Source organism: Littorina saxatilis, linkage group LG11, assembly GCF_037325665.1.
Source record: "Littorina saxatilis isolate snail1 linkage group LG11, US_GU_Lsax_2.0, whole genome shotgun sequence".
Classification (NCBI taxonomy): Eukaryota; Metazoa; Mollusca; class Gastropoda; order Littorinimorpha; family Littorinidae; genus Littorina; species Littorina saxatilis.
In genome coordinates this window covers 39,293,552-39,365,640 of record NC_090255.1, presented here as the reverse complement: position 1 = coordinate 39,365,640, position 72,089 = coordinate 39,293,552, and positions in this window count along the sequence as shown.

The window sequence follows — 72,089 nt, the reverse complement described above, 5'->3', positions numbered from 1 at the left end:
CGGGGACAGAAATACCGTCTTTCAGCAAATCAACTCGCAGACTAGCGTACATACTAATCTGATGCTGCAAAGCAACCAGAAACGGCCCTGTGTCTAGGTTGTTGTACCACACCAAAAAATCCTTCAAAGTCATCATTTTGTTTTCAGTCCACACACGCTGACAAAAAGCGTACTCTGTATCAGAAATATTTGAGTTTTTGAGCTTACTAAAAAAAGCTGCATGGGGTGGGAGTTCTCTTTCGTCTAGTGTACTTAGACTAGTGACGTATTCATAGCAGAAAAAACCCTTTTCCTCTTCGACACCGAACGCCTTGAGGTACTTGGAATAACTAAAACCTGGTGCAAGAAAATTGTTGATGTCGAGAAACCGAAGTTTGCCTGTACAAAGACACATATACTGATTGTTTCGTTTAACAACAAACTTGAAAGGAGGTCTTTTAGGGGCCTTCTTTTTTCCCTCTGTTTTGACTTCTTTGTCTTCTTCTTCTTCATCTTCTTCTTCTTCTTCTTCCTCTTCTTCTTCTTCACCCACGGTATCAAAACCATCTGGTTCAAAAACAGGGTCTGTTTGACTTTCGTCTTTTGGAAGATCGTTATGGGCTGTTTTGTCTTTGACAAACTTTTCAATGAGAAAAGGTTTGATCACATTCAGATCGTAGCGAGAAGAATTGAAACCTACGACAGGCAGTTCTTGTAAATACTCATATAATTTCTGTCTGAGTCTTTCTACGGGGATGTTGAGGCTATCTGTCTCTTGTTGTTGTGTCTCTTCGATCTCAGTCAACTGATCAAACACATCTTTAAATTCTTCACAAAGAAGAGCGCAGGAGGCCTCGGAGATACGTTCTAGGTAGTTAACCATGTTATCCACTAGTTCTTGAGGGTTACCTTTACTCACAAAACAGGTTGGTTCTGTGAAATGGGGAACATTACTGCATACAGAAACAGAAAGAGGAATATGTTTTGCTGTGTACTGTGTACAGTTTGACTCAGCTGATTTTGTCTGTGGTAAGTTATCTGTGTCAAAAAACACCTCAAAATCAAAAGTCGCTCTGTAGGGAAAAACAAAATCTGTGGCTACCTGAACACCGTGGCTTTGTAACTGTTGAAAAATGTTTTGGGGTGGTGAGTAAACCCCGCCTTTCAAGGTTTCTTTTGAACCCTCACCCTGACAAGTCTGTTCATGTCGATTCATTTGAGACAAAGACGACCAGAGTTTTCCGCATTTGGAACAAGCCAACGCATGACCGAGTTTATCAATGTCTAAAATGTACATGAAATGGTCTTTGTAACGCAAGAGACGCATAACGCCAGAATGTTTGTAAGCGCTACGACGCAGAGGAACAAGACAGACAGGTGTTTGGCTCTCATCAAACTCAAACACATCTATGTTCACATTAAACTCAGATTCAATCGACTCAAGTTGAAACAAAGTGACCCCCGGAAAGTGGACAGGGGGAGAATGTCCGGCCCACTGTTTGAACAAGGTTTTTGTGGGTTTTTGCAAAGAATGACGCGAGGCTCCTTTGTGCAAAGCAAGACAGCGAAAGAGACACAGACCATCAGTATAAGGAAAATGATTATTCGCGTCTTTTTGCAACTTGTGCAAGAACTGTGTGTTTGTGATGTAGTCAGGTAGACTACCACAGGCGCATCCGATAGGAAAGTCAGACAAAGGCGTGACATAGAAACTGGAAGACATGATGGTATGAACAGAATACCGAGAGTTTGGGCGTTCGAGTCTAACTTGTTCTGAAATGTCATGATCACTGATTTCACCGAGAAAAGAAAGAAAGTCCTGCTTTGAGTTGATCATGCGCGGTCGTTGTAAGACAGAGTGGTTATTGACTGAGGCATGAAAGAAAGACAAGTCACCCGACTCTTTGTTTTTGAGAAGAAAAGAGTGAGAAAAATTGATTTTGAAGCGCTTGTTTTGTTCATGGAACAGATCAAGAAGCGCTTCGTCCCAATCAGGGAAATCAGAACAAGGGTTCCAGAGAATGGTATAGGTTGACTGAAGTTTACCAGGCCGCTTATGAGTTTTAACAGAATTCCAATGCTTTTCGTATATTTGTCTTTCTTGAAAAGGTAACGTTTTGATTTTTTCTTTTTCTAGACTTCGTTTGTTTAATCCCTTTTTGGGGGGAGGGGCATCCTGTGAAGGCGAACTTTTTCTTTTCTGTCCGCCTGTCGGCACTAGTGGTGGAGGTGTCCGACTCGCGGCATCTTGGCAGTTTTTGATTGAGTTTTTATGTCGAGTAAGGCCGTGTTTTCTGCTAAACGACTTGCCACACATAGCACAGAGAAAAGGTCTGGCTTTGCTATGGACTTCTTTGATGTGAACGTTAAGGTTTTTGGTCTGTGTAAAAACCTGTTCACAGTGCGGGCATTGGTTACGCTGTAATAAAAAAAAGAACTATGTCTGAGCTACAAAAAAACAATATCAAAAAACATCTTACATAAAAAACATTTATTTTTTTAAAAAGCTATGTCTGAGAAAAAAGTAACACCCTACCTTTATTTTTTTTATCTTTACAAGATATAAAAACAAAATCAACTTACCAAATCTGTTGAGGCCGGTTGTGGAGTTGTGTTAGCGTCACTGCTGCTGCTGCTGGTCGCCATAGTTGGGTTTTTTTCACCACCTCACACTTGTAAAGTCGAAGAGACACTCAAGACTTAGCCCAGAAGAAGCTTATTTATACGCCTGTTGACCGCATCACCGCCGTATTCTAACTACGCGTTTCTATTTTTAGTGCTGACCAATCAACAAGTTCTAATATGCTTAGGTCTTGCATCTCTGTGGTGCAATACTCAGGCGTAAGCACCCAATGACCCCCTCTGGAGGTTTACCGGAGAGGGGGCTCCGCGAAGCGCAGGGTTATCATTTTAATTGCCTTATCCTGACACCTCTGATAGTTATTAGCGCCATAAAAGAGAGGGGCTCCGCAAAGCGCAGAGAAAGTGTGAATGTGTGTGTGTGTGTGTGTGTGTGTGTGTGTGTGTGTGTGTGTGTGTGTGAGTGAGTGTGTGTGTGTGTGTGTGTGTGTGACAGTGTGTGTGTGTGTGTGACAGTATGTGTGTGTGTGTGTGACAGTGTGTGTGTGTGTGTGACAGTGTGTGTGTGTGTGTGTGACAGTGTGTGTGTGTGTGTGTGTGTGTGACAATGTGTGTGTGTGTGTGTGAGTGTGAGTGTGTGTGTGTGTGTGTGTGTGTGTGTGTGTATGTGTGTGTGTGTGTATTGGATGGTAGAAAAAAAGACTAACATAACTAGTTAGTTTTGAATATAAAATTTAAAGTAGATGGTTTTTTTTTTTTAATTAATAAATAAAGATAAGGATAGGATCTTAGTTTAGTATGTGAAAATGGATCCAAGGTGGAAACATCCTTTTACCTGTGTGATTGCCGGTCCCACAGGGAGCGGGAAGACTCATTTTGTCAAACAATATTTGAATCACTTACAAGATATGATGACACCCCCTCCAGAGGAATTTATTTGGTGTTATGGGGCGTGGCAGTCTGGTTACAATGAGATGAGACATGTGACGTTTGTGGAGGGTTTACCCGACGTGGAACAGTGGACAGGGGTCAAAAGGCGACTGGTCATCATTGATGATTTGATGAGTGAGACAAACGACAAGGTCACACAACTATTCACCAAAGAAAGTCATCATCGGAATCTGAGTGTAATGTATATTGTACAGAACCTGTTTGGAAAAAACAAAGAGCAGAGGACGATCAGTTTGAACAGTCACTACCTGGTGGTGTTTAAAAACCCACGGGATGCTTCACAGATCACCCATCTGGCCAAACAGATGTACCCTGGGAAGCTAAAGTATGTCCAAGAGGCATTTAAAGATGCGACTTCTATGCCTCACGGTTATTTGCTGTTTGACTTGCGACAAGAGACACCCGATCATCTTCGTCTGAGGACAAAACTTTTCCCGCCAGATCACCCCGTGGTGTACCTTCAAAAATAACCATGTCTGCACGCCTGAAGAGAAATGTACCCATGTTGCGGATGTTGTGTGGGGCTAAGCCTGCCGTGATTAAGGCCGTATTAAAAGGAGCTTCTCCAGATTTGATCCATGCGTTGTGCGAGTGCTCCCTAAACATCTTAAAAGGCCATGTGCAGTTGACGCCCGCACAGAAGAAGCGGTTGTCTCGACACAAACAGAACCTACGGATCTTAGCCAAAAAAACAACATCTGTCAAACATCGAAAGCAAATCCTACAGAAAGGCGGATTTCTTCAGGCTCTTTTGCACCCTGTGCTAGGTATTGTATCTGGCTTGCTCGGGACCCTGGGTCTCTGATGCGATGGAACATACCAAAAAGATGATTTTGATTGAGCCACGCGTGTTGGATTCTTTGCGGGACTCTGTAGGTGGACCTCCAGTACCTGATGCCACCTCACAAAGTTTGAAGGACATGGATCAAGTGATGCGGGGTATTTTAGACGAGAAAGATGTGGACAAACATGAAAAAGCAGACTCCTACCAACAAGTCTTGTGGCGGTTTCTTAAGCGTGTTGAAGAATATAAAAACAAACCTCTTGGAAGAGTGGAGATATCACAACCAGCAAATCAACCTTTGAAAGAACTGAATGAGGCCGAGAAAGCTCAGGACCTATCTAGGGTAGAAAAACGAGTGTTGGAGAGTGTGCCGAAAACCTTAAAGAAGAAGGCTCAGTTGCTTTTGGATATAACCAAGGACAGTTCTGACATCAAATGGAATGATCAAGGGCAGCTCGTGTGGTTGGTTTGGTTTGGTTTGGTTTTTGGGGTTTAATGTCTCTTCAGCAGATGCTAGCTGCTATTCGAGACCGATGCAGTTATTTTCTTTTCCCTTCATATGGCAAGTTCTACGTTTCAGACTATTTACATTCAAATCTATCACTGTAAAAGAAGGTTCTAAAAATTAATAATTTTCACTTCTGGTACTTTAAATCTTGTAAAAAATCTTGATCTCTTTTAAAAAGTTAAAAATCTTGTCCGGGGGAACATCCCGGAATAAAACCTTCAGTGTTTCCGCATTGTAGTGTTTGTCTCGAAATTCTTGAACGTCTACACATTTTGTGAGAACATGTTCTAATGTCCATGGTTCGTCACATCCAAAACAGTATGGTGGATCTTCACCTTTCAGCAGATACGAATGTGTAATGTGACTGTGCCCAATGTGTAAGCGACAGAGAACTGTCTCTTCTTTCCTGTTGAGGCGACATTGGGGTAGGCTGTCCGACAGCTGGGGGACGATCTTATGAAGTTTATTTTCTTCACATTCGTCCCATTCACTCTGCCATAGGTACTTTATGTACATGTTGGTGCGAGTTCTGAAATCTGAATGCTTTGTGTGTTTGTCAGTGATGAGTCTTTCTCTGGCTTCTTTAGCAGCTTGATCAGCTGCAGGGCAGCTCGTGTACCAGGGACAGACAGTAGAAGGAACCAACATGGCTGATCTGGTGAATGATGCTCTTCGTTACCGTAAAAATGCACCTGATCCTCAAGGGTGGGAAGTGTTTGCAAGAGGTTTAAAAGCGGTTAATATCCCTCGTGAACTCATTGGTCACACAGGGCGATGGGAGTGGATGCACAGCGAGGGGGGTGATAGAGGAAGACCACCCACCAGGACAAAAAGAAGAAGAAGAAGAATTGTGAGTCCTTCCTCAGCATCTCCTTCTGCAGAAAGAGTATCATTTCCTTCTCCACCCCCCAAGAAGAGGACGTGGCTATCTTATTCTTGAGCAGAATGCCAGTGGAAAAGAAAAAAGTCGCTGAGAAGCTGCGACGTCGATATTATGGAAGTCAACTCCCTGGAAGTTTGGGTGGAGTGGAGGCTTTGAGAAGAACCACCAGACAAGAACAAAAACAAGTTGAAAAGTGGTTGACATTTCAAGACACCTATACACTACACAAACCTGTGCGGCGAAAGTTTACTCGTCGTCGTATTATCGTGGGTGGCATAGATCACCAGTGGCAAGCAGATTTGATTGATGTGAGAGCGCTGAGAAAAGACAATGACGGGTTTACCTACCTACTCACATGTATTGATGTGCTGAGCAAACACGCGTGGGTGGTGCCTTTGAAGGACAAAACAGGGACCTCTCTGGTGACAGCCTTCAAAAGCATTTTTGTCCGAGGTCGTCAACCCCTGAGACTACAAACAGATAAGGGTAGCGAATTTAAAAACAAGGTGTTCCAGGATTTTTTGGACAAAACAAAGGTACACTTTTTTGTGACAGAAAATGATGACATTAAAGCCTCAATGGCGGAGCGCTTCAACCGTACCTTGAAAGACAAACTGTGGAGGTATTTCACCAGAACAAGTTCAGTTAGGTATGTGGAAGTCTTGTCTAAGCTGGTGCGTGGTTACAATCATTCCTACCACCGCAGTATTAAGAAAGCTCCTGCTGACGTAACCATCGCTAATCAGGAGGAAGTGTGGCAACGGTTGTATGGTGGTCCAACTCTCTCCAAACCACCTAAACTGAATATAGGAGACCGTGTGCGAATCAGCAAGACGAGAAGAGTCTTTAAAAAAGGTTATATGCCTTCTTGGACAGAGGAACTCTTTACCATCAGTCAAGTCAAGTCAACCACACCCGTGACCTATGTGCTGAAAGATGATCACGGAGAAGAACTGTTGGGGACTTTTTATGAACAGGAACTGCAGAAAGTGGGGGAGAAAGAAATATACCGCATTGAAGCTGTTTTGGAACAACGCCCTGGAAAAGGCAAACAGAAAGAGTATTTAGTCAAATGGCTCGGCTATGACCCGTCATTCAATTCTTGGATTCCACAGACGGCACTGACCCACTACACGGACTAGCTTCAGTGGTTCTGATGGAGGAAACTCAGAAGATTAATACGCCTCTGGATGAACCAGACAGTGTTGTTAAGCGACCAAGAACATCCAAGCTGTGGCGTGTATTTGGACGTCGTGTCCCTCGGAGCGAGATTGTCTTCCTTTGCCAGATGCTGCTTATTTATGTGGTGATTGGAGTGTCTCTGTTCAATCTGACAACCGGTCGCGGACCGGATAACTTGTGGGTGGCCCTACTGGGAAGTTGTCTCGGCTACGTGCTTCCTAATCCTTCCATTGATCCACCCTTGGTACAGTAACAACGTCTTCATTCATCATGTTCTACCTGACACTCCCCAGCAACAGCTCCTTGCAGCACTACCCTGACAACAACGCGAGTCACTACTACACAAAACTACCTCAAACAATTGACCTGGGCACCGACTACGAGTGTGGGGCTCCCATGGGGTCGCCTTCACGCGGCGGGAGTGTTTCCACCAAGCTACCCCACCCCTTTACTTCTCTTCTTTTGTCTTATTTCTGCCTTACCAGTCCTTTCACCTATATTTCCTTCCAAAAAACTCTCCCTACTATTCCCTGCAGTTTTCTGATTCCTTTCTTGTCTTATTTCTACCTGACTGGATCCGTCACCTTTATTTCACTTCCCAAAAGTCTTCTTTTCCACATCCTTATTTCTCTGTGGTCTTCTTAAGACCCAGCGTGTTTGCCGTGCGCTGCGACCTGTACCGGTTTGGGCTGGTGACCTGATGATTGAGGGGTTTACTTAGTTGCGACTTTGTAGCGCCAACACATCATTTTGGCCCAGTCTTTATCTAAGACAGGAGGTTGAAGAAGGCTTACCCGCTTCAATCAATCGGCTTGTCAAGTCTGGGTATATGTCTTGAGCATATTGCATCGGACCTTTGGCTAAAGGAGCAAGCGGCGGTAGGAGGGGGCGGCGGTAGTCGGGACAAACACTATGCCAAGTTGTTACCTAATCCGTTTCCGCTTGGAAAGAGTTGACGAACATTATGCCAAGTTGTTACCTAACCCGTTTCCGCTTGGAAAGAGTTAAATCTCCTATTACAGATTGATACCATATGTTTCCTCTTATCGCTGCGTATATCCATCTGTATCCTTGGCGCTCTGGAGTTGGATAACCGCTCCACCTAAGCGTCCCCTTGTTGGGCTCCGTGGTGGGTGGGGATCAGATGCGACGAAGATAAAGGCCTCAAACATGGCCACCTCTTCTTTTTCTTCTTTTTTTTCAAAAACCCGAAACGGAAACAAACGAAGATACTGCGTTGACTCTGACTCTGACGATGAAGTCCGAGTCAGAGCAACAAAGAACAACATCAGCGAGGCCTGGCCCCGTTTCATTGTTGTTGAGACAGCAGATGAGGCACAGCCCATCTCCAAACTTTCGCCTTTTGCGATACAGAAGGTTATTGCAGGAGTATCATCAACGATAGACAACATTAAGAGGCTTCGAAATGGTTCTCTACTGATTGAATGCCCTTCAAAAAAGGCATCAGATGGTCTTCTCCGTCTGAATGGTCAGAAATTTGTTGATAGACCGGTCAAGGTCAGTCCTCACAGAGGCCTGAACACCAGCAAAGGAGTCATCCGATGCCGAGAGCTGGAGGGCCTCAGTGAGGCTGAAATAAAAGAAGGTCTAAAGGATCAAGGTGTCATTGATGTGTACCGGGTGTTGATCAGGAAGGGCGATATCAGAGTACCCACCAACACCCTTTTCGTCACTTTTTGTACACCAACCATCCCTGAGAAAATAAAAGTGGGATTTGTTCAAATAAGAGTGACTTTGTATATTCCATCACCAATGAGATGTTTCCAATGCCAAAGATTTGGACATTCAAAGGCTGGATGTAAACAGAAGGCAGTGTGCGGGAGGTGTGGCGGAGATCCTCACGAAGGTCCCTGCACATCACCACCCACCTGCACAAACTGTAAGGGAAACCATTCCCCGTCCTCCAGAGAATGTCCAAAATACAAGTTTGAACAGGCCATTCAAAAAACAAAAACGGAGAAAAAGATGTCTTTCTCAGACGCCAGGAAGGAGGTTGAAAAAACTAATGTTTTTTCCTTTCAGAAAAGTTTTGCGGCAGCAGTCAGTCAAAGACCTGCAACAAAGTCAACACCCACCCAGACCAGTATTTCATATAGGTCTGTGGGTGTCCAGGCAGGCCTGTCCATGTTGAAAAGGATAGAGCCCACAAGAAACAAAAGTATTTGTACACAGACAGATGAAAGCACAGGTGGGGCTATCCCCACTGGAGACTCTATGGGGTCTCCTGGTGAGGTTTGCTTCACCGCCCCAACTGGAGACCCTGTGGGGGCTCCTGGTGAGGTTCGCTTCACCACCCCAATTGAGGACCCTATGGGGTCTCCTGGTGAGGTTCGCTTCACCACCCCAACCCAGAAGCCCGTTCACAGGGCAACTCACAGGAAGGGGGCCGTCGAGGTAGTGGAGGTAGTGGACCTTACTCAATCCACACCACGAACACCTCTGGACAAGGGAAAAGTTACTCTGCCCCAAAGATCGCCTCGCACCCCAAAAATGGAGAAAAATCCCATCACACTATACAATCATTTTGGGAGTTTATCCGACGAAGAGGGTATGGAGGCAGAAACTTCTTAAAACTAAACAAACATAGCCAATTTTATTCAATGGAATTGTAGAGGGGTCCAAGCTAACTATGAAGAATTATGTCTACTTTTACACAAATTTCATCCTGTTGCTACAGCATTACAGGAAACAATGCTGAAACCTAACAAAGATTTTAATGTATCTGGATACAATGTTTTTAGAAACCATTCAGACAATAACACGTCTGGGGGAGTTGCTCTTTTGATTAAGAAAAGTGTACTTTGTAGTGAGATCAACCTATGTACAAACATTCAAGCCGTCGCAGCACGAGTGACATTAGATAAAACCATCACTCTCTGCAGTGTATATCTGTCACCATCAAAATGTTACACGAAGCACGATCTTGAAAATCTTATTGATCAGCTTCCAGCTCCCTTTGTTTTAATGGGAGATTTTAACGCTCATTCCCCTTTATGGGGCAGCAACTCTCTAAGTACGAGAGGACGAATTCTAGAAGATTTTTTAGACAATCGTAATCTATGCGTTTTAAATGATGGAGTACCAACATATCTCCATCCAGCAACAGGATGCAAGTCCATACTAGATCTAGTTATTTGCGACACCTCTCTTGTTCTAGACTTTGAATTTAAAGTCTATGATGACACATGTGGTAGCGATCATTTCCCTATCTTGATGTCTCAAATAGATGGATTGGAAGAAGCTTCCCCCCAGAGATGGAACCTAAACAAGGCAAACTGGCTGTCTTTTACTGCCGAATGTTCTGTCCAACTCACAGAAGACACTGTCTTTGATGGAAGTGACGACCCATCTTCTATTTTTACAAACACTCTACAAGACATTGCCACTGAGTACATCCCAAAAACATCTTCAAACAACCGCATTAAAGTGCCATGGTTTAATAAAGAATGCCAAGAAGCCCGATCTGAGCGAAAGAGAAGTCTACACAGGTTCTACAGATGCCCGACCCTTAGCAAGAAGTTGACTTTCTTCAGATTTCGCGCTAAGAGTCGCACTGTCATAAAACATTCTAAAAGAACATCCTGGAGGTCTTTTTGCTCAAACTTAAACTCTAAGGTATCATCAAGTAAAGTTTGGAATGCTATTCGTAAAATCAAAGGGAAAAAAGGATCTGCATCAATTAACCACCTTGTGGTAAATGGATCCCTTATAACCCAAAAGAATGAAGTAGCAAACGTTCTGGCTTCAACAATGGAAAAAAACTCATCAACAGAAAATTACTGCACAGATTTTCAAAAAATCAAAGCCACCCAAGAACGTAAACCCATAAACTTCTCATCTCAGAATGAGGAGAACTACAACAAGTTGTTCAGTATAACTGAACTCAAACAAGCCTTACAAAAATGCAACAACTCAGCAACGGGGCTGGACGGAATACATTATCAGTTCCTCACACACCTACCAGAAAGTTGTCTTCTGGTCTTGCTGAAGGTTTTTAACCACATATGGGAGAGTGGATCCTTTCCACCTTCATGGCAAGAAGCGATGATTGTCCCCATTCCAAAACCAGGTAAAGATCATACAAACCCCAGCAACTACCGTCCGATAGCCTTGACCAGCTGTCTGTGTAAAACCATGGAGCGATTGGTCAACGCTAGGATGGTGTGGTACCTAGAAAAACAAAACCTCTTAAGTGATGTGCAATGTGGCTTCCGAAAGGGACACAGCACCACTGATCATTTGGTACGTTTTGAGACCTTCGTTCGAGAGGCCTTTGCGAGATCTGAACATGTACTAGCTATATTTTTTGATCTCGAGAAGGCTTACGACACGACCTGGAAACACGGTATTTTAGCTGATTTGCATGAAATGGGTTTTCGTGGACGTCTCCCTGTTTTTGTGGAAGGATTTCTAAGTAATCGATTTTTTACAGTACGGGTCGGTCCCAACCTATCAGAGTTCTGTCAACAAGAGATGGGTGTTCCTCAAGGAAGCATTCTATCACCCATGTTGTTCAACATCAAAATCAATAACATAGTAAAGGCAGTACTGAAAGGATCCGAGTCATCCTTGTTTGTTGATGACTTTGCACTTTGTGTGCGTGGTAAATCCCTACATAGAGTGGAAAGGCAGCTTCTATATATATATACGACTAGTGTCTGTGTGTCTGTCTGTGTGTCTGTCTGTGCGCGATGCGCGGCCAAGGTTCTCGATGGATCTGTTTCAAATTTGGTGATCATATTCAGGTACACCCTGGACACAACCTGGTCGATGAGATATTTCAACACGTGCTCTCAGCGCGCAGCGCGGAACCGATTTTGGTTCCACCTCAGCTATTTTGGTTCCACCTCAGCTTACCCGGGCCCCCATACCGACACACCATAGCCGCTACACCACATCACAACGCCAAAGTTCTCGGTGGATCTTTTTCAAATTTGGACACCGTATTCAGCTACACCCCGGACACAATATCATCGATGAGATATTTCAACACGTGCTCTCAGCGCGCAGCGCTAAACTCATGTTCGTTTTTGTGTTCATTTCACCATTATAAGTAACTCTTCCTTATCTTCTCCAGTGTTTGGCGTTTATCTCCCTTCCTTCGTGTGGCTTTCCCGTTCAGTTGTAAGTTACTATTATTTTTAGAATGTCACTGCGCTGTCCACTGCGCTGTCCACAACGCTTCCCTTGCACCCGTAAGTTGTTCTTACTGTCAAAGTGAAAAGGTCGAATCAATTTATAGCCACGCGAAAAATACACTCTCACCTATCTCTATATATTTATAGATACAGATATGCATATATATATACGGCTTCTCTGTGTGTGTGTGTGTTTGTGTGTGTGTGTGGGCAAAAACCTATGTATTATAGAGTTCTGTTTGTGATGGGGGTCTAGCGGCTTTTGTCTGTCTGTATGTTCTGGCATGTGAGAAGCCACAGCAGATGATATAGGGCTAAGAAATAAGCTCTAAAATTCTCAATCCCGTTTGACAGGACTTCGCCTTTCAAAGGTGATTGTGGTGAACCGCCACGCTGTCTGTCTCTGTCGCGCCGTTCACCCCAAATTCCCGTTTCTGAGGTACTATTTTTAGAATGTCACTGCGCTGTCCAGAACGCTTCCCTTGCACCCGTAAGTTGTTCTTACTGTCAAAGTGAAAAGGTCGAATCAATTTATAGCCACGCAAAAAATACACTCTCACCTATCTCTATATATTTATAGATATAGATATACATATATATATATACGGCTTCTCTGTGTGTGTGTTTGTGTGTGTGTGTGTGGGAAAAAACCTGTTGATTGTAGAGTTCTGTTTGTGATGGGGTCTAGCGGCTTTTGTCTGTCTGTATGTTCTGGCATTTGAGAAGCCACAACAGATAATATAGGGCTAAGAAATAAGCTCTAAAATTCTCAATCCCGTTTGACAGGACTTCGCTTGCAGAGGTGATTGTGATGAACCGCCACGCTGTCTGTCTCTGTCTCGCGATTCACCCCGGCGAAGCCGGGTATTCCTCTAGTCAATTATGTATCGACAAGGTGCAAAAATGGGTAACAGAGAACGGTTTCAAATTTTCCACCAGCAAAACTGTCTGTATGCATCTTTGCAAACAAAGGGGAGCCATGCCAGAACCCTCTCTGGTCCTGAATGGTAATCCTGTCAAGGTTGTTGAAGAATTTAAATTCCTAGGACTGACCTTTGACCGTCGACTAACATTCCTTAAACATATCCAGTATCTGAGAACATCATGTCTGAAAGCTCTGGATGTATTGAAAGTGGTTTCTCATACGGACTGGGGTGCTGACCGCACAGTCCTACTCAGACTTTACCGTGCTTTAATCCGATCCAAGTTGGACTATGGTTGTGTCGTCTATGGTGGAGCCGCAAAATCCAACCTAAGGCTATTAGACACAATACACCACCAGGGTATACGTCTTTGTCTGGGAGCTTTCAGGACGTCTCCAGTACAGTCCTTATATTTTGAGGCCAAAGAACCCTCTCTGAGGCTGCGACGCCTGAAACTCACCCTAAATTATGTGTTGAAACTGAAAGCTATGCCTACAAATCCAGCCTACCAATGCGTATTTCAACCACAATGCTCTGAATTTTTTGAAAGTCACCCAAATGATCGAGCACCTCTGTCTTCTCGGATTCAGTCACATCTGGCCGAATCAAAGATAAAACTCGATCATGTTAGTGAAAATCGATGGACAGAAACACCTCCATGGACATTGCCAGATCCAGTTGTTCGACTCGATCTGACAAGGTTAAAGAAGTCAGAGACAAATGATTTGATTTTTAAACAGTGTTTTAGCCAGTTCTGTACCGAGTTTCCTTCCCATCAACGAATATACACTGATGGGTCCAAAGCTGAAAGTAAAGTGGCATCAGCTTCTGTCACTGGTCCTAAACTCGATAGGGCCTTTTCGGCCCGTCTTCCGGATGACAGTTCTGTATTTTCTGCAGAGTTGAAAGCTTTACAGCTAGCTCTGAAACAGGTATATCAGTCAAAAAAGAAAGACTTCCTGATTCTGTCGGATTCCCTATCGGCTCTTACCGCCGTGAAGAGAACTCAGCTAGATCACCCACTGTTGGTCGAAATCCAAGAGCTACATGCATCTCTGATTGAAGAAGGCAAAAGGATTGTGTTTGCATGGGTGCCATCCCATGTTGGAATTAGAGGCAACTCTGCAGCTGATCAAGCTGCTAAAGAAGCCAGAGAAAGACTCATCACTGACAAACACACAAAGCATTCAGATTTCAGAACTCGCACCAACATGTACATAAAGTATCTATGGCAGAGTGAATGGGACGAATGTGAAGAAAATAAACTTCATAAGATCGTCCCCCAGCTGTCGGACAGCCTACCCCAATGTCGCCTCAACAGGAAAGAAGAGACAGTTCTCTGTCGCTTACACATTGGGCACAGTCACATTACACATTCGTATCTGCTGAAAGGTGAAGATCCACCATACTGTTTTGGATGTGACGAACCATGGACATTAGAACATGTTCTCACAAAATGTGTAGACGTTCAAGAATTTCGAGACAAACACTACAATGCGGAAACACTGAAGGTTTTATTCCGGGATGTTCCCCCGGACAAGATTTTTAACTTTTTAAAAGAGATCAAGATTTTTTACAAGATTTAAAGTACCAGAAGTGAAAATTATTAATTTTTAGAACCTTCTTTTACAGTGATAGATTTGAATGTAAATAGTCTGAAACGTAGAACTTGCCATATGAAGGGAAAAGAAAATAACTGCATCGGTCTCGAATAGCAGCTAGCATCTGCTGAAGAGACATTAAACCCCAAAAACCAAACCAAACCAAACGAGTGTGGGTTGGCTGAGATTCAGTTTAACAACTCGTATGTGAATGTGCAAAAAGACACGTGTCAGTTTCGAATTTGTGTCCCATTAGGTGTTGTTATTTCTTGTCCAAGCGAAGCGAGCGAAGCGAGCGAAGCTAGGTTGGTCCCACACTAGAGTTGATTTCAACCAAATGATGTGTGTGTGTTAGAACCCCTAAAACTTTCACAGTTTTGACTCGACTACAACAAAAATTGGCACAGGCAATGTTATTGATCCCAGGAAGGTTTTAAGACATAAATCGTTTTGATCCGACATCGACAACGGCAGTTACAAGCGCTTCCAATTTCTAAGTCATAACAAAGAAGGAGGTCAAACCCAGGTCAAGAAGACAATCAAAACTCATGACGTCAAACTCATGACATCATTCAACACATGACGTCAAACTTGAGGATTCCATTTCCAAGCTAAAGTCTTTGTGTACATCAAATCTGGTAGCACGAGATGTTGTAAGAGACACCGTGAATTACTTGCAATCCTGGTGAGTTGGTTGATATGATGGACGACGACAACGACAACAACAACAACAACAACAACAACAACAAGAACAACAACAACAACACCTCCACCACCAACAACAAAAAAACACCACCACCACCACCACCACTAACAACAACAACAACAACTACAACGACACCACCACCACAACCACCACAACCACCAACAACGAGATGTTGTAAGAGACACCGTGAATTACTTGCAATCCTGGTGAGTTGGTTGATATGATGGACGACGACAACAACAACAACAACAACAACAACAACAACACCTCCACCACCAACAACAAAAAACAACAACACCACCACCACCACCACTAACAACAACAACAACAACAACTACTACAACGACACCACCACCGCAACCACCACAACCACCAACAACGAGATGTTGTAAGAGACACCGTGAATTACTTGCAATCCTGGTGAGTTGGTTGATATGATGGACGACGACAACAACAACAACAACAACACCTCCACCACCAACAACAACAAAAAAACAACACCACCACCACTAACAACAACAACAACTACAACGACACCACCACCACAACCACCAACAACAAAAATCCATTAAAAACCGTTATTTTCCATTTCTCAACCGATTTTTATGAACATTTGTGAAAAGGTCCGTTGTCCCTTACTGAAGATATCGATATGTTGGACGAGACTTCGTTATTTACTTGTAATCAGGTAATCTAGGTGTACATCAAATCTCGTAGCACGAGATGTTGGACGAGACTTCGTCATTTGCTTGTAATCAGGTAATCTTGGTGTACATGAAATCTGGTAGCACGAGATGTTGGACGAGACTTCGTTATTTACTTGTAATCAGGTAATCTAGGTGTACATCATATCTCGTAGCACGAGATGTTGGACGAGACTTCGTCATTTGCTTGTAATCGCTCTCTCTCTCTCTCTCTCTCTCTCTCTCTCTCTCTCTCTCTCTCTCTCTCTCTCTCTCTTTCTCTCTCTCTCTCTCTATCTCTCTCTCTGCCAAACATATATGCATTTACCATCCAAAGCACTGCATTTTCCGAGGAAAGATATCATCATAAACACAGAGAGAGAGAGAGAGAGAGAGAGAGAGAGAGAGAGAGAGAGAGAGATAGAGTAAACAAGTATGAAACAATAACAACAAAACAACAACAAGAACATTACACACAAAAAAGGACAGTATTGTCATCAAAACAACAACAACAAACACAACAGCCACAACAACAACCACAACAACTGACAAGATTTCTAGGTGTGGAACCTCTCTCTCTCTCTCTCTCTCTCTCTCTCTCTCTCTCTCTCTCTCTCTCTCTCTCTCTCTCTCTCTCTCCCTGCCAAACATATATGCATTTACCATCCAAAGCACTGCATTTTCCGAGGAAAGATATCATCATAAACAGAGAGAGAGAGAGAGAGAGAGAGAGAGAGAGAGAGAGATAGATAGAGTAAACAAGTATGAAACAATAACAACAACAAGAACATTACACACAAAAAAGGACAGTATTGTCATCAAAACAACAACAACAACAAACACAACAGCCACAACAACAACCACAACAACTGACAAGATTTCTAGGTGTGGAACCTCTCTCTCTCTCTCTCTCTCTCTCTCTCTCTCTCTCTCTCTCTCTCTCTCTCTCTCTCTCAATGATGGCTCCTTCGCTTGGGGTATGCAGTGCCAGGCACTGCACTTCTACTTAATGATACTCTAGTTTTACCAGAGGGGTTGTATGATTCACCTGCTTTTTTTTATAGACTCACTAAACCAGCTCTTGGTTGATGCAAGTCTTACTGACTATGCAAGGTTTTATTACACCAAAGCAGCAAAAAAAGTACGTGTTAAATTACTCAAAAATATCTCGCTGTGGATGAGCCCCGAGTTGATGAGAATTTTGAAAACAGATGTCACCCAACCATCACAGGCCCTGGTCACTTTGACGGTAAGGCTATGATGGATTTACATCAAGATTTTCACGCAATATACGTGTACTGTGATTTGGTGCGCGAAAGAGTGGTCGGAGACACATTAGTCCCATTGTTGCGGACGGTGCCAATTAAAAAGAAGACTGAAGAAGTCGTTCATCATATATTTGAAAAACCTCATTACTTGCCACTGACTCGTTGTCAGTTCAACACGGTGGAAATGCTTTTAACAACGGACACGGGAAAACCTATCGCATTTGAGCAAGGGAAGACGGTGGTAACGCTTCATTTTCGTCGTAGACGCACCGACCATTTGTAGAAGATGGTTCGTCTAACCCCTTTCCAGGGCAGTGGAAAACTCTATGAAGATTATTACTGCAACCAGGTCGGCCACGGTCTCCCCGTGTTTGTAGGAGGAAGAAACTACAGAGGTCATGGTATTGGCAATCTCTTAGCCCTTGTACCTCTTTTGAAAAGTGGTGGAAAAGCTCTGCTGAAAGAGGGGGCTAGGACAGGTATGCAGGTGGCTCAGGATGTGCTGTCTGGGCGTAGTGTTAAGTCGTCACTCCAGCAGAGAGCTAGCAATGCAGGGAAGCGCTTGTTTCACCAAGCCGTGGGTCGAGTGACAGGCACAACAGCCGCGCCACCTGGAGAACCTGCAAGGAAACGTATAAAATCATCTACACCACACCGCCAAGGTCAGACTGGGAGGCAGAAGAAGAAGAGAAGGAGGGCGACAGCAGCCGATATTTTTGGATAAGCATCATGGCCCTTGCCCACCCTCAGTCATGTGAAAGTGTACATACTGGACTAGATTTGTTTTCTGTACCCCCAACACAGACAGCTGTGCAGGAGGGAATGTTTGTAGAGTATCACCCGCTGGCTACTCTGGCCCCAGGAGCACCTATTGAGTTTACCATCAGTGGTGCCACATCCGAGTACCTGGATCTAAGCAACACGTATCTCCATGTGCGTGCTAAAATCACCAAAGCAGACGGAACAAACTTGGATGCTGACTCCCATGTGGCTCCTGTCAACTACTGGCTGCATAGCCTGTTCTCCCAGGTGGATATCAGTCTCAATGATACTTTGGTGACCAATTCAGAGAACACCTACCCCTACCGTGCCTACCTTGAAGCCACCCTCAACTATGGACGAGAAGCCAAGAAAAGTCACCTCACCAGTGCCATGTATTACCGAGATAGTTCCAACCATCTGGATGAAACAGAGGGGGATGCCAACTGGGGTTTGAAGATACGTCGTGAGCAAACCATGCGGAGCAGAGAGGCAGACATGATGGGGCGACTTCATGCTGACATCATGCACCAGGAACGCTACATGATGAACGGCGTGGACGTAAAGATCAGACTCATTCCCTCCAAAAATATCTTCCACCTGATGTCTCCTGACCCCTTTCAGGGTTTCCGTACTGTCATCACACATGCTTCCCTATTTGTTCGCAAAGTCAAGTTAAACCCCGCTGTGAGCCTCGCTCACGCCAAAGCTCTAGAAAAAGGTACGGCCAAGTATCCTTTGAAAAGGGTCGTGGTGAGGACTTTCTCCATTCCCACAGGCAACCATAGTGCTGTGCAGGACAACTTGTTTCTGAGTCAGACACCCAACCGCCTGGTGATTGGATTGGTGGACAGCGCTGCTTTCAACGGACAAGCCTCACGCAATCCCTACCACTTCAAGACACAAGGATTGTCCTTTCTCAGCCTGTACCTAGACGGGAAACAGATTCCCGGCAAACCCCTGACACCGAACTTTGAACAACACCAGTATGTGCGGTCATTCTTCAGTCTCATGACGTCTACGGGTCTCGCCAACAGAGATGCAGGATCTTACATGGAACTGCGTGATTTTGAGTTGGGGTATGCTATCTACAGTTTTGACCTGAGTCCCAGTCTTCTGGATGGAGATCAGTTTGAACTGGTGAAAAGCGGTGCCCTGCGTCTGGAGCTAAAGTTCAACGAAGCTCTTCCAGCGCCTGTGATGGTGATTGTGTATGGTGAAATGGACAGTATGATCGAGATTGATCGCTCTCGCCAGGTCCTGACTGATTTTGCACTATGAACAGCAAAGACATTAGCCGAGTGTTGGGGAGAGACATTCATACCCGACGTGTGTTTCGAGGTGTGTTTCCTAGAGACAGACTCCCACGACAGGTGAACCCGCGACGTCCAAGTGCTTTTGTCATCAATACAGATCGCAGTACAGGACCGGGAGAACACTGGGTGTGTGTCTGGTTTGATGGACTTGGACAAGCGGAATATTTCGATAGTTTTGGTTTACCACCCGTGCACCCCGCTATTGAAAACTTTATGCTGAAACACAGTTCAGCCCACGTGTACAACCCACGGCTTTTGCAAGACTTGACGAGTTCAGTCTGTGGCTTGTATGTATTGTACTATGTTTTGATGAAAAGCCGCGGTGCCAGTTTATTTCGAACGCTTCGTGTGTTTTCCCCCAACAGACTTTGGGGTAATGATCGAAGAGTATGGTTTTTGGTCCAACAGCTAAGAAGAACCTGAGGTCGTGTGCTTCGTCTTTTTTTTAGGTCTGTAAACGGTTTTATTCATTTTATTGGGTGTGTGTGTGTGTGTGTGTGTCTATATAAGAAGAAGGGGAGGAGTCATCTCCACCACTTTCATCTCGTACCCACCAAAGTAGAGAGAGGGTTAGAAGAGTGTTAGTAAGAAAAGAGAGGTACACAAAACAAAAAAGTCATGATGGAGACGTCCAGTCCCTCTTTAGAGCAGATGTTGGAAGAATTGGAGGCTGGTATTCTCAAAGTTAAAGATCACCTTGATGTTTGTTAGTGCGTTAAAATGCGTTGTTTGCAAACGCCTTGAAGAAAAAAAGAGAGAAGAAAAAGACTATCCAACACGGTGGACTGTTGACGCCATTAGAGCCGTCGCAGATAACGTCTGGGAACACCTAAATCGAGACAAAATTCTTAGTCGTTGGAATGTAGCCTTACCCAAGACACATCCAGACGGGCTCTCCTGGTGGTGTTTGCGGGTTGTTGTGTGGAAGTGGACAGAAACGACAACGTTTCGAAAAAGGGTTATCACTCATGTGACTGAACAACTGCTCTGTGAGTGATGCAACAGAGTGAAAAACGGCATAGCATCCCACGTGACCTTAGGCTAAACCAGTGTGGACCCGTTGAAACCAGAATAAACAAGATGTACATGAACCGCGAGTGTGTATATAAGACAGGCCGGATGTAAAAAGACCACTACAGAGGATTTTTTGCGGAGTCGACCATGCCTTCAGGAACCATGAAGCAGCCACCACAGCCGGCTACACTCTACCCGCTAGGTGGAAGCCTTTTTACCTCAGTAAAAACGTGGAGAGGGGCTGTAAAAATCCATATTCGCCACTATGCTGTTCCCACCCGCACCAAAGGTGGGCGTGTTGCCCCCACCCAAAGAGGAGTCACCCTGGACTTGAAAAAGTTTCAGAAACTGCTTAGAGTGCAGAAAAAACTCAAAGAAGACTACCACCAACAGGTATCTTCTCTGTCACCCACAGAGGAGAAGGAGGAGGAGGAGAAACATCTGAAGAATCACACAGAGTGTCCGCTGTCAGACTACTACCACTCAACGCCGTCAACCACAGCCACGGATTCGACACAAAGCGAGAAATACCCTCAGCAGCTGCAGCGACCCCTGTATTCCACATGTCCAGCTTACTGTCCTGCCACAACCGTAAATCCTCCTCCTGTGACACCAAGAAGTGGTTATGAAGTTGACAACTAATCCGGGGACCACCTCGTTCCTTTAAATTGACAATCATGTTTTGGATTTTTTGGTTTAATGTATGCATGCAAAAATGTTAATTTTATTTTTTGCTTTTTAATATTCAAAAGACTGATGTCAGTTTTATAATAAAATGCTCATATTGGAAAAGTTAATAACTATGTGTCTGTATAACTCTTGAATGCTAACGTGAGTAGTTTATGTATTGTTTTGTTACTCTTTACGTCTGACTTTTTACCTTCTTGTTTGGAAGTGGTTGTGTAAACGCGCGCGCATGTGTGTGTGTGTGTGTGTGTGGGTGTGTGTGATCGGAGGGGTGTGTGTGTGTGTGTGTGTGTGTGTGTGTTTGCGTTTACATTTAATTTCCACCACACATATACCCCTACCGCTTACATAGTCTATCAACAACAAAATAATTAAAATAAACACTTACGTTATCCCGGTGTGACCATGTCATATTTCTATTTTTAGTGCTGACCAACCAACATGGTCTAGCATGTAAGGTCTTGCGTCTCTGTGGTGCAATACTCAGACGTGATCAGTCTCTAACCTAACATTATGTATGACTGACTGTAGAACAACTCTTGTTCGGTGTAAAATGTACCTCCGATGTTTATAACACCCACATAAAAAACAACAATCTGAGTCTACTTGTTAAAACTTTTGTTATATGTGTACATCAGCTCCCATCCCTCTCATCAGTCGAGCTAACTTCCACACCCACCCCACACCATTTGTCTAGCACTAATCTAAGCATTAAACCCTAATCAACCCTCGGGGTAGGCAAACCACCTCCTATTAAACTTCTCTAACTGCTGGCCACCTCTGGTGGTTTTATCGGCGAAGGGGCTCCGCAAAGAGTAGGGATACCATTTTTATTACCTTATCCTGACACCTCCCCTGACAGGGCACCAAACTACATAGCTATTAAAGAGAGAGTGCTCCGCGAAGCGCGGAGAAAATGGGGGCAATTACTGAATTTTATTGGTGCTTACCCCAGCTGGAGTGGTCATTAGTACCGAGCAACAGGTACAGGCACATGAAATCACATGACAAAATATAAAACGCAATAAACCGTTTATCCGCAATCCCTCCTTATCACTACTTAAACACAGGCACCTTAACCTATAACCTTCTATCAAAATACGGCTGCGCAGCTGCGCAAAAAAAAAAGGTCCGGTTCGTGCGCGATACCTACTACTACTGGTAAGATGGAACAGAATGCGGCAAAGCTGGAACACTGTTCCATGTTTGCCTCTCTTATGTGTTCCATCATTGCCGCATGGCACCTGCATGGATTTCGCGTTTTTCTGTTGGATACACGTGACGTTTCAAATCTTTTATTCCGTTCAAGGTATTGCAAATCTATGAAGGTTTATCACAGCAATCAACATTTTACGTGAACGTATATAGATAAAGAGTAATAATACGAATTGTAGACGGTAGAAATAAGAAGAAGAAGGAAGAAAAGTTTAAAAAACGTACCATTTTTTTTGTTTTGCCGCGGTAGTAATTTTTTTTGCTGGAATAATATCAAGGAATGTCACTAGACATTTCTGCAAAACAATTGTTCATGAATTGTTCCCCGTTGATCGCATATTGAGGTGTTCCAAGTTGGCCGACTGTCTGACAAGTTCCGGGATTGGCGACTTTCCGTTAATAGTAACGGTAGTTAAAACTGACTGTGAGTGTAAGGAGGATCACTCAGGGTAGGTAATTATAATCATGATTAGTATCATAGTAACGCCGGGTAGCAAAAGTTTGTAATTGTTTAGCGTGAACCACATAATAATTAAGATACCGTGCTCTCATCGCATTGCAATAATTCCTCACGTGTGTGTGTGTGTGTGTGTGTGTGTGTGTGTGTCACGTTTCATGGTCAAATGAATGACTATGAACGGTCAATTACTACTAACTGACTAACCACACCACGATCCACTCTCGCAGTCATACAAAACGGAGTTCAATCCAAACTGGGTGACCCCTGCAAAGATTCGCCACCCGCGCGCTCAGTTTAGCTGGCTGGCTAAGCACAGGCGCGCGAAACGAATATTTGAGAAAGGCGGCTCTCGGCCTAATAACCCTGACAGAGTCCGTTCCCTTCTCGTGTCATCAAACTGTGTGTGTGCGTGTTAGTGTGTGTGTGTTAGTGTAAGTGTGTGTTTGTGCTCGGGGTCCCGGTGTGGGGTCGTTACAATCCCTGCCTTAAAATATTAGCTATCGAGGCTTATTATCGTTTGTGTCCTCTGCAAAAACAACATTATGTGGGTACTCGTGAATGATTTGGTGTTGTCTTAAATTAATAGTTTCATGATAATAATAGTAATGAAACATTCTTTTATAGCGCTGTTCACCGCCAAATGGCAGTCTCATGAATGGCGCGTAACATTGGACATTAAAATTCAACATTTCACATATAAGAAGTTCTGAAACTTGTCTGGTGTTGTTTGTTTGGGTGTAAATTCTACATGGAGACATTTTTTAGAATTGCATTCACAGAAGAGAGATGTCTGTGTTATCGTGTATTGCCTAATGTTGTCTCTGTTTGTCCATTTCTCTTGTTCTTTTGTTCACTGAGTGAGCTGCGATTAGATTGAAAAGTGCAGTTGAGAAGTCAACTAACTGCTATTTCTGTCAATACAACCAGCTCAGCTACACATTGTTTTGCTTCCTCGTCCACGTAAGCTTTTGACTTGTACTTCTCCAACGGCATTGCACTTGTGTGTTATGTCAGAAATCTGAGACATCTCGTTGTTAATGTTACAACAGGCAAGGCTTTCTCCCTCACCCCCGCCCTCAACACACAAGGCGGGCGCATATTATATTATATAGCTATTCTGATAGAAACGTGTGGGAATTCGGGGGCTGTGATTGGATGGTCTCACACATCCCTTTTCCGATCATCAAAGCATAACGCTACGGAAGTTGGTAATTTTTTGCCCATATCCAAACGATATCGGCAATAACAAAGCCGAATGGTTCCGGTTTCTTACACGTGTATAAAGTGCACGCATACCTCGCCAGGTTTGTTTCTGTGACTAGTCGACAGTCGATGCCATTTGGTTTGTGTTTTTGTTTTGTTTTGTTTTTTGCTTACTGTACATGACATACATTACGTGTAAAATCCAGTTCTTTAACAGGCAACAAACCTTGCACATTTCCAGAAGCTGCAATCTGAAGCGACCTATCTCTGATTCTAGCAGACGATCTTTCCAATGTTTAACACAAAATCAGCTAACTCTCCTGTCACATTGAACGTCCATTGTATAGTGCAATGTTGAAATGAAGTTACCGGTCTGAAACATTTAGTCGTTTCTTCTGAGACAATCCTTGTTCTCTTATCATCTACAGATTTACCGCAGTCTTCATCACGCGAATCCCCAACTCGTCGGCATTATACTTGTCTCGTCTAAATACCGGAGCCTATTGCTACGCTGAAAACACAATTGCTGTTAATAATTTATCGTGAGGCAGTCAACCTCAACAAGTATAGCGAAGTGCAGTGTGCCGCGTATCACAGCAATGTCTGATGCTATTGATTTTACTCTGCGCACCGCGCACGGCAGGTTGCACGATAAATAGAACTGCCATCGAAATATTCGTGAATGACTAGACCGGTGAAGTGTCATTTGTAAGGTGTTAGTCAGTGGCCAGTGTAGACTGCACCAGTGTGTGTCGCATCCAGTCACGTGATCTCAAGCCCTAAAACACAGCAATTCCTTGAACCACGTTGTTGTGAGATAGATTCAAGCCATGGAGTGGCCATTATCACCTCGGTGAAGTGTGCAGTGTGACACACCTTGTGCAACAGGAAGCTTTGATTTGTAGCCTCCTGTACCCGGGGTGGTTTCGGTTGTGTATCAGGCAGAGTAAGTCTCGCCCACTGTGTTGCCTGTGTGTCGTATTTAATGGTTAACAAGATTGTCAGCACTGTGAAATATAGTACGATATGTATGTGCTGCAGATGAAGTGGATAAGAGACTTTGTGTGTCAGTGGCTGTGGCTGTGGTGAAGATCTAAAAACGCTGTGGCAAACACTAGGCCTACTTGTTCTGATTGTCTGTGACGTGTTGTACATTTCCTTCAATGGTGTTAAGTGACAGAAATACCCGGATGTATAATGGAGGAGGAGACGATGTGACGTTGTCAGTGGCGATGTGTGGTGACTCTCTCTCAAAAGAGACTTTTTTTTCTTGTTTGATAAAAGGGCTACAGTTCATTATTCATACAAGAAAATCCGAAACTCTCGTTAATGTTTTACGTTGGTGCACAGATACAAGTAAAACGGTTTACGTCGAGTGGTGCTAAATGCACTAACTGCTTCAGCGAATGTCGCTTTACAGATATTGCTGTCATGAATTAAACCCAAGACTTCACCTGTACATTAACCGCCATGGTGCATGCTTAAAATGACATGGAACGAGGATCCGGACAATCTGGAATTAATGTAATGCGAGATTTTGTGAAGTTACATGAACACTTGACCTGACCAGTTGTCAGTGTGATCGTAGGATGGCACAGCAAGGCGCAAATGTGAGTATGACGATTTTTTTCCCCACACAGTGCATTAACCATAGAAGCTCTGAAAAAAAATATTGAGAAAATGTTTGTTACAAACTTAAACATTTATTCTTGTGTCCTTTCATTCAAACTTTCTATTCCATTAAAGGTGCTCAACATGACAATCTGGCACGCTTTTTGGATCACATAATTATTTCTTTAGCACGGGTCACGTTACCGCCACTCAAACAAAGGTACCTCCAAAATCGACCTGACAAAACACATCCCAGCAAACAATTTCACGTTGTATTCACTTTGGCGAACGTTGGGTTTACGTTGCGTTTCAACGTAAAGTTACGTAGATTTGTATGGACGAAATCACGTGAAAATAACCCAGCCAGCAAAATTATGCGCAGCGAATGCGTCTCGCAGTCGCCAAATTATGCGTACCAACTGCGAGAGACGCAATCGATACGCGCGCGATTTCGCAAATCGAATCAGTGCGTGACGAATTCGTTTTCCATTAGATAACGAAGACCATACGCGCCCCCAGCGCAAACTTATGCAACATCAAGGCTAAGTACGCGCTCTCACGCAGACATCACGATTGCTTTACACACTCACGCAGGTGCCACGACTACTTTACGCACTCTCCACGCAGATGTTACGATTGCTTTACGCACTCTCCACGCAGATGTCACGATAGTTTTACGCACTCCCACGAAGTTGACATGACTACTTTACGCACTCTCACGCAGTTGACACTTCCACTCTACGAAATCTCACGCAGGCCACAAAATTGCATTCGAAGAGCACAGTCTCTTAAATGATTTGCAGTCCACTACATTTTATTAATGAAAACAAAGGTCAAGTGTTCATTTGATCAAAAATAATATTAACCCTGAACGAACTTTCCAAAATTTGACAAAAATATTGTATAACAAGAGGCGAAGCCATCAAGGCTCACGTAAGAAATCGACAAACAGTAACACAAACTCAATCACTCCGTCACACACACACACACACACACACACACACAGAAAGAGAATAGGTGAAACTGTGCAAGAAAGCGAGACACTAGATCTAGATCTGTCTGTCTGCATGTACACTAGTTTCGGCCCGCTCAAAATAATAATGACCGAGACTTTCAGTACTTCCTTCGCGTGACGTCTAACCCTCTTACGTCATAATGTGACGTCAATGTAATGTGACGTCTTCAAATGTTAGAGTTTCTACCACAGACATACACACGCACACACACACGCACGCACAGACAGACAAAGTTACGATCGCATAGGCTACACTTACGTGAGCCAAAAATGAAGGACATTTGATACTGACATATATGGCTGTGAACTTAAGACAGATATTTAAGCATGAACAAGCAACTCAGTCAACCTGGAAAATACCCAATACAAAAAATAAAGCTTCAGTTTTCAACATTATCAAGCAGGCTTCAAGATGACCAGAAAAAACGATAACTAGAACAAAACTGATAAAAAGCAGTCCATCACATGCATTGCAGGCTGAATTGCACCCGTAGAAGGCCAATGTGAAAAAAGCATATGCTCATGTGTAATTAATATCAGAAACATAACCCCTGCTGTACTTAAACAAAAATGTTTGATGTAAAGCAGATAAACATTTAACATCAGTTTCGAGTTTTGTCCCGAATGGTTTTTTTTTACCTTCTGTTGCTGATTTTGTTGCAGCAAAAGCTTAATTTTTTTACCACCAATAGCACAATGTACGCATGAAAAAATCTAATAAAATTATAAGCTTAGTGCACTGATGAAAATCACTTGCCAAAGGCAAATTTTCCAATGTTGTGCAACGCAGGCGTGTTTTACATGTAACATCCTCAACACAACAAATCTGCTCCAAATTCAGGCTCAATAAATATTTACTACAACTGACCACAACCACAAGTGAATGAGAACTGCAAGTTGGTATCCCCCTTCATTGGCTCTGTCGACGCCCGTTTTTAACCGCTTGTTTCCTTTCATGCAATGGCGTCAGCGCCTTTCGGCGATTGGTCAATGCATTTTGGAGCCAGACAACAACATAATGTCGTTCACGCTTGAAGTCAACGCTACTTGATACTGCTTTCCATTCTTATAGAAAGTGAACGGGAGAATAGGGTCAGTTAATAACTTAACTCGAACAGTGAGATAAAGAAAATGTACAGTACACTAATGTGAACGGAGAGACTTGGACACTTGAGTCGAGTCAATACTTCTACCCACGCTCAGGAACTCTAGTGTAATATTTGAAGTTAAAATGAACCGTGAGATAAATTAGCCCAGTTGGTAAAGCGCCTGATCGCTTTTTCTTACATAGTTGTTCACAGGTTTGACACTCTTCCGCTGCATTTTTATTTCATTATTAAAAAAAAATTCTTAACTTGTAATTCTTGTATTTTTTTCATTCCGAACGTTTTGTATGATCTAATGAATCGAAATAATCAAAAGGTTGCATAATTATTGAGTACTTCCAGCGGACAATTTCCCATGGGTATCGCCGCGACCACATGTAATGGTGAGATTAAGAAAACGTACAAAACCCAAGTACCAATGGAGAAAGTCTGAAACCGACGAGTCGACACACCCTCGAGAACCCATGTGTAATGAATGTTTGCAGTTCAACTGTCTATGTTAATGCGTGGGAATTGTTTGATTGGTTTGCTCAGTGCTAGTACGCTAGCCCCCTGCCCTGGCGGTCTTGGGTTCGATTCTCATAAATGGCAAGGAATTGTTAAAACCTTTTCTCTCTATTTTTTCACCTTTTGTTCTCTTTTTTTCTGAAGTCTTTATTCTTGTATTTGATTCATTTTGATTTATTCCGAAGGTTTTGAGTCGTGTATTAAAAATCGAATATTATAGTGTGTAAGTGCCATTGAACAGCTTTCCCAGAATCCTAAATTCTATTTTTAGTACGGGATACCCACAAGAAAAGGTCAAATGCATCCATGCGTCTCCACTGATATTTTTTTTTTATTTTTTTTTATTTTTTTTATAATAACATTAACTTAGATAGTAATGGTAGTTGAGCACTTCTTGTTTAATCTTCTGTCGTTCTGACACAAACTAAAAGGGTACATCATGTCTGAACATCATCTGTATGAGAGTGTGAAGTTTAAAGCTTAGCTTAAATAATGTCCAACAAAACCCCAACCTCTTCTGTACATTACCCATCAGCCACACAGACCTGAACTGTGGAATACACATGCAATGACTCACTAGCAATTTCTCAGGTGAGTCAAATCTTGCATCAATCAAATTATTGCATCTAGCATTGTAAATAAGCCTACAAAGTTCAATGACTGTAAACCAAATCATGAAGGCTCTTCCATGGCCTGTTGTCTCTTTCTTTTATCACACGCCTCCAAAAACCAGTCTTGAACGGCCGTCTTGACCTGTGGCACCCGTACAGCTTCACGGAACAGCCTCTGCATGACAAAACAAACAATTAGAGGCGAAGCCTTCAAGGCTCACGTAAGAAATCGACAAACAGTAAGTAACACAAACTCAATCACACCGTCACACATACACACACACACACACAGTAAGCATAGGTGACACTGTGCAAGAAAGCGAGACACTAGATCTAGATCTGTCTGTCTGCATGTAGCCTACTTACAGGGACACGACTGCCAACTTGTCTCGGCCCGCTCAAAATAACAATGACCGAGACTTTCAGTAATTCCTTCGCGTGACGTCTAACCCTCTTACGTCATAATGTGACGTCTTCAAATGACGAAATGTTAAAGTTTCTACCAGACATACACACGCACGCACAGACAGACAAAGTTACAATCGCATAGGCTACACTTACGTGAGCCAAAAATAACATTAACTTAGATCATCAAACAACTATCATTGATTTGAGAAAAGTCTAAAGTTTATTTCCTGACGCCTGTAAACTTGAAAACAAAACAAGAGGCGAAGCCATCAAGGCTCACGTAAGAAATCGACAAACAGTAACACAAACTCAATCACTCCGTCACACACACACACACACACACACACACACACACACACACACACACACACACACACACACACACACACACACACACACACACACACACACAGAAAGAGCATAGGTGAAACTGTGCAAGAAAGCGAGACACTAGATCTAGATCTGTCTGTCTGCATGTAGCCTACAGGGACACGACTGCCAACTAGTCTCGGCCCGCTCAAAATAATAATGACCGAGACTTTCAGTACTTCCTTCGCGTGACGTCTAACCCTCTTACGTCATAATGTGACGTCAATGTAATGTGACGTCTTCAAATGTTAGAGTTTCTACCACAGACATACACACGCACGCACGCACGCACATACGCACATACGCACGCACGCACAGACAGACAAAGTTACGATCGCATAGGCTACACTTACGTGAGCCAAATACAGACACACAAACTTGCATACACACGGTATGCTTTTACAACACACCAACTATACTTGAGCGAGGAAATTAAAACACATTGTAATCCTTGTAGAAGAGAAGTAAAAATAATACCTACCCTAATATTTGTTTTAAAGTTACCTTTACTATGATTTTTTATTTGGGGGCCTTCGGAAATTCATAATACATGTACTATGACATGCAGTCGCATATGTGACGACTTCATACCGTTTGCTAACATCCTTATTTCGTATGAAGTCGAAAATCCATGACACTTACAAATGAGCTCAGGAACTTGGCTTCTAGCAATCTAACGTGTAGTGTAATAGCTTTGACAACTATCATTCACATGTGAAAACATGGCAAATTTAAAATTGATACCAAAGAACAAAATTTGAGATAAAAATAACTTGTTGTTTTGTAGACATGGATTTTATCTTCTTCCTGAAAGGACCAGGATGATTTTACAAATTATGAAAAACAACTCACTGTTGATGGCTTTTAGTCGCAGCGTACACCATGGTCTCTTTCCCTGCCCTCCCCCAGAGCCCCCTGGCAGCAAACTTTGTAACCTATGGAACATCTTCGTCATCACAGCATCGGTAGTCGTCTTTAGTTTAGGTCCACCAACCACACTGAGGTCATGGATCTGAAACAAACAAAACAAGCCAACTGAATTCCAAAAATCATATATTCAGACAGATCTTCTTCACATACAAACAATTCAATCTGGAAGCATCATACTGTCACCTGGAACAAAACATCAATGATAGCACAACTTTGCTTTAAAAAACGTTTTCAGCGGAGCAAATGCTGATTGAATGAAGCATTGTCTTAAAATGTGATCACATACCTGCATCAACCATTCAATGCTATCTCACAAATCTTCATTTGGAAAGCACAAACATGGTTATGCCCATAAGAGTGTCAACTGTGATACTATTCAGTGTGGACAATTTTTCTGACCCATAATCCGACGCCTACATGAAGTGAGAATCAGAACTCACAAGAAGGCACTGTTGCATGCTTGTGATTATTTGCTTGAGTGTAGCACTAGTAATTTTGGTCTTAAGGAAACAGTGTAGCAATTTATGTTACAATAAAGCAAGCATCCCTGAAAACCTAGCAGATGGCAGCTCTGGCCACAGAGCAATATTTGCATTATTTCTCACAGATGCAATGATCACAGAAAAAAAAATGGTGCATGCATATTCCGCACCCCACATGAGAAAAAGATGCCCATCATTGTGCGTCCCCATAAGCATAGTTTTATCATCAAAATGTGTTGGTTAAATTCACAAATGTGACCAATACGCATAAACCTTGCATGAATTCCCTGGATAATGGGTAAATGGTCATGACTGAGAAATGGTTAAGATACACCAGTGAACCGTGATGACATCTGGCATCCTCCAAAAAGCACACACTCAAGGTAACATTTAAAGCCTAAAGAGCGTCTAACGATAACATGTCACACTCACAAGATCTTGCTGCAGTAATCTGGGGAAAATAGCACAGGCATGATTGCTCTCTTTAACAATAACATTCAAAGCTACCTACCTGTACCTCTGATCACTCCTTCGACAGATCCATCAGGTGTCTTCAACATCTTCCACACTCGACAGTAAAAAGACGACTCCATCTAACAGTAGCAGGGGCTCTGGCTCCACCATGATCCTTTGGCGACCAATTACTGAATTAGTCGCATCAGGTCCATCTGCCCCTGTAGAATTTTCTCCAGCAGCAAGAACTGATGTTCATCTTGCTCTGCTCGTAGTCTTGTGTCCGCTGACTAGAAGAAAAGAAGAACAAAAAGTCTGTACATGAAGCAATACATATTTTAGACAATCTGTTGGCCTGAAAAAAACCACAATCAGCACTGAAAAGCAATCTGAGCAAATGTTCAGAGTAAAACGTGAAATCTCTATATTTTTGGATTCGGGAGAAGATGAGGATATTATATTGCAATCATTTTTAATAGGGCATACAGAGTGGCATTTGATAGGGAAAAAAGATATAGGGATTCAGCAGTTGGAGATGAACATTTGTGTGTGTATTTACTTCAAGCAAATTTCATTTTTTTTTAGACAGAAGAAATAGTAAAAGAGATCAGCTGAATTTGTTTGACACATCTGGTGATAACTGTAAAAGAATAAAACACAAAATAAGCCTAAGTCGCAAAACAAAACGACGCTGTCACATGTGCCAATATCAATGACTCTGAATGAGGCACTCATTGCTATCGGGCCATACCTGTTCATCTTCACCTAACCGTAGGGGCGGAACCACAGTCTGCGTTACTGGCATCGGTGGCGGTGTTAAGGTCACTGTCCATCTCTATGGCATTCCGTTTGTCAAATAATTATTTGGATACTTTTTCGTGTTTTTTCACCAGTTTTAGCTAAATAATCATTATTTAGAAGCTCATGTGCTAAATAAGTAACTGTTTATAAACAATGTAAAACAATTCTAAATAATTTTTTGTAGGGAATCAAGAATTGACTTCTAAGCTTCATTTTTTTTTCTTTGTGAATATACTATAATTCAATACAAGGTATCCCCAAACATTATTTATCAGAAAATGTTCGTAAATTTGTTTGAATCCTAGAAACCCCTAAATAATGGAAAATGTTGGCTAAACAATTCATTGTTTACGTAAATAATTCATTGTTTACGTAAATAACGATTTATTTAACAACATTGCTGATTGTTTACAAACAATGTAATATAAGTCTAAATAATATATTGTTTACGTAAACAATATATTATTTAGACGTATTTTACATTGTTTGTAAACAATCAGCAAAGCGCGGGCTGTCCGTGTATCTCCTAAATTCGGAGCAGACATTCAAAAGACCCGCCGCCATTTTTATGGCCGGTCGGTTTCTTTCATAGTCTCGACAATCAAGTGATTTGCGCATGTACAGTGGGACAATAATTAACGCCTCGTATAAACAAATCAAAACACTTACCCTCGATCTGCGTTTGATGCTTACTTAAGTCCAGAAGCTCCCATGGGGTCGCCTTCACGCGGCGGGAGTGTTTCCACCAAGCTACCCCACCCCTTTACTTCTCTTCTTTTGTCTTATTTCTGCCTTACCAGTCCTTTCACCTATATTTCCTTCCAAAAAACTCTCCCTACTATTCCCTGCAGTTTTCTGATTCCTTTCTTGTCTTATTTCTACCTGACTGGATCCGTCACCTTTATTTCACTTCCCAAAAGTCTTCTTTTCCACATCCTTATTTCTCTGTGGTCTTCTTAAGACCCAGCGTGTTTGCCGTGCGCTGCGACCTGTACCGGTTTGGGCTGGTGACCTGATGATTGAGGGGTTTACTTAGTTGCGACTTTGTAGCGCCAACACATCATTTTGGCCCAGTCTTTATCTAAGACAGGAGGTTGAAGAAGGCTTACCCGTTTCAATCAATCGGCTGGTCAAGTCTGGGTATATGTCTTGAGCATATTGCATCGGACCTTTGGCTAAAGGAGCAAGCGGCGGTAGGAGGGGGCGGCGGTAGTCGGGACAAACACTATGCCAAGTTGTTACCTAATCCGTTTCCGCTTGGAAAGAGTTGACGAACATTATGCCAAGTTGTTACCTAACCCGTTTCCGCTTGGAAAGAGTTAAATCTCCTATTACAGATTGATACCATATGTTTCCTCTTATCGCTGCGTATATCCATCTGTATCCTTGGCGCTCTGGAGTTGGATAACCGCTCCACCTAAGCGTCCCCTTGTTGGGCTCCGTGGTGGGTGGGGATCAGATGCGACGAAGATAAAGGCCTCAAACATGGCCACCTCTTCTTTTTCTTCTTTTTTTTCAAACACCCAAAACAGAAACAAACGAAGATACTGCGTTGACTCTGACTCTGACGATGAAGTCCGAGTCAGAGCAACAAAGAACAACATCAGCGAGGCCTGGCCCCGTTTCATTGTTGTTGAGACAGCAGATGAGGCACAGCCCATCTCCAAACTTTCGCCTTTTGCGATACAGAAGGTTATTGCAGGAGTATCATCAACGATAGACAACATTAAGAGGCTTCGAAATGGTTCTCTACTGATTGAATGCCCTTCAAAAAAGGCATCAGATGGTCTTCTCCGTCTGAATGGTCAGAAATTTGTTGATAGACCGGTCAAGGTCAGTCCTCACAGAGGCCTGAACACCAGCAAAGGAGTCATCCGATGCCGAGAGCTGGAGGGCCTCAGTGAGGCTGAAATAAAAGAAGGTCTAAAGGATCAAGGTGTCATTGATGTGTACCGGGTGTTGATCAGGAAGGGCGATATCAGAGTACCCACCAACACCCTTTTCGTCACTTTTTGTACACCAACCATCCCTGAGAAAATAAAAGTGGGATTTGTTCAAATAAGAGTGACTTTGTATATTCCATCACCAATGAGATGTTTCCAATGCCAAAGATTTGGACATTCAAAGGCTGGATGTAAACAGAAGGCAGTGTGCGAGAGGTGTGGCGGAGATCCTCACGAAGGTCCCTGCACTTCACCACCCACCTGCACAAACTGTAAGGGAAACCATTCCCCGTCCTCCAGAGAATGTCCAAAATACAAGTTTGAACAGGCCATTCAAAAAACAAAAACGGAGAAAAAGATGTCTTTCTCAGACGCCAGGAAGGAGGTTGAAAAAACTAATGTTTTTTCCTTCCAGAAAAGTTTTGCGGCAGCAGTCAGTCAAAGACCTGCAACAAAGTCAACACCCACCCAGACCAGTATTTCATATAGGTCTGTGGGTGTCCAGGCAGGCCCGTCTATGTTGAAAAGGACAGAGCCCACAAGAAACAAAAGTATTTGTACACAGACAGATGAAAGCACAGGTGGGGCTATCCCCACTGGAGACTCTATGGGGTCTCCTGGTGAGGTTTGCTTCACCGCCCCAACTGGAGACCCTGTGGGGGCTCCTGGTGAGGTTCGCTTCACCACCCCAATTGAGGACCCTATGGGGTCTCCTGGTGAGGTTCGCTTCACCACCCCAACCCAGAAGCCCGTTCACAGGGCAACTCACAGGAAGGGGGCCGTCGAGGTAGTGGAGGTAGTGGACCTCACTAAATCCACACCACGAACACCTCCGGACAAGGGAAAAGTTACTCTGCCCCAAAGATCGCCTCGCACCCCAAAAATGGAGAAAAATCCCATCACACTATACAATCATTTTGGGAGTTTATCCGACGAAGAGGGTATGGAGGCAGAAACTTCTTAAAACTAAACAAACATAGCCAATTTTATTCAATGGAATTGTAGAGGGGTCCAAGCTAACTATGAAGAATTATGTCTACTTTTACACAAATTTCATCCTGTTGCTACAGCATTACAGGAAACAATGCTGAAACCAAACAAAGATTTTAATGTATCTGGATACAATGTTTTTAGAAACCATTCAGACAATAACACGTCTGGGGGAGTTGCTCTTTTGATTAAGAAAAGTGTACTTTGTAGTGAGATCAACCTATGTACAAACATTCAAGCCGTCGCAGCACGAGTGACATTAGATAAAACCATCACTCTCTGCAGTGTATATCTGTCACCATCAAAATGTTACACGAAGCACGATCTTGAAAATCTTATTGATCAGCTTCCAGCTCCCTTTGTTTTAATGGGAGATTTTAACGCTCATTCCCCTTTATGGGGCAGCAACTCTCTAAGTACGAGAGGACGAATTCTAGAAGATTTTTTAGACAATCGTAATCTATGCGTTTTAAACGATGGAGTACCAACATATCTCCATCCAGCAACAGGATGCAAGTCCATACTAGATCTAGTTATTTGCGACACCTCTCTTGTTCTAGACTTTGAATTTAAAGTCTATGATGACACATGTGGTAGCGATCATTTCCCTATCTTGATGTCTCAAATAGATGGATTGGAAGAAGCTTCCCCCCAGAGATGGAACCTGAACAAGGCAAACTGGCCGTCTTTTACTGCCGAATGTTCTGTCCAACTTACAGAAGACACTGTCTTTGATGGAAGTGACGACCCATCTTCTATTTTTACAAACACTCTACAAGACATTGCCACTGAGTACATCCCAAAAACATCTTCAAACAACCGCATTAAAGTGCCATGGTTTAATAAAGAATGCCAAGAAGCCCGATCTGAGCGAAAGAGAAGTCTACACAGGTTCTACAGATGCCCGACCCTTAGCAAGAAGTTGACTTTCTTCAGATTTCGCGCTAAGAGTCGCACTGTCATAAAACATTCTAAAAGAACATCCTGGAGGTCTTTTTGCTCAAACTTAAACTCTAAGGTATCATCAAGTAAAGTTTGGAATGCTATTCGTAAAATCAAAGGGAAAAAAGGATCTGCATCAATTAACCACCTTGTGGTAAATGGATCCCTTATAACCCAAAAGAATGAAGTAGCAAACGTTCTGGCTTCAACAATGGAAAAAAACTCATCAACAGAAAATTACTGCACAGATTTTCAAAAAATCAAAGCCACCCAAGAACGTAAACCCATAAACTTCTCATCTCAGAATGAGGAGAACTACAACAAGTTGTTCAGTATAACTGAACTCAAACAAGCCTTACAAAAATGCAACAACTCAGCAACGGGGCTGGACGGAATACATTATCAGTTCCTCACACACCTACCAGAAAGTTGTCTTCTGGTCTTGCTGAAGGTTTTTAACCACATATGGGAGAGTGGATCCTTTCCACCTTCATGGCAAGAAGCGATGATTGTCCCCATTCCAAAACCAGGTAAAGATCATACAAACCCCAGCAACTACCGTCCGATAGCCTTGACCAGCTGTCTGTGTAAAACCATGGAGCGATTGGTCAACGCTAGGATGGTGTGGTACCTAGAAAAACAAAACCTCTTAAGTGATGTGCAATGTGGCTTCCGAAAGGGACACAGCACCACTGATCATTTGGTACGTTTTGAGACCTTCGTTCGAGAGGCCTTTGCGAGATCTGAACATGTACTAGCTATATTTTTTGATCTCGAGAAGGCTTACGACACGACCTGGAAACACGGTATTTTAGCTGATTTGCATGAAATGGGTTTTCGTGGACGTCTCCCTGTTTTTGTGGAAGGATTTCTAAGTAATCGATTTTTTACAGTACGGGTCGGTCCCAACCTATCAGAGTTCTGTCAACAAGAGATGGGTGTTCCTCAAGGAAGCATTCTATCACCCATGTTGTTCAACATCAAAATCAATAACATAGTAAAGGCAGTACTGAAAGGATCCGAGTCATCCTTGTTTGTTGATGACTTTGCACTTTGTGTGCGTGGCAAATCCCTACATAGAGTGGAAAGGCAGCTTCAATTATGTATAGACAAGGTGCAAAAATGGGTAACAGAGAACGGTTTCAAATTTTCCACCAGCAAAACTGTCTGTATGCATCTTTGCAAACAAAGGGGAGCCATGCCAGAACCCTCTCTGGTCCTGAATGGTAATCCTGTCAAGGTTGTTGAAGAATTTAAATTCCTAGGACTGACCTTTGACCGTCGACTAACATTCCTTAAACATATCCAGTATCTGAGAACATCATGTCTGAAAGCTCTGGATGTATTGAAAGTGGTTTCTCATACGGACTGGGGTGCTGACCGCACAGTCCTACTCAGACTTTACCGTGCTTTAATCCGATCCAAGTTGGACTATGGTTGTGTCGTCTATGGTGGAGCCGCAAAATCCAACCTAAGGCTATTAGACACAATACACCACCAGGGTATACGTCTTTGTCTGGGAGCTTTCAGGACGTCTCCAGTACAGTCCTTATATTTTGAGGCCAAAGAACCCTCTCTGAGGCTGCGACGCCTGAAACTCACCCTAAATTATGTGTTGAAACTGAAAGCTATGCCTACAAATCCAGCCTACCAATGCGTATTTCAACCACAATGCTCTGAATTTTTTGAAAGTCACCCAAATGATCGAGCACCTCTGTCTTCTCGGATTCAGTCACATCTGGCCGAATCAAAGATAAAACTCGATCATGTTAGTGAAAATCGATGGACAGAAACACCTCCATGGACATTGCCAGATCCAGTTGTTCGACTCGATCTGACAAGGTTAAAGAAGTCAGAGACAAATGATTTGATTTTTAAACAGTGTTTTAGCCAGTTCTGTACCGAGTTTCCTTCCCATCAACGAATATACACTGATGGGTCCAAAGCTGAAAGTAAAGTGGCATCAGCTTCTGTCACTGGTCCTAAACTCGATAGGGCCTTTTCGGCCCGTCTTCCGGATGACAGTTCTGTATTTTCTGCAGAGTTGAAAGCTTTACAGCTAGCTCTGAAACAGGTATATCAGTCAAAAAAGAAAGACTTCCTGATTCTGTCGGATTCCCTATCAGCTCTTACCGCCGTGAAGAGAACTCAGCTAGATCACCCACTGTTGGTCGAAATCCAAGAGCTACATGCATCTCTGATTGAAGAAGGCAAAAGGATTGTGTTTGCATGGGTGCCATCCCATGTTGGAATTAGAGGCAACTCTGCAGCTGATCAAGCTGCTAAAGAAGCCAGAGAAAGACTCATCACTGACAAACACACAAAGCATTCAGATTTCAGAACTCGCACCAACATGTACATAAAGTACCTATGGCAGAGTGAATGGGACGAATGTGAAGAAAATAAACTTCATAAGATCGTCCCCCAGCTGTCGGACAGCCTACCCCAATGTCGCCTCAACAGGAAAGAAGAGACAGTTCTCTGTCGCTTACACATTGGGCACAGTCACATTACACATTCGTATCTGCTGAAAGGTGAAGATCCACCATACTGTTTTGGATGTGACGAACCATGGACATTAGAACATGTTCTCACAAAATGTGTAGACGTTCAAGAATTTCGAGACAAACACTACAATGCGGAAACACTGAAGGTTTTATTCCGGGATGTTCCCCCGGACAAGATTTTTAACTTTTTAAAAGAGATCAAGATTTTTTACAAGATTTAAAGTACCAGAAGTGAAAACTAATAATTTTTAGAACCTTCTTTTACAGTGATAGATTTGAATGTAAATAGTCTGAAACGTAGAACTTGCCATATGAAGGGAAAAGAAAATAACTGCATCGGTCTCGAATAGCAGCTAGCATCTGCTGAAGAGACATTAAACCCCAAAAACCAACCAACCAACCAACTTAAGTCCAGAAAATGTTCTTTAAAATTGAAAACCAAACTGCTGATACTGTCGAGGACACAGCCCGGTGGGGGTAATCGGAGCTTTCACTGTCGCAAGCGGTTCTTTGATTTTTCATTCAGAAGAAGTTTTGCAATCACAAATCTATTTAACTTAGCAAGTTCCTGGAAATAAAATGCATAACCTTTTCATCTTACACAATTGTTGAATCTTTATTTATGACAGAATATTACTTGAAGTGAATGTTACGAAACTATGCAGATGAAAACATAGTATATGATTGACAAAGTATCGATGTTGGTTGCATGTGAATGCAACGTTGAGGTGACGTGGGTTTTTTTTTAAATATACCGTATTGGCAAATTAGACCCAAAAGTCCACGACTATTCATTAAGGTATTATACAAAATAATGAAAATAGTCTATTAATCATTACAGCAAACATTGAGATTTTCATGCAACGTGATATTTACGTAAAATTCACCTTATGTACCAACGTTGTTATGATACCAAAAAGTGACAATAACGCAACGTTGCAATTACGTTGTGTTTTTGGTTGGATCCACGTAAATTTCAAGTAAATTTTACAACGTTGTTAAAGATACCAACATTTTTTCGCAACGTCGTATTCACGCTGGGATAGGATACAAATGAAAACTCGACGAAAATTCAGATTAGGAACAACTTTGCAACTTGTGTTAGTACGAGGAGAAAGACACAACAACCCTTTACCTGAACAGTTTGTTTTTGTGTGCAGGTATCTTTCCTATGTTGTGTTTAACCATTCCCACTTCTGCAGTTTTCGATTGCATGAGCGGTCAAAAATAGGAAGGTCTTGCGACAAGTTTTAGGGATACAATGATAAAAAGCTCATTATTTAATAATAATAATAAGAAGAAGAACATTTATATAGCGCTAAATCAAAAACTTTCGTTAAAAAGGCTTGCTCTAAGCGCTTGACATCTAAACTAAAACGTCATTCACACTCTTTACAATGATGTACAAGAACTTCATGTCACACTCTTTCATTCAGTATAGCACCATTCACACAGTTGTTATTCTGTACAAGACAATAAGTTAGTCTAACATTTAGAATGTTCATAAGATGAAAACAAGAGAAAACCAGACTGATTAAAACAACTGTTTAGTGCTAACAAAGCATGAATCTTAATGATAACGTAATACATGTTTAACTGTTAAGACCATAAAAAAAACCTATATGCTAAAATAACTTCGAACTTTTAAGAACTTCTTATAAGATACACAGCACATCTAGATAACACCAGAATGATAAAACAAAAGGCAACTCATTAAAACTATTAAATGCATCAATGTCTAAAACACGAAAGACTCAAATATAAGATACACAATTCTCTAGAATTGTTTATTAAAACTGAAACCGACCTGCTCAAAGCAAACCATACCCACCCCCTCCCTACCCACCCCCAACCCTCCTCCTACACTAAATACTAATTATTTCTACTCTTAACTTCCCAACTACACGTTATCCATAAACTATGCACAGGAACATGTGTGTCAGCATTATGTGGCACCGACATGACTTGTGCATATCTAGCTTACAGCTAAGGGTTAAAGTTAAGGACTACTGCAGTGAAAAATTATATTTATAACAATTTAAAACAAAAGACAAAAATAACAAGCTGAATAGAGATGGAACCGTTACAGAACAGGATGGCAAAATGTTGCGACTTTAGGAGTTGTGTTTCTGGAAGAGGTGAGTTTTGAGTGCTCGCTTGAATGACTGTACTGACTGAGAGTGGCGAATGTGAGAGGGGAGAGAGTTCCATTGAGTAGATGCGCAAAATGCAAAAGTGCGTTGTCCATATGCTTTTGATTTTGTGTGTGGGATGACTAGGGTGCGGCTATCAGAAGAGGAGCGGAGTTGTCTAGCAGGAGTGTATACAGTGAGAAGTTCAGAGAAATAAGCAGGAGACGAGGCAGAGAAGAAGTGAAAGCAGAGAGTGGACAGTTTGTATTCAATGCGGGCTTGGATGGGTAACCAGTGGAGTGTGCGGCGAAGTGGTGTGACATGATCTTTTTTTCGTGCTTTGAGGATCAGGCGTGCTGCAGAATTTTGAACTTTATGTAGTTTGTGCAGGAGGTAGAGTGGACAGCCAGAGAGAAGAGAGTTACAGTAGTCAAGTTTAGAAAGAACAAGAGAGCAGACTAGAGTGTTTGTAGTTTGAACGGACAGAGTATGGCGGATGGTTGCGATCTTGCGGAGTTCAAAGTATGCAGACCTACAGATGTTGGAGATGTGCTTGTTGAGTGTCATGTCTGAGGAGATGGTGAAGCCGAGGTTTCTAGCTGAAGAAGAGAAAGAGATGTCGGTATTGCCTACTTGGACAGACGAAGGTTGAGAATTTGGGAACTTAGTGGACTTTTTCATGCACAGAAGTGCCTCTGTCTTATCATCATTTAGTTTTAACTTGTTTTCTACCATCCATGACTTAACATCTAAGATACAGGTCTGAATGGTCTGGATGGCGGCATGTGTCTCAGCGGGGGAACTAGGCTTATACAACTGGGTATCATCAGCAAAAGACTGGTTTGAAACGGAATGATTTTGAATGAGGGCAGACAAGGGTTTGGTATACATAATGAAGAGGACGGGGCCAAGTACAGAGCCTTGAGGGACACCGAAAACAAGGGGGGCTGGGGCTGATCTCTGGCCATCGACAAGCACAGCCTGAGTTCTATCCGTAAGGTAGGACTCAAACCATGCCAGCGCTGGACCAGAGATGCCATACAAGGTCTGGAGCCTGCTCGACAGTGTGACATGATCTATTGTGTCAAACGCTGCCGAGAGGTCCAGTAGGGTGAGCACAGACACATCACCACCATCCAGAGCAGACAGAATGTCGTTGGTCACCTTGAGCAGGGCAGTCTCAGTACAGTGAGAAGGACGGTATGCTGACTGAGAATGCGATATCAGATCATGAGTGTTCAAATACACTAACAGCTGCTTTAAAACTACTTTCTCAATGATCTTTGACAAAAATGAAAGGTTAGAAACAGGGCGGTAGTTCTTTAAGACATTTACATCGAGATTGGATTTCTTAAGGAGCGGTTTCACAAGTGCAGTTTTGAACAATGATGGAAAAACACCAGACAACAGGCTATCATTAACAATCTGGGTGAGAACAGGCAACAGAAGATCAAGGTTTTCAACAAGTAATGGTGTGGGCAATGCATCAAGTGGACAAGTTGTAGGTTTGGATTTCAAAATAATCTTCTCACTGACTTTCTGGAATGCTAAAAACGTACAGGCAGGGGAAGCATCAACATGAGTGGGTGCAGCAGAATTAACAGCTAGCGTGTCAAGTTCTGATCTAATATCAGCTACTTTCTGGATGAAAAAATCACTAAAAACATCAGGCAGCTCACTAACAGGAAATACAGTGGGGAGTGGGGACACCTTAGTGCGGCCAGTCAAGCGGTTGCAAATATCAAACAGTTTCTTGCTAGAAGAACAAGTGGCAATCTGAGTCTGCAGAAAAAGTGTCTTAGCGGAGTGTACGATCTTGGTTACAACGTTCTTGGTGTAGTTAAAAATCTGCTTATGTACAGTGAGACCCGTCTGAAGGCACTTGCGCTCGGCACGCCTACGCTCACACTTTGCATCACGCAGTTCCTCACTAATAGCAGGATACCACGGTGCTGACTTGGACGGACGGACACGGCGACGCAAACTGGGAGCATGGACATCTAGAGCGGCACGGAGTACAACTTCAAGCTGATCAGCTGTAAGAGAAGGGGACAGCGCAGTCTGCAGCTCTTCCCTGAAACTATCTTTATCCATCGTACGCAGACAACGGACAGAAGTGAAAACAGGGGGTGGGGTGGGGGGCCTAGTCATCAGATCGAACAAAACACAAAAATGATCTGAAGATAAAACATGAGAAACAGTTACAGACTGAACAATATGGTCATCAGGCCTATGCATAACCCAGTCAAGGATGTGGTTCTTCTTGTGTGTTGGTTGATTGACAGACTGTGTGTACTGAAAAACATCTAACAAGTCTAACATCTTGACAGTGGACGGGTGGTTACAGTCATCAAAATGAACATTGATATCACCAATCAAAACAGGGGTTCCAGACAACGTGTTGCAGTGATCAAGCAGATTATGAAAATCTGAGAAAAACATAGTGTCAGTGAGTTTGTTCTTTGCGTTGGGGGGTGGTCTGTAGATGCAGAATAACTGAACGGGTTTTTGATGAAGCGCCAATGTCACCTGTACACACTCAAACGAGGTGTGTTTAAACGGCAGCACAGTGTTAAAAGAGACATGTTTAGCTAGAGTGTTCTTGATGATGACGGCTATTCCTCCACCGCGGCCGGTGGTGCGGGGATATGATCGCAGAGAGTAGTTCGGTGGTGTTAAATCGGCACAGACACTTTCATCGCCGTTTTCCTTCAACCAAGTCTCGGTAAGAACTAAAATGTCTATGTCGTTATCTGTGATGTAGTCTACAATGTCTGTGCGTTTGCATGCTTGTTGTGTTGATGAGACTGATTGAGCGTTGAAGAGTGCGATGTGGAGAGGTGTGGAGGAGGAGGTGGGGGGTGTGGCCTGTGTTCGTGGCTTACGATCTGGTACGTCTGGAAGCACTGCCCCACTCCTCAGTCGCGGTCTGCGGCGATGCCCCCTGTGTGCCTTCTTTGGGCGGTTGCGTAGGCACGGCAGCTGGCGGCAGTGGATACCGTTGTCATTAAGGCGACAACACAGCGATGACCCATCGCTAGCGGCACAGCTGGAAGCAGAAGACATCGACGATGGCAGCGACAGAGGACCAGGTAATCCATGTGCGAAGGGCACCGTAGAGCAAGGTAATCCAAGAGTGGAGGCCAGAGGATGATCAGCGGAGGTCAGAGGTAATCCAAGAGTGGAGGCCAGAGGATGATCAGCGGAGGTCAGAGGTAATCCAAGAGAGGGAGAGGGGGTCACAGGAGGACTGCCTGTATTCAAGTCCAATTTCAGCAGCTGTTCTCTTGTGTATTTCTACAATGAATAACGTAATTTATTATTTGAACTTCTTAAGCCCCCCCCCCCCCCCCCAAAAAAAGTTGTGTTTCTGGTAACATGGCTACAAAAAATAGGGTAGGTAGGTAGGGATTTTGTTTTTGTTTTTTGTTTTTGTGGTCAGGGTAGAAAATAACTATACAGTGACGCAAAGAGACTGGACTTACAAAAGAAATGAGACAAAAGGGATGCGGGGTTATCCCCCTTGTGTCGTCTGCCGTCTGTTACTTTCGTTTTGACGCTTTTATTTTTTTTAACATTTTTACAAATGCAATAAAAAAAAGTCTAGGGTCGGCGGGAAAAAAATAGGTAGGGTCGGGTGACCAGAAACATACAACTTTTTTTTTTCCTTATGTCAAAAATAATCTTTTCAAAACATATTTATTACAAGGAAATTTCTCCTATGCTCTATTTTGATCTGTTGGTTGCAAAAGTAACATGTTTGGAATAACGACTACATGTTGTAAGGGTGTTATGTACACTCTAAAGACCGGCACGGTGGCCTAGTGGTAAGGCGTCCGCCCCGTGATCGGGAGGTCGTGGGTTCGAATACCTAAGACTTTAAAATTGGCAATCTAGTGGCTGCTTCGCCTGGCGTCTGGCATTATAAGGTTAGTGCTAGGACTGGTTGGTCCGGTGTCAGAATAATGTGACTGGGTGAGACATGAAGCCTGTGCTGCGACTTCTGTCTTGTGTGTGGCGCACGTTATATGTCAAAGCAGCACCGCCCTGATATGGCCCTTCGTGGTCGGCTGGGCGTTATACCTGCCAGGTATTTTGACAGAAATGTGATAGCTACGTGTCGTTGTCACATCACGAGCAGGCTTGCCGACCTTCATAGCGCGATTCATTGTGAGGCAGTCAACCTAAAAAAGTATAGTGGGGTTGGCATATTACAACAGTGCCTGCTGCGCTGTTCTGTGTATTTGTGAATATTCAGTGCATTATTCCTATTAATAAAGGGATTGGTGTCAAGTCCGGTATGACTAGAATAGTGAAGTGTCGCTGAACGAGTGTTAGCAGTCAGTATTTACGGATCCACTGAGCGTAGGCTTTTGATACTGATGTTTATGTCTCGAGACACAATATTGTGCGTGTTGATTTATATTGGGATGAGTTATTCACTCGTATTCACATTATAGAGAATATTATCGCATTTTTACTGATCACATGCTGTTGTCATTGGTCAACTAGGAACTGTATATCAATTGACATCGCGCAGGAAGTTCCCAGCGAATTTGACATTCTTACCTGTGTTTTTTCATAATTTCACAGTCTCATATTTGTTTGTTGTAACTCCGCTTTTTTTGGTGCGTTGCAAATGAATACCCAAAAGTGCACACGGGAGATTTCTAAATAAGTGCATGGAAGTTAAAGTTATGAGACGAAATGAGGAAAGCTTTGCATATTCCATAACACTGTCCTTAGGCAATGTAAATTTAAAAATGCAGGTAGCCCCCTTGCGTTTCAAGAGTGCTACCTATTTATTTTCTTGATATTTTGTACCAGAAGCTTGTTGGCATGTATCATGTGTTGGCATGTATCATGTGTTGGCATGTATCAATTTGCATTCTTAATTTGACGCCTTTTTGACTGCCCAAGACAGCTAATCTTTTGCAGTTGTTTGTACCCCAGTTATTTCCATTCTAGACACACAGAAATGTATCGTAATACAATTGGGACGTCAGGCATAACGGACTTAGTGGATTTTCTTGTATTTTGTCCCTTTCCTATCATTGTGAATTCTCACAAGTAAATTTGAACAGGTTTACTTGGGCCTTTGCTGTTCACAGGTAGAAAATCGCAAAAATGCACGTACAAACTGACGTCGTTGCCGTGCGCAGATTAACACAACGTGAAATTACCTGTTCTCAATGATCTTACTTAGTCTCTGAGACAGTGTGGAACACAGCTAGAAACAAATTGAAAGGCTATTGGGCCTTATACTAACATCATTAACTCTATACTTAAGGCAGTATTCTGGGACCCATACTTTTTACAATTTTTATTAATGACCTACCAGACGTAAAAAGTTTTCTGACGATACAAAGATTTATAATACACCCGAAAACAGTGAAATTATACACAATGATTTATTAAAATTGCAAGCCTGGTCAGACACGTCGAATTTGTATTTTAATGTGTCAAAATGCAAAGTGATACATATTGGCCAGAAAAACCCTGAGAAGGAGTATTTAATGAAAAATCAGACATTAACCTAGCTAAGAGTCATCCCCAACAGAAAAAGACCTTGGAGTGACTTTTGATAATAATTTGAATTTTGATGTTCATATACAAAATGCAATTAATAAGGCTGTTAAAATGGTTGGTATTATAAGAAGGAATTTTAATTATTTCGATAAAGATTCTTTTTTGAAATTGTATCAATCGTTAATTAGGCCGCATTTGGAATATGGAAACTTTGTACGGTCCCCATTTTTAAAACGGAAATCAATTGACATAAGACTTCATATTCTGGACCTACCATCGCTGAAATTTAGAAACGTAGAGGTGATTTAAGTCAGATGTTTAAAGTTGTTAGTAAAGTTGATGAGGTGGAAAGGGAAAACATTTTCAGCTTTGCTGATTATGATAAAACCAGAAATGACATTGACAAGATTTATATTGAACATTGCAAAACAAATTTGAGGAAGAATGTTTTTATTACCAGAACTGCACCCCTTTGGAATGCACTTGCACCTACTATTAAACAAGCACAAACTGTTAACTCCTTCAAAAACCGGTTGGATGATGATAATAATAATAATAATAATGCAAACTTTTATAGCGCTATTCTAGAAAAATGTCTACTCTTAGCGCTTTACAATACATACATCGACAAGCATACTATACACGCACAGGCAAAGAAACCGACCAAACATAACCAACAAACTATACATGCACAGGCAAAGAAAGCGACCAAACATACAATACACGCACAGGCAAGATAACGACCAAACATAAACAAACATACTATGACCAAACATAACCAACATACTATACGCGCGCAGGCAAAGAGAACAATCAGCACATGTAATAATTACTGACAACTAATAAAAATAAAATTTGATTTTGATGAGTAAATTAAAATCCTGAACAAGTAAATGCAGACCAAATAAAAACAAAAATGTTGAATAAATATGGATGGGGCGATTATGGGCCTTACGGCCTACACCATATGTCCCAACAAACTAAACAAGTCGCGTAAGGCGAAATTACTACATTTAGTCAAGCTGTCGAACTCACAGAATGAAACTGAACGCACTGCAATTTTTCACCAAGATGAAGACAGGTTCGTCAATCCCCCCGAGAAGGAAATCGCTCACTTATTACGTGCAAAACAAAATGAAATTGACAAGCCAGTTCAGCGCGGTAGCGTATTGCGTTAAGCAGCAAAGCGGGCTTTTCTGTATTTTGTTCTAAAACTTTCTGAGCTTGTTTTGAATACAACATACCATATATATATATATATATGTTGTAGCCCAAGTAGAAAACTTCAGGCCATGTGAGTAAAATATACATGTATGTAACAGATGGGCGGTGCCTGTTATCGTCCACGTGGTTTTGATATGAAATAAAATATTTATAATTTTTTATGAGTTGTTGAATGATATTTGGATTTTTTTTTTATCATCATGATTCTGTGTCTCTGTCAGAAAGATGCCAAGTTCGACAACCGTTGTCGGAAAATATTTCTCTGTTTAACAACGGTTACTTCCCGTTGTATGAGTGTGTGTATCTATAGTCTTTCTCTCTCTCTCTCTTTCTCTTTCTCTCTCTCTCTTTCTCTTTCTCTCTCTCTCTTTCTCTTTCTCTCTCTCTCTCTCTCTCTCTCTCTCTCTCTCTCTCTCTCTCTCTCTCTCTCTCTCTCTCTCTTGCTCCCATCTTGCTCTATGGCTCAGAACTATGGGGATGTTTTGACTGTTCACAGATTGAAAAGGTTCACATGTATGCCTGTAAAAGACTACTCGGGATCTCGTCAAACAGTCCAAACCAGAATGGTGTATGGGGAACTTGGAAGATGCACTTTGTCAATCCTAGCAAATATCCGAAGCGTAAAGTACTGGTTGAGACTTAACACTATGCCGGATTCGAGATATGCAAAGATGTCATACATCATGTTAAAAAACGCAGTTGAAAGGGGGAAAACAGAATTGGGTCTCACAAGTTAAATGCCTCCTTTGCATGAATGGATTTGGAGATGTGTGGTTGAACGGGTCTGTAGGTAGGGAATGTGCGTTTATTAGAACATTACAGCAACGTCTGCAAGACTGCTTTGAGCAAAACTGGCACTGTAAACTTGATACAAGTGTGAGATTTGATGTATACATGATGTTTAAAGGAGAACTTGAAAAAGAAAAGTATCTGGGTGTCATTGAAAACCAGTACATACGCAAAATGTACACAAAGTTCAGACTGGGCATTGCACCATTGAAGGTAAATAAACTGCGCTATAATCCTGAGTGCGCTGAATCCAGAAATTGTACATTTTGTAAATCAACTGAAGAAAATGAAAACCACTTCCCAGCTTACAATGCAATCCGTCAAAAGTACACTGATTGGTGCTTGTTTTGACCTTGACCAGTTCTCCAACTCATCGTTGTGTATTTTACAGACTGACAACAAATTACGACTGATTGCATTGTCAAATTATGTGTTCTACGCGTTTAGACAAAGAGAAAATCAATTGTGAAATAGACCGGTATGATCGTACAACCCGAAACCCTTGTCTTCATCTTACTTATATTTTTTTCTTCTCTGTTTTTACTTCTTGTGCCGCTAGGTGTTGATTTTAAGTTGCCTTGCTTCCGGACGGTCAAGTCCACTTTGTTCACATGCTAACTATTTCTCCCCCTTGTACATACACATTGTGTTTGATGCAATAAAAATTCGCCTTCGCCTTCGCCTTCTTTCTCTCTCTCTCTTTCTCTTTCTCTCTCTTTCTCTTTCAACTCCGGAATTTCACAAGTGCGAGTTTTTAGTTTTCAGCCCCAGTATCGGCCAAGCTTTTACTATTCTACTACGGCTGGTAAGGCTACTACCCACTGCTTGTTTGCGATAATAGTAATGATGAGTCACGCCCCGCGTTGCTGCTATACAGGCAAATCTCCCGATTGTTTGGCTTTGTATAGTGGTGGTTGTGTTGTTGGACCACCACCCTTTCTTTTCTTTCTTCTCCCCGCCAACCGGGTGAGATATGTGGAACACAAATAAACCACCTCCTCCTCGTTGTCGTCGTCGTTGTTGTTGAAAACCAGTAGAATTCTTGTGTCAGGACATTAATGTATACCAGGGAAGGTAACTTCGCCGCCCAACACCACCCATATCAGTCATCATCTCAAACAAAAGTTTTAAAAAGACGAAGAAGAGCAATTCACACTCAAGAAATTTACAACAACTTTATTTTAGACTCGAAATCAAAAACGAAAAATAACCAAGAATATGAACGGGAAAAACCACACACAACATTTGAAACAAAAAAGAGAAAGAAGAGAGAGAGACAGAAATAAATTACAAGAGGAAGGCCGGAATTCTTTCTTCCCCGTTTATTTTTTGTGTCGATTTCTCGTGTATATGATTCTGACTTCTCTTTTGTGTGTGTGTGTGTGTGTGTGTGTGTGTGTGTGTGTGTGTGTGTGTGTGTGTGTGTGTGTGTGTGTGTGTGTGTGTATGTTGGTGGCCAAACTCGCTTCAAAGAATTTTAAAATAAAGATGAACAATGCTCGAAACCAAAAACGAAAACCAAGAATCGGAACGGGAAAAACCCCACAACATTTGAAACAAAAAGAGTAAGAAGAAATCGCAAGAGGAAGGCCGGGATTCTTTCTTCCTTCCCTGTTCATTTTTGTGTCGATGTTCTTGTTGCGTCAGGACATTAATGTATACGCGGGGATGTAACTTCGCGAAATGAAAAATAGTCATCTATAAATGATTATTTTCAATCGAGAAACAAAGTGATGAGGATAGGCCTATGGGTTTGAATACGCCGGTTGTCCCCTCAGTGACGAGGCTACCTTTCAATTTCTTCAGAACACCCCAGCGTTGATGTTTCCCGTTCCCTGTTTCTGTGCTGGGAAGGACAATAGTTTGTTAGAACGGGGGCCGGTGGTGTCAACTGACGCGGCGAATGTTTCTCCCCCAAGCCGCCAAGCAAGCTGCGACTGAATTGGTCGGTGTTCCATAGCGTTGATTTCTCTTCTTTCTCGAGCACAATAGTTTGTTGGACCGGGGCCGGTGGTGTCAACTGACGCGGTGAATGTTTCTCCCCCAAGCCAGCAAGCTGCGACTGAATTATTCGTGTTCCATAGCGTTGATTTTTCTTCTCTCTCTTTCTCTCTCTCGCATCCCAAGCATGTTTAGTTGATATGAAAAGAAAGGTAAGGGGAAAAAGCAGGAACGATTCTTAAATTCACACACAGGAGAAAAGATCGGGGACGATTCTTTCTTAAAAAAAAAAAACCCCACACAACTATACAGTTTCTGTTCAGGTAAAATAACGAACGAAGGGGAAGAATATTCATTTTCTCTCTGCACACGGCCGCGTATAATAGTAACACCAGCTGTACTACCGCGGATCTTAATCTCCTGAGTGGCCTGCGAGCGGCGAGCACACGCTGTTATTACGCGATACCCCCACGGCAGCGGGCTGATACTATACTCTGCTCTTTTTTCAGTCTGCGGGGACGAACTCACAGAATGAAACTGAACGCAATGCAATTTTTCAGCAAGACGGTATACTCGTAGCATCGTCAGTCCACCGCTCATGCTTATGGCAAAGGCAGTAGTGAAATTGACAAGAAGAGCGGACAACGGGGGTAGAAGATTATTTCTCTGCCGGTTTGTGCATGGTCGCGGTGTTGAAGTCCAAATCTTTCCCTTCCCTCTTCTTTTTTCTTCTTCCAAAAATCAACCCACACAAAACAAAACAAAACCACACACACATGAAAAACTAGAATTATGACAACGAGTCATGGGAGGAAGAGCTGCAACTCCGGAATTTCACAACTGCGAGTTTTTAGTTTTCAGCCCCAGTAGCGGCCAAGCTTTTACTATTCTACTACGGCTGGTAAGGCTACTTACCCACTGCTTGTTTGCGATAATTGTAATGATGAGTCACGCCCCGCGTTGCTGCTATACAGGCAAATCTCCCGCTTGTTTGGCTTTGTATAGTGGTGGTGAATGTTTCTCCCCCAAGCCGCTTGAGCAAGCTGCGATTGAATTATTCGTGTATAGCGTTGATTTCTTTTCTCTCTCTCATTCTCTCTTTCTCATTCTCTTTCTCTGAGCAATGTGCACTAAACGAGAGAAGTTGACCCCTACTACGATTTAGACGAATGTTTTCTCTCTCTCTCTCGCATCCCAAGCATGTTTAGTTGATATGAAAAGAAAGGTAAGGGAAAAAGCAGGAACGATTCTTAAATTCGCACACAGGTGAAAAGATCGGGGACGATTCTTTCTTAAAAAAAAAAAACCCACACATACAGTTTCTGTTCAGGTAAAATAACGAACGAAGGGGAAGAATATTCATTTTCTCTCTGCACACGGCCGCGTATAATAGTAACACCAGCTGTACTACCGCGGATCTTAATCTCCTGAGTGGCCTGCGAGCGGCGAGCACACGCTGTTATTACGCGATACCCCCACGTCAGGGGGCAGGCTGATACTATACTCTGCTCTTTTTCAGTCTGCGGGGACGGCGGGGGGAAACACACTGCCTTTGTTGTTTTTCATAGATAAAATAATATTCCCAGTTGCAACGCTCTTGATCTCATCGCATATAGTCTAGTGAACACAGTTTACATAGACACCAAACACTCCTAGAGAAATGTGAGCGTGATTTGCACTAAGCGGCCCCGTTATAATAATGCATGCATTCTACATCATATGTGATGTCTTCCAGCACAGCCACATGCACACAACACAAACTATGATGCAACTATTTTATACCTTAATAGTCTGAACAAACAATAAACTTCTGAACCCACATCGTTGAGTCAGAAGAAAATTCATATTTACGACAGGCTTACGCTGACATGATCGACAGACCACAAGACAGCTCACCGCAATGGATACATTTCATTCGAGCGGCGGCAATCATAGGTAACCTCGGACTGGACCATAACTGGATACTTCAGTCAGCAGTCCAAAAGAATGCCGCGCTGATGAAAACTCTATGACGAGGACTAGAATACGAATATGTACGATTTTGGCAAGGAAAGAAGACTGAGGGCTCAAAACTGCAAAAACTACAACACAATTACTGACGGCGATTACGACTGTGAAGCATACTTGACATGTGTAACCAACCCCAAACTGACACAGAAAAGCACTGTGTAGATTGCGTATTAGCGCTCACGATTTAAAAATCGAAAGGGGGAGATACACAAACACACCCAGAGAGGATAGAAAGTGCACCGTGTGTGGCGTGATTGAAGACGAGCTCCATTTCCTGAATAGTTGTACAATATTTCATGATCTACGCTTGCAGCTTATGGAACATGCACGTGTTAATGCTCGAAATCCGAGTCAGCTGATGGCCGCGATGCAAGACGTACCGATACAGCAACAACTTGCTGAATTTGTATACAACTGCATGATTATACGGAATAATGACATAACTACAGATACATAACAATGTTGTAATCACTGCTCCATGGACGATATTTCTTCTTGTCTTTACAAATATCCACTTCGTGTCTGATAAACCCTTTACTGTGTTTTTATGACAATTAAATGAGTTCTGAGTTCTGAGTTCTGAGTTCAAACAACAAGGACTAACTTACACCCATCATGTTATGTGGTGCATGTAAGATTTTTGATAGAAGATGATCACTAAGTACTAGCAGGGGACTACAGCTTTCGACGAATCACTCACTGAATTGCTGTGAAGAACACCGCGCCTGATTAACGCTGTGGAGATCCGGGGGTCAATAAAGCACATATTAACTTGTTTCTGTGTTTGGGGAGAGAGAGAGAGATAGAGAACATGTCCCGTTTAGTTGCGGCTTGAAAACAAAAAGAAAACAAGTCGCGGGGTAAGACGAAAATACAACATTTAGTCAAGTAGCTGTCGAACTCACAGAATGAAACTGAACGCCAATGCCAATTTTTCAGCAAGACGGGTATGGTATATTATACTCGTACTATAGCATCCCGTGTCAGTCCACCGCTCATGCTCATGGCAAACAAAGGCAGTAGTGAAATTGACAAGAAGAGCGGACAACGGGGGGTAGAACATTATTTCCCTGTCGGTTTAAGTCAAGAGAGCAATGTGTTGTGCTACCGGGGCGGGGGAGGATCTGTGGTGAAAACTCCCCTTCCTTTTTTTGTTTTGTTGTTGAGAAATCTGCATGGTCGCGGTGTTGAAGTCAAAATCTGTCCCTTCCCTCTTCTTTATTTCCCTGCCGGTTTGTCAAGAGAGACCAGCCGGCTCTCTTTCTCTCTCTCTCCTTCCAATTTCATTTCAATATTCTGCCTGGATTTGAAATGGTGGCTGTGTGTGTTGACAAAATAATTACTCACTTTTACGACAGAAATGTGCGGACGGTCCCCATGATTTTCTTGCCGCAAGCCAAACAATCGTCAAACATGTCCGAGCATTTTTCACAGGTGAGAAAATGTCCGCAGGGTAAGAAAGTAATACCACTGTTAGCTAGCTCCACTTTTAAACAAGCTCGGCAGAATTTACGGTTTCTCAAGTTCTGGTTTTCTTTGGCTAAGAATCGTACGCGTTCCAGTTGTTCGCGACGACGACGACGGCGTTCTTCTTCTTCTTCTTCTTCTTCTTCTTTTTCTTCGGCTAAGTACAGCTTTCTTGATAATTGAGCCTGCTTTTCTGGACTTTGTGCGATCTCATAAGCTGCGAGATAAAGCTCTTGGACACAGACGAATTCCTTTTCTCCATCAGTAAAATCCAGGCGTCGATTTTCGATAACTTGCATGACTATTATATGTTCTGGAATTCCCATTTCACAGACTGCTTCTGTCTTTGCTGATGATGTTATTGCTACGCTGTCGACCTTTTTATTATTTTCTTCTTCAAGTTGTTGGTCAGTAGTAGTGTTCGTTATCCTCCTCGTTGTACAGAAATCCATAATCTCATAAAGAAGAAAAAAGAAAAAGTGAAATTTTGGTCTCGTCGATCTTTCTCTCTCTCTCTCTATATATATACGCACACAAAAGCAGGAAAAAATGTGTGTGTTGTTGTTTTGTAGTAGTTCAACTCCTTTTTCTTTTTTCTTTTTTTAAGTCGACTGCGATCTGACCCAAAGCAATGGGTTTTGTTTTGTTTTGTTGTTTTTATACAGAAGAAAGTCTTAGTAGTGCCACCACCACCACCACCACCACCTCAGTAGAACAATACCCACCAATAACTAGTGGAATGCCATCACACAGACTTCACGGCCGTTCAATTGCTGTCTGTCTTTTACCACCACCACCGCCCCCGGCCGGGTGATATTTTTTTTTCATAAAAGCCGTCAACTTGTTTTGCTCTTAAAACTGACATAGTCTGATTCTTGTATAGAGTGGGATCTCTCAAGAAAACCTGTTATCAGGTCCAAAACGGTATGTAGTAGTATCTACAGCCCAACGAGGTCTGCAACTAGTGAGATAAACTTCGCGGCCGTTATAAGAGGTGGTCGTTTGGGTGGGTGAGGAAGAATTCGTTCGGCAGACGAGAAAATCCTACCTCATCATCCAACCGCAATCTCTGTGGCTACTACTTCGGGCAAAAAGTTATGGTTGAGTTAAACCTGACCGGCGAGAATTTCCATACCAATACCATCAGTATACATTTTATAACATTACATCCGAATACTTTTTCTTCTTTTTTTTTAAGAGAGAATCAGGAGAGGGGCGCGCCTCTTTTTGCACATTTTCTCTATGGGAAAATACAAGACTTACAAAAGTCACACATCAGCCCGACGAGGTCTGCAACTATAGTGAGATAAACTTCGCGGCCGTTATAAGAGGTGGTCGTTTGGGTGGGTGAGGAAGAATTCGTTCGGCAGACGAGAAAATCCTACCTCATCATCCAACCGCAATCTCTGTGGCTACTACTTCGGGCAAAAAGTTATGGTTGAGTTAAACCTGACCGGCGAGAATGTCCATACCAATACTACGGCCATCAGTATACATTGTATAACATTACATCCGAATACTTTTTCTTCTTTTTTTTTTAAGAGAGAATCAGGAGAGGGGCGCGCCTCTTTTTGCACATTTTCTCTATGGGAAAATACAAGACTTAAAAAAGTCACACACACACAGTTTAAAACACAGCGACCAATGAAAAAAACAAAAACGGGGTGGGTGGCTGGCTGGCCATCTCACCTCCCTCTCTTGCTGTACCCCTCCTTCAATCAAACAAAATCGATAGGGGCATCTGTGGGGTCATACCCTATATAGTCAGGATTGTACCAAAAGGGCCAATAATCTTCCGAATCATCATCATCAATAACGGTGATGATCTCGTTGTTAGTGTCGGTGGTGTTAGTGTCGGGTGTAGCGGCAAGCGTGAGAGATTCCTCCTGGACTATAGCTTGTTCGTTCGCTGCTGCGTTTTCTTTCTTCCCTTCTTCTTCTTCACAATCAATTTCGATTTGTTGTTCTGTGTGATTTGTTTGTTCTTGCTGGTGCTGGTGCTGCTGTTCTGTACCGAGACTGGTCAAAACTGAAGGAGGAAGAGGAGTTAAGGTGGCGAATTTGACTTTCTTTCGAGTAGGTTGTTGCTGCTTTCTTAATGATGATGGTCGCCGCGCTACTAAAGGCTGTTTTTTTGGTTTCTTTGGTGAGAATACATATTCGTAGGGCCAATCATTTTGTATTTCTTCTTCAAATAGCCTTTCGTCCACCAACACGCTGCCGCCACCGTCCGAAGTACACGTTATAATAGAATCATTATCGCTAGTACTTTCGTCTATTATTTCCTCAGAATCATAATCATCATCATCATCGTCAGTATCCATCACCATCGGGTTTGTTACTTGACTACAGGCTTCTAATTCTTTCTTGATATAATCGCTGCTCCATGTATTTCGACATTTCCGCTTTCGACCTCTCTTGGTCATCGCTTTTTTTTCTTTTTCTTCTACTTGTCTGTTTCCTTTTTCTCCTCCCGAAATAGTAAGGTCTAGTGGTGATTTTTGTTCTGACGAGATCATGATCATGCCAGGGAAAAAAAGATAGTTGTTGTAAATATGCCAATAGTAGTGGTAGCAATAGTAGCAATAGTAGCAGTACCAATACATGTAGCAACAACAACTGTGTGTGTGTGTGTGGTCAGTATTTCCCCTTGCTTTCGCGGCTGCGGGCCTTCCTCGGTGAAGTGAAATCGATCGAATTGTGCCACGGTATTTATAAGACCTACTAACTTACTACACACGGAAGTGGGCGGGGCCGGCGGTGTATTATACTACTAATAACTATTTCTACCACGGTTCCGTTCTTTCTCTCTCATTTTTCCCTCTCTCTCTCTCTCTCTCGGAGTTTGTGTGGTTTGCTGCGGCGTTTTTGGTTGTAGATATCTTAATATTATTAGAGGGCGAAGAAAAGAAAAGAAAAACTTTGTTGGCTCAAATCCGCCAACAACACCACCATCATCATCATCAAGATTCCTAGCCGACTCTTTCGCCATGCTTTCAAAATTGCAACTTTTTTTGTTCTCGAAACAACACTAACAAAAAAATGGAGTGAAAACTGATCCAGAGAAAATCAAAGCTACAGTGAATGTGAATGGCCCTACTTCAAAAAAAAATCCAAAACGGAGTTCAAAGTGTCTCAGTGGTGATTTTGGGTCGGTATACGCAGTCCGAGATTTTTGCCAAGAAACAAAGCTGTAAAGTTGTTGGAGCAGCACACGACAGGGGGCCGTGGGTGTGGGCCAAACCCGAAGAATGAGAAACAAAACAAAAACTCACACACACACAATTAATAATAAAATAAGAAAAGAAATTAAGAAAAAAAGGAGGTTCTTTTCCCGTTCTCTTTATGTGGCGATGTGTGTGTCAAAAAGGGGTATTAGTGTTTACAAAAAGAAGGGGAGTAACTTTCTCGCTCAACTTATATCAGTCATCTCAAACAAAAAGTTTTAAAAAGAAGACGAAGAACAACGACTCATAAAATTACGATTTATAACTTTATTTCTAGACTCGAAATCGAACACACCCAAGAATGATAAGGAAGGAAACAAAAAAACTTCACACAATTTGAAACGGAATTACCCCCCCAAAAAAAAAGAAAATTCAGGATTGAGAAGAAAGGAAAGAAGGAGGGAACCTTTCACCGTCTTTTCTGTGTCGAAGTTGTGTCTGGGCATTAATAATGTATACTGAGGAGTAACTTTTCGCCGCTCACTACAATTACCCACGTATCAGTCATCTCAAACAAAAAAGTTTTAAAAAGAAGACGAAGAACAACGACTCATAAAATTACGATTTATAACTTTATTTCTAGACTCGGAAATCGAACACACCCAAGAATGATAAGGAAGGAAACAAAAAAACTTCACACAATTTGAAACGGAATTACCCCCCCAAAAAAAAAGAAAATTCAGGATTGAGAAGAAAGGAAAGAAGGAGGGAACCTTTCACCGTCTTTTCTGTGTCGAAGTTGTGTCTGGGCATTAATAATGTATACTGAGGAGTAACTTTTCGCCGCTCACTACAATTACCCACGTATCAGTCATCTCAATCAAAAAAGTTTTAAAAAGAAGACGAAGAACAACTATACTCTCACTCCTATAAATTGTAATGTACAACTTTATTTCTAGACTCGGAAATCAAACACCCCCAAGAATGACAAGGAAGGAAACAAAAAAACTTCACACAATTTGAAACGGAATTACCCCCAAAAAAAAGAAAATTCAGGATTGAGAAGAAAGGAAAGAAGGAGGGAACCTTTCACCGTCTTTTCTGTGTCGAAGTTGTGTCTGGGCATTAATAATGTATACTGAGGAGTAACTTTTCGCCGCTCACTACAATTACCCACGTATCAGTCATCTCAAACAAAAAAGTTTTAAAAAGAAGACGAAGAACAACGACTCATAAAATTACGATTTATAACTTTATTTCTAGACTCGGAAATCAAACACCCCCAAGAATGATAAGGAAGGAAACAAAAAAACTTCACACAATTTGAAACGGAATTACCCCCCCAAAAAAAAGAAAATTCAGGATTGAGAAGAAAGGAAAGAAGGAGGGAACCTTTCACCGTCTTTTCTGTGTCGAAGTTGTGTCTGGGCATTAATAATGTATACTGAGGAGTAACTTTTCGCCGCTCACTACAATTACCCACGTATCAGTCATCTCAATCAAAAAAGTTTTAAAAAGAAGACGAAGAACAACGACTCATAAAATTACGATTTATAACTTTATTTCTAGACTCGGAAATCGAACACCCCCAAGAATGATAAGGAAGGAAACAAAAAAACTTCACACAATTTGAAACGGAATTACCCCCCAAAAAAAAAGAAAATTCAGGATTGAGAAGAAAGGAAAGAAGGAGGGAACCTTTCACCGTCTTTTCTGTGTCGAAGTTGTGTCTGGGCATTAATAATGTATACTGAGGAGTAACTTTTCGCCGCTCACTACAATTACCCACGTATCAGTCATCTCAAACAAAAAAGTTTTAAAAAGAAGACGAAGAACAACGACTCATAAAATTGTAATGTACAACTTTATTTCTAGACTCGGAAATCAAACACCCCCAAGAATGATAAGGAAGGAAACAAAAAAACTTCACACAATTTGAAATGGAATTACCCCCCAAAAAAAAAGAAAATTCAGGATTGAGAAGAAAGGAAAGAAGGAGGGAACCTTTCACCGTCTTTTCTGTGTCGAAGTTGTGTCTGGGCATTAATAATGTATACTGAGGAGTAACTTTTCGCCGCTCACTACAATTACCCACGTATCAGTCATCTCAAACAAAAAAGTTTTAAAAAGAAGACGAAGAACAACGACTCATAAAATTACGATTTATAACTTTATTTCTAGACTCGGAAATCAAACACCCCCAAGAATGATAAGGAAGGAAACAAAAAAACTTCACACAATTTGAAACGGAATTACCCCAAAAAAAGAAGAAAATTCAGGATTGAGAAGAAAGGAAAGAAGGAGGGAACCTTTCACCGTCTTTTCTGTGTCGAAGTTGTGTCTGGGCATTAATAATGTATACTGAGGAGTAACTTTTCGCCGCTCACTACAATTACCCACGTATCAGTCATCTCAATCAAAAAAGTTTTAAAAAGAAGACGAAGAACAACGACTCATAAAATTACGATTTATAACTTTATTTCTAGACTCGGAAATCAAACACCCCCAAGAATGATAAGGAAGGAAACAAAAAAACTTCACACAATTTGAAACGGAATTACCCCCCAAAAAAAAAGAAAATTCAGGATTGAGAAGAAAGGAAAGAAGGAGGGAACCTTTCACCGTCTTTTCTGTGTCGAAGTTGTGTCTGGGCATTAATAATGTATACTGAGGAGTAACTTTTCGCCGCTCACTACAATTACCCACGTATCAGTCATCTCAATCAAAAAAGTTTTAAAAAGAAGACGAAGAACAACGACTCATAAAATTACGATTTATAACTTTATTTCTAGACTCGGAAATCGAACACCCCCAAGAATGATAAGGAAGGAAACAAAAAAACTTCACACAATTTGAAACGGAATTACCCCCCAAAAAAAAAGAAAATTCAGGATTGAGAAGAAAGGAAAGAAGGAGGGAACCTTTCACCGTCTTTTCTGTGTCGAAGTTGTGTCTGGGCATTAATAATGTATACTGAGGAGTAACTTTTCGCCGCTCACTACAATTACCCACGTATCAGTCATCTCAAACAAAAAAGTTTTAAAAAGAAGACGAAGAACAACGACTCATAAAATTGTAATGTACAACTTTATTTCTAGACTCGGAAATCAAACACCCCCAAGAATGATAAGGAAGGAAACAAAAAAACTTCACACAATTTGAAACGGAATTACCCCCCAAAAAAAAAAGAAAATTCAGGATTGAGAAGAAAGGAAAGAAGGAGGGAACCTTTCACCGTCTTTTCTGTGTCGAAGTTGTGTCTGGGCATTAATAATGTATACTGAGGAGTAACTTTTCGCCGCTCACTACAATTACCCACGTATCAGTCATCTCAATCAAAAAAGTTTTAAAAAGAAGACGAAGAACAACGACTCATAAAATTGTAATGTACAACTTTATTTCTAGACTCGGAAATCAAACACCCCCAAGAATGATAAGGAAGGAAACAAAAAAACTTCACACAATTTGAAACGGAATTACCCCCCAAAAAAAAAGAAAATTCAGGATTGAGAAGAAAGGAAAGAAGGAGGGAACCTTTCACCGTCTTTTCTGTGTCGAAGTTGTGTCTGGGCATTAATAATGTATACTGAGGAGTAACTTTTCGCCGCTCACTACAATTACCCACGTATCAGTCATCTCAATCAAAAAAGTTTTAAAAAGAAGACGAAGAACAACTACTCTCACTCCTATAAATTATAATGTACAACTTTATTTCTAGACTCGGAAATCAAACACCCCCAAGAATGACAAGGAAGGAAACAAAAAAACTTCACACAATTTGAAACGGAATTACCCCCCAAAAAAAAAGAAAATTCAGGATTGAGAAGAAAGGAAAGAAGGAGGGAACCTTTCACCGTCTTTTCTGCGTTGATATTATGTCAGGACATTTAAGTACGATGATCCACACAAAAAAAGTGCTGTGCAGGTTTATAGATATAATATGCTTCTGACAAAAAGAGAACTTCTGTTTATTTGGCCCCAAACTCGCTTCGAAAGAATTTCAACAACAAAAAGTCTTTGTGGTAGTGGTGGTGTTAGTGACTTTTGAGTACGATGCTAAAAAAGTGCCGTTATAGACTACAACATAATATATGATTCTGGCAATGAGAACTACTTTTTGTATGCCCCCAAAACTCGCTTCGAAACAATTTCAACAATGAGTCTTTGTGTTAGTAGTAGTGGAGGTGTTTGTGTTAGTGACTTTTGAGCACTTTGCTAAATAAGTACTTATAAAATATAGGATTCTGGCCACAAAAAAAAAGGAGAACTACTTTTTTTATATAGTTGGGGCCCCCCAAAACTCGCTTCAAAGAATTTTAACAACAAAAAGTCTTAGTGTTAGTGTTGTTTGTAGTGACTTTTGAGCACAATGCTAAAAAGAAAGTAATGTAGTGATCAAAAAGAGAACTTCTCTTTTTTTTTGGTAAAGAGGATAATATATCTCTCTGCGCGCGGAGGAATATCATGATTATTATTTTTAGCAGCCAATCAAAATAGTGCTAATGCGGACTTTTTTTTCTCGTAGTAGGAATCATGAACGGTGCTTCGGTTCCAACCAATCAAAACGCCCGAGAGAAAACCGACCGACCAATCATAACCAAAAACACAAATCAACCAATCACAAGACTCCTCGATCTTGCATCAACATTAATCATTTTAATATATCAAGCAGATAACCACGGGAGAGGGTGGGGTTGTCTGGTGGCCGTCAGACTGACAACATCTCCCAACGACCGCAGTTTGAAAAATAAGTCCCAATATAAGACAACGAAAACAAAATGAAAAAGAACAAAACAAAAGACAAATGAAACGCCGACAGAATTTGGGGACTTTGTACAAAAAACGAAGTGAGTTGGGGCCCCTAACAGAGACAAAGAGCAAATCCACAAATTGTGAGATATAAAACGACACAACAAACAAATTGTTGTAGACAACATTTACAAAGAGCAAACGCTAACGTGTGATGCACAACCGAAAAAAGAAAACTGGAAATCCTTTACGATTTCGACAGTGCAAGGCAGTTTGAGGAGACCTTCACAATTTTCGACACAATTCGCAGTTTTCAAACTAAGAGAAAGAGAATGCAGCACATTGGGGGAAAAAAAGGTTTTTGAGCTAAAAGTTGTTTGATATGAAAAAAAAAGTCCCTTTTTACGATTTTAGACAATCTGTGATTCGCACACACACGCAAGTGCGGCGTTTGCTACGAATGTGTTTGTTTTTCTCTCTCTCCCTCTCTCTAGTCCCCCAAACATGTGATTGTTGATGAGAGAGAAAAGAAAGTTCGGAACATACGTTTCCGTTGGTGTGGAAAAGGAACTGGAAATATTATTATTATTATTCTGTTTCCCTTGTGATACACGCACCAGTAGTGTGGATACCTTTTGAAAGTGTTACCATCACTAAAATGAAGAACGGGCAATCTCTCATTCTCTGCTGAATGCACTGCCACTAAAATTGCACAATGAATGGTGGTAACAATTCCGAGCCAAAAGTTGTATGATGTGATGTACAAAACTAAACAACAAAAGTTTAGTCGTAGGAGCTCTCTATCTGTCTCTCTCTCTCTCTCTCTATCTCTCTCTCTCTCTCTCTATCTCTCTCTTTATCTCTCTCTCTCTCTCTCTCTCTCTCTCAACAAGAAGTTGAGCCATACAATCTATGATTCGCAGTAAAAAAAGGAACGCAAACGAATGGACCCCTTAACAGAGACAAAGAGCAAAGCCACAAATTGGGAGATATAAAACGACACAACAAATAATTGATGTAGAGAAAATCAGTTACGAGACAATTTCACAAAAAAAGAGCAAACGAAACCTTGTGATGTACAACGAGAAAAAAGAAAAGTTGAAATCCTTTACGCCGATTTCGACAACAATCTGGGCAAGGCAGTTTGAGGACTCTCTCTCTCTCTCCCCCCCCAAACATGTGATTGTTGATAAAAGAAAGAGAACATGTATACACGTTTCCGTTGGTGTGGAAAAGGAACTGGAAATATTATTATTCTGTTTTGTCCATGTGGTACACGCACCCGTAGTGTTGATACCTTTTTTGAAAGTGTTACTATTACTAAAATGAAGAACGGGCAATCTCTCGTTCTCTGATGAATGCATTGCCACTAAAATTGCACAATGAATGGTGGTAACAATTCCGAGCCAAAAGTTGTATGATGTGATGTACAAAACTAAACAACAAAAGTTTAGTCGTAGGAGCCCTGGGAAAATAACACTCCCCTTCCGAGATTGCAGTGTTTCTTTTCTGGGAATAATACACTCCCAGTCATTTTATCCTGGAAGTCTTTTATGCCTCCTACACCAGGCAGAAAAATGTGGTTGAAAATGGGATAGAGAAGAAAAAGGGGGGGAAATCAGTGTGGACTGAGACGAAACAAGAGCAACTCACTCAAGAAATTCAAAACAAAAATAAACCTCGAAACGAAAACCAGAATGAAAGGAAAACCTCAAAATTGGAAACAAAAAGAGAAAGAAGAGAGAAATCAAGAGGAAGTCTTCTTTTTCCCGTTATTTTTGTGTAGATGTCTTGTGTTGTGGCTTTAAGTACGATGCTCAAAAGGTGCTGTGCACAATATAGACATATATGATTCTGACTTCTCTTCTTTTTGTGTGTGTGTGTGTTGGCCCAACTCGCTTCAAAGAATTTTAAAATAAAGATGAACAATGATAAACCTCGAAACGAAAAAACGAGAATCGGAAAGGGAAAAACCCACAACATTTGAAACAAAAAGAGAAAGACATTACAAGAGGAAGGCCGGGGGTTCCTGTTACTCTGATCGGAAAAAAAGATAGAACAAAACGATTATGTGTGGACTATTATGGGCGTACGTCTAAACGACAAAACAGTGTCAGATGATGCCTATCCTCTCCCAAGAATTGACACACTTGTCTTGACGCACTTCCCTTTCTCCTTTTTTCTTCTTCCAAAATCAACCTCACAAAAACACACACCTGAAAAACTAGAATTATGACAAACGAGTCAGGGAGGAGGAGGAAAAAAAAAAGAGAGAACTCCAGAATTTCACATTTCATGCGCGGCACTGCAATCGAGTTTTCAGCCCCAGTAGCGCCAAGCTTTTACTTTTACTACTTCGCGGCCTGGAGGCTACCCGCTGCTGTTTGTAATTATAATGATGAGTCACGCCCGAGCGCCGCATCAACTCCAGAATTATTTCGCATCTCCCCTTCATGCGCGGCACTGCAATCGATCGAGGTTTTCAGCCCGGCCAAGCTTTTACTATTATTACTACTACTACTACTACTACGGCTGGACGCTACCCACGGCTGTTTGTAATAATAATGATGAGTCACGCCCGCCCTGCTGCTATACAGACAATCTCCCACTTTTTTGTTGGCTTTCTTTTTTTTCTTTCTCCTCCTCCAACCGGCCCCGGTGAGATATATGTGGAACAAAAATAAACCTCGTCGTCGTTGTTGAAAATCAGTAGAATTTTTTTCTGATTTGATCGAATAGTTTCTGGAAGATGATATGAGGCCCCAAAGTGGGAGATATGTTTCCGTTTTAAAAAAGTGAACGTGCAAGCATATAACTTGTTCCTGTTTAGGGAGGGAAAGAATCAGCAGGAACGATTCTTAGAGCGGCAATGGGAACATGAAAGTTTACACAATATTCGAAAAGATTCTTCACTGACGTTGGAACGGCGGGGCCCAGGGTGAACGCGGAATTCTTCAGAATAGTATTCAACTGACGACGTGGTGATTGTTTTTCCCCCGTGAAGTCAAGCCAGCAACGACTGGAGACGGAGAGATGCGAAATAATTCTGAAGTTGTTGCGGCGCGGCGGGCGTGACTCATCATTGTTATTACAAACAGCAGCGGGTAGCCTCCAAGCCATAGTAGTAATAGTAAAAGCTTGGCGCTACTGGGGTTGAAAACTAAAAAAATCGATTGCAGTGCCGCGCATGAAGGGGAGATGTAACATTCTGGAGTTCTCTCTTTTTTTTTCTCCTCCTCCCTGATTCTTTTTCTCTGTGGTAACGCAGCAGCAGTGTTGATATAAACAAAAAAACAGAATATGTTTACCGTTCATTATTTCTGTGGTGAAGAACAAACAAAAAAGAGCAGAAACGATTCTTAGATTCACACAAGGGAGAAAAGATCGGGATGAATTTTTCCCTAAAAACTATATAGTTTCTGTTCGGGTGAAATAAAGAACTGGGAGGAATATTCTTTCCTCTGTGGCACGCAACAACAACCGAGTGTGGACAAAACAGACTTCAGCAAAACGGTGGTACAGATTTACTGACTTGATCGAATATTACTTTCTGGAAGATGATATGAGGCCCCACAGTGGGAGATATATTTCCGTTTTAAAAAGGTGAACGTGCAAGCATATAACTAGGGAGGGAAAGAATCAGCAGGAACGATTCTTAGAGCAACGCGAACATGACCCCGTGCGGTTTGGAAAGTTAGGAGAAAAAAAGAGTGAAGGGGTTTACAAAATTCGAAAAGATTCTTCACTGTCGTAGGGTAGTAGAAAGAACACAGAATTCTTCAGAATAGTATTCAACTGACGACGTGGCGTTTGTTTTCCCCTCTGAAGCCAAGCCAGCAACGACTGAATATTCGTGTATAGCCTTGATTTTACTCTCTCTCTCTCTCTCTCTCTCTCTCTCTCTCTCTGTCTCTCTCTCTCTCACTCTCTCTCTCTCCCTCTCTCATTCTCTTTCTCTCTCTCTTTCTCTCTGTCTCTTTCTCTTTCTCTTTCTCTCTCTCTTTCTCTCTGTCTCTTTCAGTGGGAGATACATTGTTTTTGTTTTAAAAACTGACCGGCATGCATAAGGCGTAGCCTTAAATCTAAATCCTTGTAAAATAAAGTTCAATTCAATTCTCTCTCTCTCTCTCTCTCTCTCTCTCTCTCTCTCTCTCTCTCTCTCTCTCTCTCTCTCTCTCTCTTTCAATCTATATCTCTGTGTCTAGTTCTGTTTGTTTGTCTCGTTTCATTTTGTTGCCGTCTCAGTGTTAACCTCTTACTCAAAACCACAACGAAATTGCGCTGGTTTGGTGTGATACAAGACAAAACCGTATTCCTCTAACATTCATTTATAAAATAAGGCGAACAGTACAATCTGCATCCCCGTGAAAAGAAAAAAAACAAAATCTTTTTTTTTTTCTCTCGAGAATGATAACCATTAATAGAAGCTGCACATTAGTTAGCTTATTTTTGCCTTGCTTGCCAACATGCTTCCAAGGTGCCAGCTTATTTTTGCCTTGCTTGCCAATATGCTTCCAAGGTGCCAGCTTATTTTTGCCTTGCTTGCCAATATGCTTCCAAGGTGCCAGCTTATTTTTGCCTTGCTTGCCAATATGCTTCCAAGGTGCCAGCTTATTTTTGCCTTGCTTGCCAATATGCTTCCAAGGTGCCAGTGAGCGGAAAGTTTAGCTGGAATGCGGGAAGGTCTGGCACTCTTTCGGCTGCGCTACCGCGGATCTAATCTCGTGAGCGGCCTGTTACGAGCACGCTATTGTTGTTACACGATCGATACCCTCAACGGGCTGATACTTTCAATCTGCGGCCGGGAGAAACACACTTTGCCTTTTTGTTTGTTTGTTTTCATAAAATAATCTTCCCATTCATGTTCGTCTTGTGCACGTTTAAGACCAAGTGATTGATCTGTGTGAATTACAGGCATTCCCTTTGCTATATAAATTATACATTGCATGCGAGCCGAGGATGTGCGTGGTGACTGGCCTTTCTCTTTTATTTGATCACGGTGAAAATGCACACACACATTCACACACACACACTCTCACTCCCTCTCTCTCTCTCTCTCTCTCTCTCTCTCTCTTTCTTACACACACACACACACACACACACACACACACACACACACACAAACAGTAACACTAACACATGTGCACAAAATGAACACACACACACCGCGCGAGAGAAAAAGACGTCAAAGACTTTTGACCGTGACATAATCTTTTTATGACGCTATATTTCTCGTCAATGCGTGACGAGTTCCCGCCAAGTTGGGTTTTTTGTGGTTTATTTCGCATTTAGGTCCCAGGTAACATTATGAAGTATGATACGATCAATCGGACCTACTATTATCAAGTTAGTGTATCAAGTTTTGAATGAACTGCGCCCAGTAGTTTCCCAGCAATAAGCTGTTAAGTGGAGACAGACACACAATTAAAGTCTGCTGAGCCATTGTACTAGCGTACTCGGGGATAAAACAGACTTCAGCAGAACGGGTGGTACAGGTTTACCAATTTGATGGAATAGTAGAGTCTGGAAGATGATATGAGGTTCCAAAAAAACCTGAAAAGTGTAAGACACGAGGTGAACATGCAAGCATATAACTTGTTTCTTGGTAGTGTTCATACGGGCATTCTCTCATTCTCTGAGTAATGTAGTGCACTAAAATCGCACAGTGAATTCCGAACCAGTTGTGAGATGCTGGAACAAAACAAATGTTGACTCATAGCAGCTGTGACGAGATAGTTTCAGAACGAGGAAACGAGTCTTTCCCTCCGCTGTGGGCGACAAAAAAAAAAAAAAAGAGCGAAGGCAGGAACGATTCTTTGATCGAGAGAACAATGTCCCCGTTTTGAGTTGCGGCTTGGAAAGGAAAGGGAGACGGGTCCGAGGGAGACAATACTTTGCCGTTGGAACGTGACGGGTGATATCGATCAACTGGCGCGACAAATGTTGCCGCCAAGCGAGCAACGACTGAATAGTCGTGTACAGCGTTGGATTTTAGCGACAAAGGCCGGAGGAATATTCTTGTTTTTCTCTTGCGGCACGGCACGCAACGGCAGTTGTAGCGTTGATAAAGTGACAGAATGTGTTTCCCGTTCATTGTTTCTGATTTGATCGAATATTAGTTTCTGGAAGATGATATGAGGCCCCACAGTGGGAGATATGTTTCCGTTTTAAAAAGTGAACGTGCAAGCTGTTTAAATTCGACAAACTGCGAAAATGTTGCTGTGTGCGATTTTAAGGGGAGAGAAAGGAGGGGGAAAAAAAGGTGTGTGTGTGTGTGAAAGAAGAATCAGTAGAAGTTAGTTTTCTACCCGCTCGGCAGAATTTGCTGGTTTTTCTTCCACCACCAGATTTCTTGGTTTTCTCTGACACGCGCGTAGGTGAAGAAAAAAAAAGTTGCGGAGAAATTTTCTCTAACCCCACTTTTCTACCACGGCTCGGCAGACTTTGCAGTTTTTCTCAATTTTTGGTTTCTCCACCGGCTGTGTACGCGGTAGATTCGCCGCGGCGACGCCGGTGAGCGAGCTTGTCTGAAGTATTACCAGTTTTCTCGCTAAACTAACTGTGGTTGTTGTTCTCCTTTGGACAATTTCATCCGGGCCGGCTGTTGTGAGCTTTGATTTTTCTTCTTCTGCTGGCAAATTCTCTCTCTTTTTCCTTCCTCCACATAATCTATTACGGCCGGTTTTCTGTAAGTTTAAAACAAAAGGTTTGCCCCACTTCCCCGCAAGACATTCCCCTCTCTCTCTCTCTCTCTCTCTCTCTCTCTCTCTCTCATTCTCTGTTTTGGTGGAATAAAGAACAGGGGAGTATTATTTTCCTCTGTGGCACTGACACACGCACGCAGCAGTAGCAGCGTTGATAAAAACAGAATATGTTTCCCGTTCATTATTTCTGATTTGATCGAATAGTTTCTGGAAGATGATGTGAGGCCCCAAAGTGGGAGATATGTTTCCGCTTTTAAAAGGTGAACGTGCAAGCATATAACTTGTTCCTGTTTAGGGAGGGAAAGAATCAGCAGGAACGATTCTTAGAGCAATGGGAACATGTCCCGTGCGGCTTGGAAAGGGAGAAAAAAAAGAGGGAAGGGGTTTACACAATTCGAAAAGATTCTTCACTGACGTTGGAACGGGGCCCAGGGTGAACGCGGAATTCTTCAGAATAGTATTCAACTGACGACGTGGCGATTGTTTTTCCCCCGTGAAGTCAAGCCAGCAACGACTTGGAGACGGAGAGATGCGAAATAATTCTGAAGTTGTTGCGGCGCGGGCGTGACTCATCATTGTTATTACAAACAGTAGTGGGTAGCCTCCAGCCGCAGTGGTAATAGTAAAAGCTTGGCACATGTCCCGTTTAAAGTTGCGGCTTGGAAAGGAACGGGAGAAAAAAAAGGAAGGGAGTTTGTTGGAACGGGCCGGGGGGTATTAACTGACGACGTGGCAAATGTTGTTTCGCTCCCAAGCCGCCAAGCAAGCATCGACTGAAAATTAATAGTCGTGTATATAGCGTTGATTTTCGATTCTCTCTCTCTCTCTCTCTCTCTCTCTCTCTCTCTCTCTCTCTCTCTCTCTCTCTCTCTCTCTCTCTCTCTCTCTCTCTCTCTCTCTCTCTTTCATTCTCTTTCTCTGAGCGATGTGTATTAAACAAGAGAAGTTGAGCCATACTACGATTTAGACAATCTGGGATTCACACAAGGGAGAAAAGATCAAGGACGATTCTTTCCTAAAAAAACCAAACTATACAGTTTCTGATCGGTCACGGTGAAATAAAGAACGAAGGAGAATATTCTCTTTTCTCTGTGGCACGGCACGGCACGCAACAGTAGCAGCGTTGATAAAAACAGACAGAACAAGACAGAGAGAACAGGACAGACAGAACAGACAGACAGACAGACTGAGAGGGAACTTTGAACTTTTGAACTTTGACAACACCGCGGCCGCTCGGCAGTGTTGTGTCACGCTCCAGAATACGCCGCGATTGTCAGTACTGCCTGGCTTACCTCCCTTACTCCCCTGCGTTCTGTGACTGAGAGGACTCGTCTCATTCTATTTCTGAGTTAAAAGGTGTGTGTTCGTGTGTGTGTGTGTGTGTTATTGTGTGTGTGTGTGTGTTCGTGTGTGTGTGTGTGTGTGTTATTGTGTGTGTGTGTGTGTGTGTGTTATTGTGTGTGTGTGTGTGTGTGTGTGTGTTATTGTGTGTGTGTGTGTGTGTGTGTTATTGTGTGTGTGTGTGTGTTATTGTTTGCTGTTATAAATACACTTAAAAAAAATAACCCCCACTCCGATTCGGACCCAAATTTTGAAAAACTTTGTTTTGATACAAGATTTTCTTCTCGACATAAAAAGTCACGCTGAAACCCCGTAATGTCTTAGTTAGAAAATGTGTCTTCATCGGCTCAAAATTTCATTGTAATCTATAGCGAGGGTTCTTCTGGGGTTTTCAACATGGCGGGTATACTACAAACAAACACACCAAATGACACCCCCCCCCCCTTAAACTACAACCCGGGGTCTTTATTAGACGTAGGGTTTACCATCTAACAGATACTCCGATTCGGACCCAAATTTTGAAAAACTTTGTTTTGATACAAGATTTTCTTCTCGACATAAAAAGTCACGCTGAAACCCCGTAATGTCTTAGTTAGAAAATGTGTCTTCATCGGCTCAAAATTTCATTGTAATCTATAGCGAGGGTTCTTCTGGGGTTTTCAACATGGCCAAATGTGATCTCAGGCAGTGTGGGGATAGTGAAAATATAAGAGGACCATAGAACAAAGAATTTCCCACTTGGGCTATAACATATATATATATGTATATGTATTTGGAATCAGGAAATCATAAAGGATAAGATAAAATCATTTTTGGATCGATTTCGTAAATTTTAATCGTAATACTAATTAACATATTTTCGTTAATTGTGATCACATTTTAAGAGTAAACATAACATAAGTATATATTTTCTAATTCAGAATTTGACGAAAAATACGATGCAATTAATTTTGAATCTTTTTGCGAAAATTAGATTTTAATGACAATTTTAATGAGCAAACTCATCAATTAATATTTAAGCTTCCAAGCTGAAATGCAATACCAAAGTCCGGCCTTTGTCGAAGACTGCTTGACCAAAATTTCAACAAAATTGATTGAAAAATGAGAGCGTGACAGTGCCGCCTCAACTTTTACAAAAAGCCGGATATGACGTCATCAAAGACATTTATCAAACAAATTTAAAAAAACGGGTGGGGATATCATACTCAGGAACTCTCATGTAAAGTTTCTTGAAGATCGGTCCGGTAGTTATCTCTGAATCGCTGTACACATACACACACACATACACTCTTCAAAAAGGTTAAGGATCACCTTTTTACAAGCACGCCACACAAAACAGACAAGACCGAATTCTTTCATTTTAAAAAAATTATATAATTGAACAACCAAGGAGTAATGACAAACAAAGCAAAGATCGAACGCGGCAGCGACAATTTAGCTAGAGTGTGTCAAACGTGACAACCCTCGAAAATGGAATTCACAACAATGTGAATCAGTGTCAATAACGCGTGTGCCCTCCGTTGTGTGCCAGGCATTCAACACATCGTTGGCGCATGGAGTGGATCAGGTTGCATATGAATGCTCTGGGAACTCCATTCCACTCCTGCTGGAGCCATTGCAGCAGTTGACCCAGATTGGCAGGAGGAGGGTGATGCTGCTGTACCCGACGACAAAGCTCGTCCCACATGTGCTCTATGGGGTTCAGGTCCGGGCTGTTGGCTGGCCACAGCATCCTGTTGACCCTGGCCTGCTGGATGAAGGTGTTTACAGCTGCAAAGCGATGGGGAGGTGCGTTGTCATCTTGAAGAATCGCACGAGGGCCGATCGCTTGGAGGGCTGGAACGACCAGGGGTTGCAGGATCTCATTCTGGTAGCGGACACTGGTCAAGTTGCCCACTACATGGTACAGAGGTGTCCTTAGACGTGTGCTGATCCCTCCCCGGAACATCACAGAGCCTCCGCCAAAACGCTGTCGTTCCAGAACAGCGCCTTCTGCGAAGCGCTCTCCGCGACGCCTCCACACTCGGATGCGACCATTTGCAGGTTCCAAGCAAAAGCAGGACTCATCTGTAAACAACACCTGAGCCCACTGCTGACGTTGCCACCTCACATGTTGAGTGCACCAGGCTCGGCGAGCTGCTCGGTGATTAGCAGTCAGGGTTGTTCCTCGGACTGGGCGCCTTGCACGCAAGCCAAAGTTGTGTAAGCAGTTTCGGATTGTCTGACCACTAACAACAGTGTTGGTGGTAGCTTGTAGGCGTTGCCTAATGTTGTTTGCCGTAGCCATTCTTTGTTGCATGGCCTGCCTCTGAATGAAGCGATCCTCTCTTTGTGTGGTGACTCTGGGCCGACCAGAACGTTGTCGCTCCTGCACTCTTCCAGTTGCGTGGAATCTCTGTTTTAGTCTGATGATGACAGAGGGAGCCACTGCAAGCCTCTGGGCCACTTGCCTGGCAGCAACACCGTCTTGTAGCCATCCTATTGCCCTTCCTCTATCCAA